The following is a 70436-nucleotide window of genomic DNA, read 5'->3' as shown; positions in this document are numbered from 1 at the left end:
ATTAGAATAAAAATACACCCAAATAAATATCTTCGTGTTATCCAAATTTGCTGCAAATACAAAAAAATATTTTCTCTAATACTGCATTTTTTTCTTCTTCTTTTTTTTTCTTATTTCTTTCTTTCTTTTAGTTAAATGAATGTAAGTTCATCATCTTTCAAGTAATTTTGCAGCATCATGTGTTTTTTTTTCTTTTTTGTTTGATTTTTTTTTTTATTCTTGTTAAGAGAGTAAAATAAGAAGAAACTTGAGAAGGTATAACAAAAAGAAAAAAATGAATAAAAAAGGAAGAAGAAGATGGTAATAATGATAAAAAAAAAGTAGTAAAAGATGATGAGGAGGAGGAAGAAGAGTTTTGAATTATGAAAAACTTATCAAAATAAAAATACACCCAAATATCTTTATGTTACACCCAAATATCTTCGTGTTACACCCAAATTTACTGGAAATACAGAAAAAATATTTTCTCTAATCCTGCATTTTTTTCTTCTTTTTTTCCTTATTTCTTTCTTTCTTTTAGTTAAATTAATGTAAATTCATCCTCTTCTAAGTAATTTTGCAACATTATGTGTTTCTTCTTCTTCTTTGTTTGATTTTTTTGTTTTTATTCTTGTTAAGAAAGTAAAACAAGAAGAAATTTGAGAAGATAAAACAAAAAGAAAAAGATGAATAAGAGAAAAAGAAGAAGAAGATGGTGATGATGATAAAAAAAGAAAAGCAGTAGAAGATGAGGAGAAGGAAGAGGAAGAGTTTTAAATTATGCATAATTTATCAGAATAAAAATACACTAAAAATTCTTAAAAATATACCCAAATATCCTCGTGTTACACCAAAATTCGCTGCAAATACAGAAAAATGTTTCCTCTAATGCTACATTTTTTTCTGAATTGAACCACACCTCAGCCACTTGATTTGATTCAAAACAATAAAAGGAGGAGAAGAAATTCCAATGAAAAAGAAGGAGGAAGAGGAGGAGGAGGAAGAGGTGGTGTTGATGACGACGATAACGAAGAAGAAGAAGAACGTGCAGTAACAAGAAGAAGAAGAACGTGCAGTAATGGCACGAAACGCGTAAATATAAATGACTTGTAAAGACGTGTATGGATAAAACGCTTGTATGTGGAGAATAATTTTTCTAAACTTGAGTTAATAAGCATATATTAAAAACTCAAGTGTAGTCAACTTTATGTGAAGTTGATAATCGTTAGATAAAAATTTAATCAAATCAATCAAATTATTTAATAATTATTAATTATCAACTTCACATAAAGTTAACTACACTTGAATTTTTACCTACTTATATTGATTTCTAAAATTATACTAATATGGCAAAAATAAGGTCAACTAACATGATCAATAATGATAAGTTAAAACTTAAAACACTAAATTGAATACATCAAAATTTTGTCGACTAAAATGAGTTAATACTCAAAATGGCTACTGAAATTTGACTTCCGATTCAATTTATTCCTCCCATTTTCAATTGACCTAAATTGTAGTTTAAAAGTTTAATATGTGATTCAAATTGGCCCCTCCATCCATTTTTGTCATAAAAAAAGTAACATGACACGTTTAATTGACACATGGCACCTAAAATGTAACAAAATGACATCGTTCATTAAGCAAACTCTCGATTGGTGATTCTTCTTCTTCCTCCTCTTCCTCCTCAATTTGGCACTCTCTCACCTCAGTTCACCGTCCTCTCGCCTCCATCGTCGCACCTCTCTTCTCAATCTCGCCTCCCTCTCACTCTTTCACACAGTCACACTCACAACCACGCCGCCGCGATTCTCCTACTCTCGTCGCGACAACGCCATCGCAAAGCATGCTCGTGGAACCAACTCCAACATCACCGCAACACCAATACATGTGAATCAAAAAGTTTTGAACCGATAGCACCCTATCAATCCCATTCTTCAGGGTTTGACTGTGGCACTTTCTCCCAAGTTGAAGGCAATCCATCTTAATACAGAAATCAATTAAAAGCACAAATGTGTAGTTGTTGAAAAAAATTATTATGCAAAAAATAAAAGAAAAAAATCAAGAGGTTGATGAGGAACGTGGCTATTAGAATAAGCCTAGATCACGGTATTAGTATATAAAAGTGTCTAAAGCATCGTTGAAGTGATGAAAAATTAAAAGGGAATAAAACGTCATTGCATAGGTGTGCGAGGCTCAAAAGGGTGTGTGTAATGCGGGGGTTGCGAAGGAGGGCGGTGATGGTGAGGAGTGCCTGTATTTAGAGGAGATGGCATGTGGTGTGGCACGCGGTCTGTGGTATCGCGTTGAAGGAGGAGAGTGTGGTTGTAGTTATGCTGGTGGCAAAATATGAGAAAATGGAGAACGATGAAGATGAAAATGAAAAAGAAGGTGAAGATGAAAAAAGAGCGGTAATTGAGTGGGAGAAAAGGATGCTTCAACGAAGAAGTTGTAGTTGTTGAGATGAAACTCTAGCCATTCATTTGGAGGTTGGCATGAACAGTTTGATATTTTGACCATTCAATCTTTATTCTCTGTTTAATTAAATGTGCAATATCATTTTTTCAATAACAAAAATAGACCGAAGAATCAGATTGAGTCATACATTAAAATTTTAAAATATAAATTAAATTATTTAAAAATTAAAAAGCTAAATTGAATTGGAGTTCAATATTAACTCTACTAAATTGAAATACGAATATAATTTCGTACGTCAATTTGACTAGTAATTCTCAAAAATTAAATATGTATTATAATGAGCTAATTTTTTTTTGAATAAATATTCAACCCTTTGAACTTGCAAATCCATATTCTTTTTTTTTTTAAGTCTTATTCTTTTCAATATTTTATTTTAAAACAATTTGCTGTCCCGTTGCGCATTTTGGGCTAATTTTTCTTACATTTGCGTTTATCTGTGATGGACAACAATTCCCTTGGGATAGGCCTAATTCATGTTCTTTTTTGTCCTTGTGAATTAGACATGGGCTCACCCAAAATTCATGGTTCAAAAAGTTTATGTCTTCAGTCCAAACAAACAAAAACCGTTATTGGTCCAGAATTAAGAATAAATAACTTCCAGTCCAAAAAACAAATAAATAAATAAATTACTCATTTCAAATTTTTTAAATATATTATTATTATTATTATTATTATTATTATTATTATTATATTATTATTATTATTATTATATATAAGTTTCCATATTTTCACTATGATTGCAAATCTGAAATCTCCAACAAATGAAGATTGTTATCCTTTTTAACTTAAGAAACAAGTCTTGTATTGAATAAACGTCTCCAGTAAGCATTCTACTGCAAACTATGATTAGAATGTTCATGATTATGCACGATGAATGCTATCAATTGTACCCATATACCAACGGTTATATGTTTTCATTATTATTCATTTCCTTGTACACAACTCATATAGCACTTAAGCAAGTGACCCCTCAGAGAAGAAACTTTTTCATTAAGATCACATTTATATGATGATTACTTTTTAGTTGTCAATGTAATCATTATTGAACATTATGGTATACAGTAACAGAACCCTCTATTTACTTTTGTCAACAAGATCTGTTGTTATCTGTTACGTGCTTGCTTCAGCCTTATATATAATTTATATATTTCAAGCATTTTTCTTTTTGACAAATCATGCTATGTATGTCAACTATTTGAATTATTCGTGTGTTCTATTAAATAGGAGTTAAGAGTTCGAATCTTATCATATGTATATAATAATCAATTCTTAAATAAAATTTAAATTTGCGACGGATTAATTTTTAATTTGTCAAATCCAGAAATACCTAACAAAATCATACTATCGTCAGTCAATTCATTCGATTAAACAGAAGTCAAGAATTCAAATATTACCATATGCAAAATTTTAAATAAACTCATATTTGCGACGAATTGATTTTTAACGAGATCATGCTATGTTTTGTTTTCCTTTGCATTTGTCAAAGTTGAACAGTTATACACTTTCTTTCATTTCTTTTGGCTTATTGAGTTGTCTTCCAATAAAGTAAACTATTATAGTTTGAAAATTGATAAAGAAAAATATATTAATTTTTTGGTCTACATAAAATTAGTGATTAGTGACTTTAATTTTATAAATATTTCATTAGTTTGAAACACCAAAAAGTTTTAGAAGTAAACAAAATTAGGCTCTATCACCATTTTCATTCTCTTAACCTCCACAAAATTAGGAGCAAAACCATGTCCATTGTGTTGGTTTTATGTAAGAGTTTCTCCTTTCTAGAAAAATATATTTTCTTAAATGCATCATCCATTCAAAGTTTTAATCTATATTTTTAAAAGTAAGCCTTTAAATTGAACTGTCCCCACCACTTCCCTCCACCCCTCCCCATAAAAATTATAATTTACAATCCATAGAGACACAAATGAATGATACATAAGTACATACATCACTTTCACATCACACTTGTGTTATCTGTGTTTGATGAATCCATTTATATAGTACATAGTTCATGCTTTCTATTCTAGCCTCTAACATTAACAATACTATGCAAAAACAGTTATTGTAATTTTGTTATTATTAGTAAAATATAATAATAATAATAATAATAATAAGGTTGGTTGATCATTGATGTGATCAAATTATAGGGGACTGGCCCCCTCAATTTTGGGGTTCTGGAAATTGTGGCATTAGCACATGGAAGCAACATCATTTCCATATTGGTCTTTGGAAAATGAAAAAGAAAGAACAAACTATTGTAAAGAAAAACAAAAAGAAAAGATAAAATAAAAGCAAATGCATACAAAACTATAATACTGGATGAGGTTTGAGTGTGAGTGTGTGTGTGACTACTAAATACTAATATAAGCAAAGTTTATATTTTTATTTAATAGCAAATAAAATATAAACCATGATCGAATAATTTATTTTCTAAGTTTACACAGTACACTGAAGTGGAGCAGTCAGCAGTGTCTTTATAGCATATGAGCTTAAAGCTTTGGTCTTTCTCTTTGCCTTTGAGTGTTTCTCTTTGTCAAAGCTTTCACATTTCACTACTTCTTTGAGCTCAACTCAGCTGAATGCTTAGTTAGATCCAGGTGCTGTTCTTTCTCTCCATTTTTTGTTTTGTTCTGTTTTGTTATTTGTACTGAAAGCTTTATTAGCATAAGATTAATGTGGCATCTTTCTGCATTGTTTTGGCTTGGTTCTTCAGTTTTAGTATGTAGCATAGGTAAAAGAGGAATCTTTGCATTTTTCTCAGTGCTTTTTGTTCTTTTACATTCTAGGAAGGTGCAAGTTTGGTTCTTTCTTGTTCCCTGTCACCATTTTCTATGGAAAACAAAACATGGGTTTTGTGTTTTGTTTAGTGGAATGAAAAGACACGCTTTGCTCTCTTGGCTGGGAGCCATGTTTCTCTTCTAAGCTCATCTGGTTCAGAAATGCTTCTGTTTTGTTCTTGTTTTTGTTTTTTTTTTTGTTTTTTCCCATTTTTCTCACACCGCTTCTTCTTCCCTTTTATTTATTTTTTATTTAGCTTTTGGATTTGTTTAAAGATCCTGCTTTACTTTCTCTGGTCCCTTTAAACTGTTGTGTTCTTACTTGATGAAGAAAAGAGAAAAGACAATCAACCACTTTAGCTGTTTTGTACTTTGTATTTGCCAACTTTGTGTTCTGTATAGTTCCTTTTGGTTGATATATTTTGAGATTTTCAAATTGGTCTTAAATTTTACCACTTTTAACAAGAAATGTGTGACTTGCATGACAGGTAGTTGATGAAAGAAATTCTCCATTGATCAGAGAATGTTGAATATATAAAAGAAATGTATGTATGCTGCAAATGTAACAACCGGCTTGTACTGAATTTCTATGGTATTTAGACTTTGATTCATGGAAGAAATACAGTCTCAATCGGATGCATATCGGTCTTCTTCTTCATCAGCAAGTAGCCCGGCGAGTAGGGTGCCATCAAGTCACTTCTTCTACCTTAGAAAGCCGGGTTCTCTTCGACAACCAATCTCATTTGAGGACTCACCTGAATGGGAAGACACTGATGTTGAAGCTAGAGGTGATGAAGGAGGAGGAGACACTATCAATGTTGCAACCCCGGCTTCACCTTCGCTTTCTAAGCTCAACAGTGGTTCCTTGGCATCTCCATATGGTTCATATATATTGGAGGGTGCAGTTCTTCCTCATAAGATCGTTGGTGCTTCTGTTGTGTGGAGGGATTTGACTGTTACCATAAAGGGAAAAAGGAAGTACTCTGATAATGTTATTAAGAGTTCAACTGGTTATGCCTTACCTGGTACAATGACTGTGATTATGGGACCTGCTAAATCAGGGAAATCGACGTTGTTACGCGCCATTGCAGGTCTTAAAGCAACTTGCTTTGTCCTTGCTCAATAATAAGTGTATTTGTATGCTTAAAGCTAAATTGGAAATTATGATCTTCTTTACTTCAGGAAGATTGCATCCTTCAACCAGGACTTATGGTGAAGTGTTTGTGAATGGGGCGAAATCGCACTTGTCCTATGGATCATATGTGAGTTCAATATCTCACTACCTGTTTAGTATTGGAATTTTTGTTGTGTTTTGTTTAACACTCCAATCGAGCTTAATTTGCTTAGTTATAATAAACTCATGCTTGAACAGGTTTACATATGAACCAATGAGTTTTGGTTATATGAGAAGCTATTTTCTGAATTGCAGGGTTTTGTGGAGAGAAAGACCAATCTGATTGGATCACTCACTGTGAGAGAGTTTCTGTACTATTCAGCTCTGCTTCAACTCCCAGGATTCTTATTTCAGAAAAAGAATGTGGTAGAGGAAGCTATCCAAGCGATGTCTTTAGGTGACTATGCAAATACACTTATTGGTGGACATTGTTATTCAAAGGGCCTCTCCGGGGGCGAGAGAAGACGTGTTAGCATTGCGAGGGAGCTTGTGATGAGACCACAAATCCTGTTTATAGATGAACCTCTTTATTGTCTGGACAGGTGTTCTTCTTGCTATGCTGGATTTCTTTGAAAATCCAATGTCATCAGTTGCTTGATTGCATTTCACACTTTTAGAGGCATCTAGTAATTTTCTTTTTCTTCAGTGTCTCAGCACTTTTGATGATGGTTACATTGAAGAAACTTGCAAGCAGTGGCTGCACTCTTATTTTTACTATTTACCAGAGCAGCACAGAAGTCTTCGGCCTTTTTGATCGAATATGCCTTCTTTCGAATGGAAATACTTTGTTCTTTGGAGAAACATTAGCTTGCTTGCAGGTAAAAGTGACCATGGAAAATGAGTGTGTTGCAGTGTTCTCAATGATCCCTTTTCTGTAATTACTGACTGCTTTATTTACTTTGATGAAGCACTTCTCAAATGCTGGATTTCCCTGCCCTATCATGCAAAGTCCTTCCGATCACTTTCTTCGAGCAATCAATACAGATTTTGACAGGATAATTGCAATGTGTAAAAACTGGCAGGTAAATGTATATATTTTCTTTTCCTTCTAAAATTACATATTTTTGTCAGAGATTTTATGAACATTATATTTATAATAGGATGATAATGGAGACTTTTCTTCGGTCAACATGGACACAGCAGTGGCTATTTGCACACTTGAAGCAACATATAAATCATCTGCAGATGCAGCTGCTGTTGAAAATATGGTTATGAAACTCACAGAGAAGGTATATATTATAATTAACTTTTGCATGAAGCTGTTGTTCCTTGAGCTGGATTAATCATGATTTATTTTATTGGTTTAATCCACATTAATTCTAAAACAAGAAATCTTGGTTCCCAGGAAGGTCCATCTCTTAAATACAAAGGCAAAGCTAGTGCTGCTACTCGCATAGCAGTCTTGACATGGAGGTCTTTATTGGTTATGTCAAGGGAGTGGAAATATTACTGGATTCGTCTGGTTCTCTGTATGCTTCTTACACTTTGCATTGGTACTATATTTTCCGGCTTGGGGCACTCGCTTTCTTCAGTTGGGGTGAGTTCACACTACATGTCAACTGCATTTTATCTTTCAAGTCATGTTTACATCTGCAATTCATGATGCAAAGGACTTAACATTCTATCATCTTTTGCATTGCAGACTAGAGTTACAGCAATTTTTGTATTTGTATCATTCTATTCGCTTCTAAGCATTGCTGGCGTGCCTGGACTTATTAAAGAAATCAAGGTAATCATGGATTTTTTTAACAGTTTTAACTCTCTAATCTTTCAAAATGTTGCTGATGATAAGCTGTTTACTCATATTGCAGATGTATGAATGTGAAGAATCTAACCAGCATTCAAGTGCACTAGTATTTTTACTTGGACAATTCTTGTCCAGCATGCCATTCCTTTTCCTCATCTCCATTTCATCAAGTCTAGTTTTCTACTTCCTAGTAGGGCTGAGAGATGAATTCAACTTCTTAATGTACTTTGTGCTCAACATTTTCATGTCTCTTTTAGCAAGTGAAGCACTTATGCTACTTGTTGCTACTTTATGGCAAGATATCTTCTGGAGTTTCTTAACAACTTTGTGCATTCAGGTGAGTCTAGTATTTGGAACAATGTCATATCTAACATTAGTTTTACTAAAATTGTATTTAATACTTGTAATCATATTTGTGCGACTTACTTGCATGCCATTTCAGGTAGTGATGATGCTTTCCGCCGGATATCTTAGAATCCGAAATGATTTGCCTGGACCAGTGTGGATATATCCAATGTCATATATATCCTTTCATACATACTCTATTCAGGTAAGTTTCAGAAATTTTCTATTTCCACTCTTCCTTGCTTCAATTTTAGTTCAAAAGTACTACCTTGTTGTCAATTTGTTACTTGTTTTTCATGATATCAGAAAGAAATCAGTGAATATAAAATCATTCATGTGTTTCGATCCAACTACTTAAGATTTCAGGAGATAGGATTCATAAAATCCACTAATTCTTTTGTAAAATTCTAAAGCATAACATAGATTTAAGTTAAACTAGTTTTCTGTAGTCTGCATTAAAGCAATAATTCCAATTTTCTCATTGTAGGGTCTATTGGAGAATGAGTACCTAGGAAGTACCTTTTCAATTGGGGAGGTGAGGACCATATCAGGATTTCAAGCTCTCCAAAACATCTATGACATCTCTTCTGACACCAATTCAAAGTGGTCAAATTTGCTGGTTTTGTTTCTCATGGCAGTTGTTTATCGTTTTCTTGTGTTCATTTTATTATGCAGAAAATCATCTCTGCTTATTAGTTGTAGGTGTCAAAGAGTAGGTACAGAATTTACTAGTTGATTTGGCTTACTTGCATAGTTGCATTGTACAATTAAATTCTTTTTTTATCTATTTTGCATTTCCTATATCAGTTTTGAGTTTATCATGAATTTTTGTAGCTGGATATGTCTCGTAAAATTCTTGGTCATTACTTAAATGTATCTCATTCTCAATCCACAATTGCACCAGAACTTAAGATTCTTGTGGTTTTCTCTGGTGAATTACATTGACCTACCTTGAGCTTAGGTAATGCTATGCATGATAAAGTATACACTAACCTCCCCTGAAATTCAATGCTTTTTATTTAATGCTTCATCGTTTCAAGGATCATTTAAGTAAGCATTAGCTTGTTTTCTTCAAGTCGAAGATGACTCACAACATCAAATACCAAATAGCAGATGAGCTTTGATTCTTGTTCTCAGAAATTTCTCATATTCATAGAGAATCCAACATCAGCAAAATTAGTTTGGCCAAAAATGTCATGTACGTGCTTTTAATAAGATATTAAGCCGAAATACATATACCATTATTTCACGGTTCCAAACATAATCGTTTGATTATTTAAGCTCACGAAATTATTATCAAAGTAACCACCACTATGAATTTAAAAATGCCCTCAAACAAAAATCAAAATTGGCTATAAAGAATGGGAAGCTAAGAGTAGGGGTATGGTGTAATTGAAAAGCTAAGCATGGTACTTTGGCTGAACAAAAAATTAAATAACATTAGTAAATGTATAAGTCATCATATTCACGCTTTCCTTCCTCGGAACTGTTTCCCTGCACGCTGATTGTTTTTCTTCTTCTCTAGGTGAGATTTTGCAATCTTTTCTCTCTTTGCAACCACTGGCATTTTCTTCTTGCGTTCCTTCTGACGGTTGCTTAGTCCACCCGTCTGTTTGAAATGAACAATACAAACAAAACTTAGTTGAATGCAATCAAAATCATTTAACATCAATTTTTTCCTTTTAAACTTTCCAAATTCACAGATAACCTGGATAGTTTATTCTTTCTTTAAAAAAAGTTATGGAATCAACTACCAAGTTTAAGATATGCATATTTGGTTAAAATTCATTGCATTTCAAAAGTCCAAAAAAAAAAAATTACAAGAATGAACTGCTAACATACCTTTTTCTGATTTGCAGCTTTTCTAGGAAGGTATTTTCCTCTATCCTCCCTTCCTGCTTTAGCCAATGCAGACCTTTCTTCCTTGCTCCGCCTTCGCTTTACATGAACCTAGAAGGTGCATGAATAATTTCAATCAGAGGGTAGTATGAAATTTAAAAAAACCACCACATAAACACCATCTCATTTAGTTATAGTTGTGTTTTTCTCTTTTTGCATAGATTGCAGATAGATATCATCCATATACCAATTTAGACAACCTAAAGTACTTACGTCAAACATTGAGCTGTCTACTCGCTTCAAACTTAGTTGATCAGAATTTGGAACTTGGAAATCAGCAAACTTTCTTTTCTTTGCTGGGTCTTTCTTTCTTCTATTCGTACCTACACTTTCATCATCACCAGAAGTGTGCACATCATCATCATCTTCCTGTTCGGAAACTTCAATATGCCAGCCTCGATCTTTCTTAACTAACAGTGAAGGGTTAAGCTGCAAAACCAACATTATGAACTAAATTGTGTAGACATATGGTACCTTGCTTACCAACATGCACAAAAAGAAAGGAGCAAAGAGGATAATCACCTCTCTGAATAAGCCAATCAGAGATCGAGCTGCTACTGAAACTGCCTTCTCACGATCTTTTTTATACGAAGCAAGGTCTCGTAGTAAGTCTTCATTCATTAACTACATTCCAAAATCCATAATAAAGGAGGAACTTAACAATGCACAGGACATTGGTAATAGAAGTTCAAGAGTAGAGGGGGCATTCTCCAATTCCAAGGTCAGAGTATGCAACAATCCAGCTAAAAGAGTTATTACTGTGAAACTAAAAATGAAGGAGCACGTGTAGGAATTGAACCCAAGGCCAATTAGCCAACACTGTATGATTCCCACTAGTTAAGCCAATGCTCATTACTAGTAAAGTTATTAAAATGCATATATGCACAAATAGGAGGATTATGAAGTAGTACCAATGGCATCCGCATGCATATTTCCCTGACTGCAGTTAGTCCAACAGTGATAGCCTTAAAATATCAATGAGATTCATAAAAATATCAAAGTTCAGTGCCCGGACCATGGAAATAAAAATATCTACTAATATTAAACATTAAGCAAACCAAAAAGGATCACCTCAGGACGAGAGCGATCATGTATAAACTCAGTTACTATTTGCTTGAACAAGGGCTCAACATCATTAGGAGGAACCTGGATTCAGATACAGCTCATGTGAGATAGATAGGATATAAAATAACATAAGGGAACAACCTAGAATAAATGATAAACCTACAGAATAATCAAATTCTGATTTCGAAAAAAAAAAAAAGAAAAAAAAAAGAAAGAATAAGAAGAGACGAATCAAAACAGTTTGATTAAGAAAAATCACAAGCGTACTGTACCTTGTCATGGCAAGCCTGAACCACTGCAGCAAACAAATTCGTAATGTCCAGTTGACGGGGCTGATCACATAGTGAGAAGGGTCACACTTCGGTACATACAACATACCAAATTTCACCAAATTTTCAAATACAATACCTGAATATATTTCTGAAGAAATGGATAGAAGTCTGACAAAATTAACCGGTGAACCCCAACAGTTCGAGCAATCAATTTCAACATCATCATCTTAACCTAACATATTAATTGTCAAAACCAATAAATATATAATCTTGCATAACCATAACACGAAGAAAAGTTATATATGATCAGTTACAACGTTAAAAAAAGCTTTTTTTTTTCCCTTTTAATTAGAATATGCACCTCAAATATTTCACATTTGCGACAACGTGACAATAGCTTCTCAGCAAAACCCTGCACAGGCCATGTGCAATAGTGCTCTTGATCAAACAAACCAAAATTCAAATCCAAACGCTCTCTTATCTCTTATATCTACAATGACGAAACAAAATTTTATGAACCTGTGCATCATTCAGATGGTTAAGTGGTGAATAATAACTGTTATTGTTCCTCTCAGTCGACAGGCGTTGCTTTCTTTTCATCCTGCGCATGACACGTTCTAGTTTGGCTTTCTTTTTCTTTTTGCTAGCTGCTGTTCCCTGGTGGTGTGCCTGAAATTTGTAATAATGACCATAAATTATAAATTATAGAAAGTGCCAAGTTCAGCAATTACTTTCAGAAACAAGCTTCAATTTGCATGCAACTATGCATGTACAAAGGCACCTAATAATCGTACCGCCAACATTTTCCTATCAACTTACCTATACAGTTTTCTAGTATGCTTCAGAAACATGTATATGAAAGCAGCCAATTAAACAAATAAAATAAAAAAAAAATGCACTGATGCTATCAATCAACCTCACCTTATAAATTGTCTCCTTACTAAGGATGACTTGAGGGGATTCCTTGGTTTCATCTTCGATATCTGACTCATCACTGTTGCTATCATTTTCAATCTTCTCATAATCTAGTAGAAGCAATAAAGCTGCTCTCATGATCCTAATAACACCAAAAACTATCTTTAAGCCAAGATCATAATTTCAAAACAGTCACCCAACCACAAGATATAAAGGGGAAAATAAAAACCTCGATGCTGGATGGAAACAAGCAGTGCAAATTGCATTAGCTGTTCTCTCGTCAAACCAATATTTTTTTCTGTGAAGTTCACACAGTGTGACCAATGCTGTCTTAGCCCGCACTTCATCCTCTTCCTTTTGAAAAAACGACAAAGACAAAGACACAAACATTCATTCAAATTGTTCAACAAGCATAATCAAGCTAGGAAACCACAAAGCTAGCATAACCAAAAGGTTCAACTCCCATTAAATGAGACCTGCAGCATTGAAAACAAGACATTTTGCAGAGCACGGTTCTTCGCTTCGTTCTTATGCTTCTGGTTCATGCGTTTAATACTGTGAATGACGTGATCAAATGCCAGCTTCTTCAACGTCCTGTCACCTAAGGTTTGAAGCTCCATGAACAACGACAGAGTTTCACCAATATCAAGAATCTGCCAAAATTCAAATGAAAAAATTACTACAACATCACTTTTTTCAGAATTTATACAGTTCCATTGCTTCCGTATCTTGTAGTCAACTGACTCTAACTCGAATCAGATTAGTTGCAAAATTCGAAAATTGAAACCTTCCGATTGACGAGGAGAATTAAAGCTTGGGCGAGGCGGCAACGGAGACCCGACGGGAGATGGCGAGCGGCGCAACGGATCAAAGTGGCGAGTTTTGCGGGGAAATTGGCGAGGTGTTCCGGGTAGAGAGGGGTGACGTGTGCGAGGAGCATTGCCCTATCGCCGAGGTATTTGGCGAGGGTGGGATCACTGCCGATGCCGGTGATGGAGGCGAAGTTCTTGTCAGCTTTCTGCTCGAAGAGCTCAAGGGAGGAATTGAACTGTCTCTGGAGGACGTCGAGTTGCGATAAGTAACTCTCCGGGTCACATTTCATCATCGATTGGAGTGTTGAAAGGCTCAGCTTCTCGGATCTCCGACCAGCTGATAGGAAATGCTCCGCCACAGGCGCAGCGGAGGAGGCGCCGTGGCCGTGAGACGACATATGGAAAGGATTGGCGGTTGGAGGAGTTGGTTCGGTGTTTGTTTTCTACTTTTCTGTAAAACTGTGAAACTGTGAAACCCTAATATTTTAAAAAATTTTTTTCTTACCCACCGTATCTTCTCGTGTGTTTAAGTAGAGTTGACACACGACTAATTTAAACTCATTTTGATATTTACTGTTAAATCACGCTAGCTAGTCAAGTATGTTTCAGAGACATCAGTCCATAATTTATTGGACTGTAAACAAGCCCATAAAAAAAATTCAAATATATATATATATATATATATATATATATATATATATTCTAAAGACACAATTTTTTTGCATTTAGCCCATACACTACTTTCGTGGGTCTTGACACCCCCTATACCAATCACTAAAGCAAAAGATTATATGAGGTTTAGGCAGTCTCACTTTAGAGACTACAACTAGAATTAGAAGAAAGACATTTAATATGGTGTTTAATAGCCATATCAAAATTTTAATCGTTTTTAATAGCCAGACAGAATATATGAAATGTTCAGTCTAAAAATGATAAAACTTTAATATAGAGGTGAAGATTAAAGAAAATATCTTACGAAAAGTTAAAAGTTTTAAGTATCTTGGGTGTATTATACAGAATAATTAAGAGATTAAATAGGATATAAATCATAGGATCCAAGCGGGTTGGTCAAAATAGCAGAGTACATCTGGTTTTATATGCGACAAAAAAGTGCCTTTAAAATTTAAAGGTAAATTCTATCGCACCGCTATAAGACCGGCTATGTTTTATGGTACGGAGTGTTGGGCGGCTAAATGAGAGCACGAGCATATGCTGAGTGTGGCAGAGATGAAGATATTGAGATGGACGAGTGGTTATACGCGATTGGATAAAATATTGAACGAAGATATAAGGGAGAGAGTTGGAGTAGCACTCATTGTGGAAAAGATGGTTGAATCGCGTCTCAGGTGGACATGTGAGAAGAAGACCGATAGAACATCCAGTCAGGAAGGTGGATGAGATGGAAGATGGACAAGGGGCGAAAGGCATAGGAAGACCTAAGAAGACCATCCATGAGGTGGTCAAACGAGATCTACATGTAAACGGTCTCTCTGTTAACATGATACATGACAGAGCACAATGGCGTCGTTTGATTCATGTAGCCGACCCCACTTAGTGGAACAAGACTTTGTTGTTATTGTTGTTGTTAGTATTTTTAAAAAATAAAAACACAAAAAACTGAAATATTTTAAAATGAAGATGAAAATTTTAACAACACTTAAAAAATTACATATATTTTAATAAATATTCTTATTTTATATGCATATTTATCTTGAACCAAATAATATACGAAGACATAACTTAATTCTATATACTTTACATTAAATATAGTACAAAAACTTAATTCTATCTCAATTTCAATCTCTCTTCCAAATACAAACATATTTTAAAAAAGATAATAATAAAAATAATAAAATATGTGTTTTTTCTTCCCAACATTTTTTAAAAATTTTAAAATTATATCAAACATTTAATTTGATTTAATTTTATCCTTAACGTTTTAATGTTTCAATTCTACTTTAACGTTAATTTTTTAACAATCAATTTTTTTTTTAATTTTACCCTTAACCAGAATTCTAATTTAATTCCAATATGCTCAAAAATCATAATGTGACCCCAACCCCTATCAGGTCTCACCTTCCATTAACTCATTATTTTCTTCCTCACTATCACCATCACCATCTTTTCTTTACTAACACTCCCCCTCCCAACAAACAACGGGAATGGATCCTCTCAATTGTTAAAAAAAATTGACAATGTAAAGTGTGATCTCTAACCCTTCATTGCTCCCTCTCTCATATTTATTCTTGGTCCCACTTATAAAATTAATGGTGAGAGATCACACTTTACTCTCTCAATTGTTAAAAAAAAATGGAGAGGATCCATTCCCACAAACAACAATATTAACAATCACTAATAATAACAAACTTAAGAGAAAGAGAAAAAAAAAAAAGAAACACAACACTCTTTAGTCTTTATATCTATCTCAGCAGGCACACAAAAATAGTTATGCTAAGCTAAATTTGTCGAGAAGTTACAAACAATAGGAAAAAATTCAGAAAGAAGAGATATGGAAGAGGAAAAAGGAGGCGAATGTTGCAATTGTCTGTGGTGTTGAAAGAGATAGTAACGGATTTCGGGTTGTTGATGCTGGTATTGAGGTCGATGGATCCTTCAATTACCGTCGATTTCTCGTAGGTCAATGTTGTTGCAACCGTTTGTGGTGTCTATTTAGATAGCGTCGTCGACAACAAGAATGGCGGTGACCAAGGATGGATCCACATATCAATGTATGGAGGCAATTGTCCCATTAAATTTTAGAGAAAAAAATAATTATATATATATATATGTGTATATTATATTGCCCCCACTTTAATAATGTGTTTGCCCCATACAAATTTTATTTCAAGTATGTTATGTGGTATATAAAAAATTAGCCACACAGGATAGAATACTTATTTATTGGAAATGAGTTGTAAGTTGTAACTTTGATTATTAATTTTTTTTGTGTATATAAATAATATTTTTTATTTTTTAGGCTAATATGCTTTAAATTTTGAATATCTAAGAAAAAAAAATATAACTTCTCAGCAAAACCCTGCACAGGCCATGTGCAATAGTGCTCTTGATCAAACAAACCAAAATTCAAATCCAAACGCTCTCTTATCTCTTATATCTACAATGACGAAACAAAATTTTATGAACCTGTGCATCATTCAAATGGTTAAGTGGTGAATAATAACTGTCAGAGTAAAGTATCGTTTTTGTTCCCAACGTTTAGGATAAGTTCCAAAGTTGTCCTTAACGTTTCAAGCGTCCTATTTAAGTCCCTAACGTTTCAAAACTGACTTAATGTTGTCCTGCTGTTAGGGATCCGTTAACAGAATTGACGGCAGGACAAAATTGAGACAATTTTAAAACGTTAGGGACTTAAATAAGACGAAAACGTTGGGAACAAAAATGATACATAGAAATAAGTTTTAATTTTATCTTTCAATAATATCAATTTTTTACTATACATAGTATTCAGTTATTTTTTAATCACATCTAAGTAAATTACACTTAATCATATTACTTTCATTTTAAATAAATTAATTTTTTTTATAATTTTACTCTTAAAGATTTTTAGTTATCATGAAATGTTTGTAAAATTACTAGTATATAAACTTGCAGAAAATATATATATATATATATATATATATATATATATATATATATATATATATAAATTATACCTTTTGTCTCTAATGTATCAAAATTCTTTAAAATTATAAAAAAATAAATTTATTTAAAATAAAAATAATGTGATTAATTGTAATTTATTTAGATGTAATTAAAATATAATTGAATACTATGTACAGTAAAAAATTAATATTATTAAAAAATAAAATAAAATTAAAATTTATTTTTATATATCGTTTTTGTCCCTAACATTTTAGTCCCTAACGTTTTTGTCCCTAGACGTGATCAAATGCCAGCTTCTTCAACGTCCTGTCACCTAAGGTTTGAAGCTCTATGAACAACGGCAGTGTTTCACCAATATCAAGAATCTGCCAAAATTCAAATGATAGGCTTACTATTGTAATTATTTTTTAGTTAGAGTACATAAAGAGTACATAGTATATAAGGTGTAATAACTTATCAAATATTTTCGAAGGAGATTTTTCATTCTCTTCAACAATGAGAAGAACTTATTTCTCTCACTCTCTTAATTCCTTCTGGTTCATCAAACCATCGACAGATTTTCTTCTGTTCCATTGTTATACATTGAGTTGAGAAATAAAATCCAACTCCATTTTGAGTTCGTCATTATTCAATTTTTAGTTTCTGTTTGATCTGTTGTGCAGCACGTTCCAGCTTCCACTCACTCACACAGACCGCGAAAGATCAGGAATTAGAGAACTGGTTCACCTTCGCCAGTAGTGATTAGCCGCTTCTCCGATCCTACGCATCTACATTGGCCTCAGCCTCTGGTTACTGCAGCTGTTCGACGCTTCCGCTATGTACGTATATGCGTGTTTGATAATTTTCTCTTTATTTGTTTTTATTAAATCGGTTCATCTTCTATCGTTTATATGTGCATATATGCATGTTCGATAATTTTTTTTTTATTCATAGCTTCAGCTCCTCTCGTCGTTCTGTTACCTAGATTATTTCTTTATCAATAATAGACTTACCATTGTAATTATCTTTTAGTTAGAGTACATAAAGAGTACATAGTATATAAAGTGTAATAACTCATCAAATATTTTCGAATGGAATTTGATGTAAGAACCCGTGTTTTTATGTAAAACCGTTTTAATAAAATAATTTTAGTGCTCGAAATAAATTCAAAATTTAAAAATTTTAATTTAAAAATATAAATGAAAAATTTGGTTTCAGTGAATTTTTCTGGGTTGAAAAATGTATTTCTTTCAAAAAATTTTTGTAAAAATGCATACTGGCGCTTAAGCCGGCAGTACCATTCAGAACAGAGGAATTGAAGAAGAACGAAGAAGCAGGTTAAGAAGGAAATACCACTCAAAAGCTACCAGGCAGGCGTAGTCCTCCAACTGACTCTGTAACTAACTCTTATAGCATGAATTTCACATTGCCTTTGGGAGAGGGATTGAGAGAGAGACTGTGAGTTTGAGATTAAATTAACAGATTCAGGAGAGAGAAAAAGAAAATACCACTTAGAAGCTACCAGACGTAGTCTTCCAACTGACTCTGTAACTAACTCTTATAGCGTGGATTCCACATTACCTTTGGGCGAGGGACTGTGGAAGGAAATACCACTCAGAAGCTAGTCCTCCAACTGACTCTGTAATTAACTCATACAACGTATATAGGCAAAAAAATTTTGATATGAAAGCAAAATAAGTGATATATTTTAACATAATAATTTTTGATGTTTTTTAAAATTATGGGAGTACATTGAAAAAGTTAAAAAAAATTCAGAATACACAAATCGAAGGGTCCGATTTGTGTTAAAAATTGAAAAAAACTCGGAGTACACAACTCGGACCATGCGAATTCTTTGGCCATGCAATTTTGCTTCACAAATCGCATGGTCCGATTTGCAGCTGATGGAATTTGAAATCTGAAACATGGAATTCGGACCCTCCGTTTTATTTGTTCTGGGTAATTTTTTTTTTACATTCTGAGGGACACAACTCACAGGATCCGAGTTCTGCTTCCTTTAATCCCACAACGAGGTGAAGCACCCCTCCTCCCCACACGCGAATTCAACACTTCTTTTGGCTCCATATTTAAATTAGAAACTCACGTATATACGGTGGATTCTTGCTAGAATGCTATTGGAAATAAAACATGTAGGACTGAGTAAACATCTTAGTATCATTTTTTATTTTAAAAAAAATATAAAGATAAAATAAATATAATTACAAAAATATCTTTAGTTATTAAAAAAATATTGCTAAAATTTTTGTTTTTGTTTATAGAAATTTCAATTTCTTATATTTTTACATTCATCATATATATGTGATAAATTCATATTATTGTGTGAAATATTGGGTTAAAAAGAATGAAATTAATAAACTTGACTTGCATTTATTTTTATAAAGTCTTTTGATTTGATTTTTGATGGTTGAGTTAATGAATATTAAATAAAGTAAATTTGAACTATTTAGACTTATTTTTATGGTCTCTCTAACATTTTGTTTTATTAATTCGTCAAAGATCATGTTAAAACTTAAAAACAAAGACTAGTAAATATGCCAAATTTTACTTCTTTAGAGGTGATAAAAGAAGATGAAGATTTTTTGTTATGATGAACCATGAAAATACGTGAAGTAGTCATGTAAAAGAAATAATAAAATTTGTGTTTAGTTACAAATTTTCTGTATTCTTGTGTTTTTCTTTAAAAAAATAATTTTATGTTTATTATAAAAAATGTGTCTTAATAAATATTTTGTATTTTCTTCCTATATTCCTCTTGAAAAAAATCTTGTGTTTATTGTTAAAAAATTTCTATCTTCTTTTGGCTCTCTTAAAAAACTCTTGCTGATTTTGGGTTTATGCTTTTGTTTTTCTTTGAATTTGTGTTGTTTCTTTCTTTGAGATAATCTTGGACTGTTAGTCTCCTGCTCTCCTGAACTTAAACTTTTCATAACCCATAAGTAAAGAAGAATAAAAAAAAATTCTATGAAACTCAATTTATTTTTGCACTATAGTCTCCACAAAAATCACATAATGATGAACAACCCTAGGAATATAAAAAAAAATACACAACAGCCACATAAAATAGAAAATCACAAAACAGTTCCAAAACTTAAATCCCTTTCTTTCAATCCAACATCTCCGACAGCGATGCTGGCTTCAATCTTCTTTTTCTGATCACCCTTTGTTTTTTTTTTTTTTTTTCTGGCGCATGTGAAAAAGAGGAGACTTGCGCCAGCGAGGAACTTCCTTTAGCCTTGGGATCTTTATTTATGGACCTTGAGGGATTGGATTCTGACCCCTCGTACGGTTAACTGGTTAATCTTTCACTCTATATTAATTAACAAGAATTAAAACGAATGGAGTATAATTTAATAAAGAATTATGTATTTTAAAGTTATCCTTCATGATTATCTATTGGAGAATGAACATATAGAAAGAGCACTGGAGTTGGTTCTACCAACATATAGATCGTTTTATAGCACTCTTTAATATGGCTTGGATTAAGTTCTTATTGCGAACTACTTTCATAAGGCTTCATCGTTTCAAGGATCATTTGTTAAGCATTATAGTTTGTTTCCTTCAAGTCGAAGATGGCTCACAACATCAAATATCGAATAGCAGATGAGCTTTGATTCTTGTTTTCAGATGGGGAACGTCATTTGGACGATTTCTCTCATAATCATAGAGAATCCAACATCAGCGAAATTAGTTTCGCTAAAAATGTCATGTGGAATTTCTCGTAGAAATAGTGTCTCATACTTTATTAATTTCTCGTACAAGTGCTTTTTAGCTTTCATGGTTCGAAGCCAAGACCTTGGAATTGAAGATAAGGGAGGGAATGTCACGTAGGATCGGATTCCTACGAACCAAGCTTAGATCCAAGTCAGGGGCAGTTTTGTCGTACAGAGGACATCTATCATGGGTATAACTTTAGTTTCAGGCTATCATGGATACAAATATCAGCGTTTTCATCTCTCATAGATACAAACAGTCATTTATTGGCAAAAGATTATATGACGTTTAGGCAGTCTCACTTTAGAGACTAGAACTAGAATTAGAAGAAAGACATTTAATATGGTGTTTAATAGGCATATCAAAATTTTAATCATTTTAGTATTTTTAAAAAATAATAATACAAAAAACTGAATTTTTTTTAAAATGAAGATTAAAATTTTAACAACACTTTAAAAATTACATATATTTTAATAAATATTCTTATTTTATATGCATATTTATCTTAAACCAAATAATATACAAAAGCATAACTCAATTTTATATACTTTATACTAAATATAATACAAAAATTTATTTTTATTTCAATCTCAATTTCTCTTCCAAATACAAACATACTTTAAGAAGATAATAATAGGAATAATAAAGTATGTTTTTTTTCTCTCCAATATTTTTAAAAATTTTTAAAATTATGTAGTGTTTAATTTAATTTAATTTTATTCTTTACGTTTTAATGAATTTCAATTATACTTTGACGTTAACTTTTTAACGGTCAATAATTATTTTAGTTTTTTTTAATTTTACCCTTAACCAGAATTTTAATTTTAATTCCAATCTGCTCAAAAATCATAATGTGACTCCAACCCCTATCAGTCTCACCTTCCGTTAACTCATTACTCTCTTCCTCATCATTACCATCACCATCTTTTTTCTACCAACACTCTCTTTCCTTAACAAGCAACAATATATGAAGAGTGTTAGGGATTAGCAGAATTTGTAATGTTTAGCCATCAATTAGCCATTATCAATATTTTCAATGGTATGAGATGATATTTAATGGTGTAAAATTAATCATTTTTCTTTAGATGGTTAAGTGCTGGCCAGATTTCAACAAAAGTGCTGACACTCTAGACTTTCTCTATTAACAATCACTAACAATAACAAACTTAAGAGAAAGAAAGAAAGAAAAAGAAACACAGCACTCTTTAGATCCATCTCAGCAGGCACACAAAAATAGTTATGCTAAGCTAAATTTGTCGAGAAGTTACAAAAACAATAGAAAAAAAAATTTCAGAAAGAAGATGAGATATGGAGGAGAAAAAACGAGGCGAATGTTGCAATTGTTATGGTGTTGTCAACGATAGTAACGGATTTCGGGTCGTTGATGCTGGCATTGAGGTCGATAAATCCTTCGATTACTGTTGATTTCTCGCAAGTCAATGTTGTTGCAACCATTTGTAGTGTCGATTTAGATGGCGTTAGCGACAACAAGGACTATGGAGGCAATTGCCCCATTAAATTTTAGAGACAAAAAAGTAATTATATATATGTGTATTATATTGCCCCCACTTTAATAATGTGTTTGTCCCCATACAAATTTTATTTCAAGTATGTTATGTGGTATATAAAAAAATTAGTCACATGTATAGAATACTTATTTATTGAAAATGAGTTATAACTTTGATCATTAATTTTTTGTGTGTATATAAATGGTATTTTTTAATTTTTAGACTAATATGCTTTAAATTTTGAATATCTAAATATACTTATGTTAAATTTTTTTATTATTTTTATATATTATCTTTGTTTCTATTATTAAATTTTTTTGGGCCCGTCACTAATGATGAAAATGTTGATGCGGCCATCGGCATGGAAAATGTGGGATGAGGAGGGCATCGGAGAGAAAAAGTGCGCGACAATAGAGAATATGAGAAAGATTTTAGTAGAAATGTTGGAGTAAAGTACTAATCCGGTTTCTGTCCATTTCCCAAAATGTCAAGATGATCCTTAACCAAAAACACGTTCCATTACGGTCCCTGACCCTGAACTCCATCTGCCAATCCGGTCCTTCTGTCAGTTTTCCAGCGAAAACTCGACGGAAATTGCTGACGTGTCAAGTTAAAAAATGGACAGGGACCTATTTGTCTCTAAATTTAAATTGGTTAGGGGTTTATTTGTTCGTATTATTCTTTAAACAATATTTTTAATTGTTTTATTCATTATATTAATATTCTTTTTTTAATAAATAAGTACAAAATAATTAATAAATTATTCAAATTTAAAAATATCATTTATTATGAAACCAAATAAATAATTTTAATGTTTATCATAGGATTATTATTATTAATATATTAACTGAATTTTAATGTTTATTATTTATATATTTAAAAATTATATTTAAAAATTATTTATTTGGTTTCATAATAAATGATATTTTTAAATTTGAATAATTTATTAATTAGTTTGTACTTCTTTATTAAAAAAAAATATTAATATAATGAATAAAAATATAATTAAAAATATTGTTTAAAGAATAATAAGGACAAATAAACCCCTAACCAATTTAAATTTAGAGACAACTAGGTCCCTGTCCATTTTTTAACCTGACACGTCAGCAATTCCGTCGAGTTTTCGCCGAAAAACTGACAGAAGGACTGGATTGGCAGACGGAGTATAGGGTCAGAGACCGTAATAAAACGTGTTTTTGGTTAAGAATCGTCTTGTTATTTTGGAAAATAAAAAGAGACCGGGTTGGTACTTTACTCAAAATGTTGGGATTGAAACCCTCAGACTGTCAGACGTGAATGTTTTTGTTTGTTGGAAAAGGGAGGATGATGGTAATGCTGATGGTGATGGTAAAAAAAAAAATGATGAGATGATAAAAGGTGAGACCGTGGGATGACTGATGGGATTGAGATTATATTAGGATTTTTGAATGGATTAGGCTTAAAATTAAAATTTTGATTAAGAATAAAATTGGAAAAAATTTGATTAATTATTAACTGTTAAAAAATTGACGGCAATGATAGAATTGAAATTTATTAAAACGTTAAGAATAAAATTAAATCAAATTAAACGTTAGAGATAATTTTAAAAAATTTTAAAAATATTAGAGACAAAAAACATATTTTATTCTAATAAATATTTTTTGAAGTTTTTTATGTATTTAATGTATTAAATATGTAAAAATATTTATTTTTATAATAACTTTTAATGAAAAATTTGTTTTATTCTTAAAATGTGTTATTATGGCACATGTTAGCAACCTCTATAAAAAAAATAACCATTTCTTATTTCTACATATAAATGTTGATCATGCTGATAAAATTATTCATAAAAAAAAATAAAAATACTATTTACACAGCAAATTAGTCATTATATATTTGTATATAAATATATAATTTATTTTTAATATGTATTTTGTATTTTATAAAAAAATATTATTTTAATTTTCACAAATTGCTAATGTAAAAAATATTCAATTATTAATCATAATATTGATATATCAGTAAAAATATTAAATTTATCACGTAAAAATTATCTGAAGGCATAAATTTGATTAAAAAATAGCATAAAATTATTTATATTATAAATATATTAAAATTAAACTAAAAAAATATACTAATACATAATTGGTTAATTATTTAAGAAAATTGATCAAAGCTCATTGGCCATGGGATTTGGTATTTAGATCTTTGATGAAGTATTCCATATTTTTCTCTGAAGATCCACTAGGGCTCAATGCCTCTTCCAATTTTTTCTTGATCTCTTTGCCTGTAGTCTTTAGTTGGTCTCCTAAAGGTCCGCCCATCAAACGGCTAACATTCTTCGAGACTTCCTCCTTTGTAATCACCGTTCGATCACTTAAATTAATCCCAACCTTCCAATAATCCACCACTTGTTTTCTATTGGTAAACTGATCAGACATCAAAGGGAAACACAACAATGGAACCTCACACCAAATAGCTTCTAATATAGAATTCCAACCACAATGAGTCAAAAATCCTCCAATAGCAGGGTGGGCCAAGACTTGGGTTTGACTACACCAAGGTATTACCATCCCACGGTCACAAATCGCCTTCCGAAATCCGACGGGCAGCGGATCAACCTTGACCGAGCCCACAACATTGGGCCTAAGGACCCAAACAAAACTCACATTGCTAAGCAAAAGCCCATTTGCAATTTCCTCAAGTACCCTTCTTGTCATATGGGCTAGGCTACCAAAAGAAGCATACAAGACCGAACCTTGAGGCTTGGAATTGAGCCATTGGGTGCAGTCTGACTCGGACCATAGGCTAGTGGCCATGGTGGTATTGGTGAACCCAGGTGCAAAAATGGGCCCAATTGCATAGAATGACTTAAAAGTTTGTAATGCAGCTATGACTGTCGGCTCTAGCTCTTGAACTGTGTTACATAGCACAAAATCTGCACCTTTAGCATCAACGAAGGAAGCAGAAATTAATTGGTGGAACATTGTAGATGTGTCTTTTGATTCTTGATGATATGATGTTAGGTCCTTTGGATCAATTGTTTCCACCCCAGGTAAGTAGTCAATGGAATCTTTCCTCATGTCTGAACAAAACAAAAAGTACCTTTTTTTCTTAAAATTAAATGGTCAAATACTTTTTCAATATAAAGAAATGATTAATAATACACGTAAGAGTTGGCAATAATGCACCACATGTGAACTGGGAAGTGTTCATATAAATTAAAGGAATGAAGTTAACGAACATAATTACAAAGAGACAAAACAAAAAATAGAAAAGATGCATGTGAAAAGTGGTAAAGACAAATAGATTACGACCTCGCTATGTAAGTGCTTATTGTACTCTTAAGTTTATGTGGTGTTATATGTTTCCTTAGCTTTTTGAACTTATATATTTATACCGATCATCATGCTAGTTAGTTGTACACTAAAATTAATTACAAAAATATTAATATAAAATACATATTAAAATATAAATATATATTTAAAATAAGTTAAACTACATATATTTATATATAAATACATTAATATTTAATTTTAATGACTAATTTTAATGTACGAATAATATTTTTATATTTATACATACATAAAATAAGAGAATACCAACATATAATAAATATTATGTACAAGAAAAACAAATCAAATAGATTAATATTTTTTAATTAATATGTATTAAATAACAAACTTTTTTTAAACCAATATATTGTGTCTATTTTGACTAAAATATTGTTGGAGAAAAGGATTGAAACTAATTTCTTAAAGCCACAATCAGTCAATATCTCTATTTTTGTTTTTCAAAATTCTCTTTCTTTTCTTTAATATTTTTTTATCACTTGTTTTATTAACTGATTGTTAGTTAAAGAAAAAAAAATTGTTCCTTAGCAAAACCCATATTGTTGATCAGCTAATAGAACTGAAATTTCTCATTGTCTTTATAGTATACTCATCATAAATTAAAAAAAAAAAAGATGTAATCATTCATATATTTTTATGTATCATCTCAGGCCTTTTGAAAGAACAAAAAAACCATGACAATCATCATCATCAACGCAGCAAAAATAGAGCAGTGTTTGATTATATATATTCAATATGACGAATTAAAAAATATGCTAAGGAAATTAAAAAAAATAAAGTATGATGAATGATTTTACTTAGTTAATTACCATTGCAAGCAAAGTGACGATTCTTTGCAAGAAGATCGGAATGATAGTAGAGACTATAAACCAAAGCAGGTTCTGTCCAGAACGACACCTAAGCAAGGCCAAACTTCTTAGCTATGGCAGATGGCCAAACAAAGAACGTGTCTGCAACCAAGCAACTCACTGGGGGCACTGAATTCTTCACCACATTCTCCACCAGTTCCTCAACGTGTGCTGATTGCACGTGCAACATTGCCGCATGGAACTGGTGGAGGTTGCCAAATCTGTCGTGGCTCACGGGCAGGCCGTCAGACACGGTAGTGTACCGTATGTCCAGGCCTGACTCTCGTGCGGCCGCGAACATATTTTCTTCTTCATCACCGTTAGGAGATGAAGAAGAATTGGATTTTGTGATTTGGTAGTGGATGTAGTGTGAGTTGACAAAGGTGACGACGAAACCCCGGGATGCGAGCTTGATGGCGAGGTTGGCCGCCGGGATGACGTGGCCTTGGAGTGGATAGGCGAAGAGTAGGGCATGGTGATGAGGACCTTGGTGTGTTGCCATGGAAAGAAAATGGCTAGTGTTACTTTGGTTTGTTTTCGTGTGTTTTGAATTTTGATGAGATTTTAGTTAGAAAGGAGTTTATTATTAGGCACATGATATGTATCATGATGCTGGCTATATAAAAAAGAGAAAACAATAATAATATATATTTTTTATTATTATTATATTGATGAGTATTTTGGTCAGTAATTAAACTACGAGGAATGCTAGGAGAACAGCAACTTTTGTGATTTGTAGCCATCAAATAGTCATCAATGATGGTTTTAGTGGTGTGAGATTGGTGTGAGATTTCATCCAATGGCTCACTTTTCTTTGCTGGTTACATGTTGGCCAGAATTTAACAAAGTTGCTGACCCCCTAGACTTTTCCTTAAACTACATGTTATTTTAGTCACCAAAAAACTACATGTTATTTTAATCTTGCTAAAAAAATACGTACATTTTATAAATAAAAAAATTAAACATTTTGTAAAAAAAATAATATTATTCATATCATGATTTAAAATTAAATAAGTGGTCTATATTTTAAATGTACAAAAAAAATAGATATTAAATCACTCATCACTAATATATATATATATATTGATTTAATGAATAATTTATTGAGCACACATAATATTTTTTAGAACAATGCTAGGGAGCAGCAACTTTTGTGATTGGTAGCCATCAAATAGCTATCAATGATGATCTAATGGTGTGAGATTGGTGTGAAATTTCATCCAATGACTCACATTTCTCTGCTGGTTACATGCTGGCCAAAATTCAACAAAACTGCTAATCCCCTAGACTTTTCCTATTTTTTATTAACACTTTAACTTTATAAAACAAAAGTAGAAAGAAGCTAAGTAAATAATACAACAATTTGGTGCTTTTGAATTATTTAATAGCCAAGAACAAGATGCATGGAAGCACTTTGAACTAATTAATCGGTGGAAGCACTTGGAATGTTGGCTTTGGCATTCAACTCCTTGACAAAGCATTCCATATTCTTCTCACAAGATCCACCGGGACCCAACGCATACTCCAACTTCTTCTTGATGCCTCCCATTGTGGCCTTCAATTGGTTCCTTATTTTTTCATCCATGAAATGGTTGATATTCTTCAACATCTCTTCTTTAGTGACAACCATTTGATTATCAATCAAATTAATCACAATCTTCCAATCATCAACCACTAATTTTCGATTAGTGAATTGATCGGTCAATAGAGGAAAACACAATAACGGAACCTCACACCAAATACTTTCTAATATAGAATTCCAACCACAATGTGTCAAAAACCCTCCAATAGCAGGGTGAGTCAACACTTGGGTTTGACTACACCAATGTATGATCATCCCACGGCCATGAACTGCCTCTTCAAATCCAACGGGCAGCGGATCGACATCGTTCGAGCTCACAATATCGGGCCGAAGCACCCAAATAAAGCTCACATTGCCAAGCAAAAGCCCATTTCCAATTTCCCAAAGGGCCGTTTTTGTGATATGGGCATAACTTCCAAAAGATGCATACAAAACCGAACCATGAGGCTTGGAGTTGAGCCATTGGGTGCAGTCAGACTCGGACCATAAGCTAGTTGCCACGGTGGCATTATTGGTGAAGCCACGTGGGAAAATGGGTCCAATAACGTAGAATGGTTTATAAGATTGTAGGACTTCTATGACTTGTGGCTCTAGCTCTTGCACCGTGTTGCATAAAACAAAATCTGCACCTCTAACATCATTGAAGGCTGCAAAAATTAATTGGTGCAGCCATGTGGTTGCATCATCATCTTGAAGATATGACACTAGATCTTTTATTTGGTTCAATTGTTTTTACTCCAGGTATGTAATCAACTGGGTCTTTCCTATTATCTGGACAAAAATACAGAAGTAATATATATGAAGTTAGGTGATCAATAATTTTATTTTATTTTATTTTGTATTTCAATTAATATTAGTTAATCTTTTATTTCTCATACTAAAAGTGTTAATTTCTAACATTTTTTATATGGATAAATTAATATCACAATATTTTTTAATCGATTATATATAATATGTAATAATATGAATATACAACTCAATATTCTTGCATGTGCATGGAATACTGGACACAGAAGTGTCCTTGAGATGAAAGTAAAAGATTAACCAAATAAAACGTTTCAATTTTCATGGTGTGTAATTGTGCAAGAATAAAAAAATTATAAAAAATTAATTTTTAGTTAGTTAATATTCATTATTTTATTAATTCAAAATTTTTTTATTTAAAATTTAGAATTTAAAATTAATAGATTTATTATTTATGATCTAAAATTTAAAATAAACAAAATAAATTTAAAAACTAAAATTAAATTAACCAAAAAATATTGAGTTTCTAACATCACTCAAAATAAACCTTGCTTTACACGTGCATGCCAAAACAAAGTTCAAGGAAACAAAATGTGGAAAAGAATGAAGCTAATGAGTAATAATAAAGTGTTCTAGCGGCAAATGGTAGTATTAAGTCGGTTTGGATGAGATATTACATGATTTAATCAAACAGAAAAATGAAAAATGAGACATGGATCAATCAAAAGCATATATTTATATAATTCGAATCAATGTAATTCGAACTAAAGACAATGGTAATTCGAATCAATGCAGTTCGAATTATGAGGGAGTATGCATGTTAGGTAGTTCGAATCATGCTGATTCGAATTACGCATGGAGAAGTTTGAATCACTCTTATTCGAATTATGCTTGAGCAGTTCGAATCACTCTAATTCGAATTATATGGTGAGCAATTCGAATTCTATACAATACTCTTCTGTCCATTCTTGATAGCTCATGAATATTTTTTAAAAAATTTATTTAAATTATACCACAAAAAAATATTTTATTCTATACAAAATAATTTTAAAAAAATGACTTAAAAGATATTAGGAGTACTATAAAAGTTTGTAATATTCTAGTAACTTAGGTAAATACATGCATGTACTCAACATAATTCGAATTACAAGTGATAAACATAATGAATTCCAGGGATAATTCGAATCACATTGATTCGAACTATATACATTTTGTGATATAATTTGTAATACTTTTCTGCTCATTTTTTTATTAAAAAATTAATAATTTAAAAATTAAAAATATATATTTTATTTCATACATTAAAAAAAAGCTAACAAAATATTTAATTACGAGACTTCTTTAAAATATTAATGAGCTATCAATTTGAATTCCACATAATACTCTTTTACCCATTTTTGATAGTTCATGAATATTTTTTAATAAATTTTTTAAATAAATTTATTTAAATTATACTACAAAAAATATTTTATTCTATGCAAAATAATTTTTAAAAAATGGCTTAAAAGATGTTAAGAGTACTATAAAAATTTGTAAGATTCTAATGACTTAGGTAAATATATACATCGGTTTCTTAGAATTTGACTATCTGAATTGTAAGTTTATTTTGGTATGAAAAGAATTAATGATATATAACTTGGTAACGTACCTGATGGGGGAGTATATATCGGTCGAAGATTTATATATGATTCTGAAGATTCGTGACGGAGCGGTTTATGTTTATTGTGTATGAGATGATTTATAGATCAATTAGGAATGATGAAAATGATATAAAAAATTGAAAGTAAAAGAGTAAAGATATTTCATTAATGAAGAAATAACACATCACCATATTGTTGTCTTATAAGTTAGGTTGTGATACACGTCTTTGTATATTGATTTTGGTGTCGAGTGGTCGTTGGAAAGTGCAAATTGTTCGAGTTATAATATAATCCGCACTGCACATGGTCGTAGTCATTATTGTTAAGGTGTGGTCATCACCGTTGTCTCTGAGTTGTTGACTTTAAATTTGTCTTTTTATATTGACCTCAGCAGTTCATGATATGGTAATATACAAGACAGTTTCAATTTAGAAAAGAAGTTAAACGTGACAATGCAAACACATATTTTATTAGTTAAAGCCCAAGAAACAAATAATTGAAATTACCTAAGGAACAACACAAATAGGACCGTATGAGTATCGAGCAATCAAAATACAATTGAAAAACAGAATAGTACTTACTAGCAATAGAAATTTGCGATAGATAAAAATAATTGAGAATAAATGTATCTCATTGTTTCAATAAAAATTGTCAATCAAAATTAAGTAATTTTTGCATTTATGCTATTTTATTGAAAACTAATTAAAAATTGTTATAAGAAGGAAAAGAATAATTAGTATAGGAATAAATATTGTGAATAGAGTAAAGGCTGTAAAGCAATGCGAAATAAAAAATAAGATAGAACTTGTATTCACAAATAATATATGAATTCTAAATGAGTTTGAAAGATTCCCTATTACTAAAGGAGTAGAATAGATGATAAGTCTTTTTGAACTAACATCTTGAAAGTACGAAATTATTCTTGTTCAAATTATTCAGATCCTATGAAATTTTATTCTTGATCAAAGATAATGAAATTAATTTTGCTATTTGGTCAAATAGTTATATAATCTTACGAAGCCAACATTTTTTTACGTAAATATGAAAATAAAAAATGTGTAACATGTAACTAAAATTGCATACCGCTAAATAATGTTATCGGAAAATTTCAAATTTATAGTGTGTTGCTCTTCCGCCATTAATTACATCCTGTAAAAGAAGAAGATAAAAATCAGGCAGAAAAGATGGTGGGGTTAGATATACGACCCCACGGTGGGCACCAAATGTTACTGTGTGAATAAGCGATTCTAAGGTAGGGCTCGTTTTCCCGATACTCGGACTCGCTTTTCCTTGGACAAGAAGGATGATACATCGGTTTTCTCCAAAAACGGCGGCGGTAGGCACCTGCAAAGGCACTCCAACGCTCAAGTTAGTAAGAGTAGAAGATAAATATGAGTTATTCAGCATGAATAACGTACCTGTGACTGTAACACCCTAATTAGTCTAAGCTTTACATCGCGTCGTAAAGTAAAGGTTAATCAGAGATTACGACAGTTCTAACCTCGTACATAATATATATGTAGAAAGAATAGTATAATCTAGAAGCCCAATAAAGGATATAGCTCAAAAATAGGATTTACAAAGCGCAAAACGTACTAACGAAACTTCTAACTTAGAGCACAAGAAACAGATAAGATATATCAAAATATATTAGTATAATATCATAGGAATCTAGCCACGGCTCGCAGAGTTTAAGCCGGCTAGCCATATACAGATATACATAACCAGACAGTAAAAACAGCTTATACATGTTTTGTTCTCTCAATATATGCCTCTAGGCAAAACAAAATACAAAAGGAGAGATGCATAAACAGAATAAACCAAAAAGACTCCAAAAGATATCATGATCCTCTGCTTCTGTCACTATCAGAGAAACTCAGCGAGGTGGAATGCAACCTGCATCTGAAAAACAACAACAAAATATGGTATGAGAACCGGAGGTTCTCAATATGGTAACAGTGCCCAGTGATGTAGGATATAAGACCCTGACGCCAAAGGCAATCATAGACTTCATATCCATCACACGATTTCAATCTTAAAGCATACTAAAACAATAAAGCATAATCATATAACTCTTAACATAACTACACAGGGTATTCTATCTTAAGGGATTTCTATTCTAACTAACACCGCTGTCCGACAGCCTTCACCGACCTATCCTCCATGCGATCCCATTGCCGCCGCCTTCCGAACCTCCTTAATCCCAACAAAAAATATAGATAATTACAATGCAAGTAAAATACAAGTAGAAACATATAAGGCAAGTAATTCAAGTAAGCAAATAGACATGTTATTCAATTAGGCATACAATTACAAGTCAGCAGAGCATACAAGCAGATAGAAAAAGCACATGATGAATGCCTGCCCTACTGGCTGTGATATCACATTGTCGGTTCAACTGCCAACCCGACACATCTCCATGGAGATGTCGCCCTTCGGAATCATTATTGGGAACCCCTGAGATATAGTGCTCGGATCACTGTCCAAGGTTTTGTGCCTGCACACTCTGATGATCCGAAAGGATGCGAGCGGGATACTCTTGCCTCAGACCTCACATCTCAACGTAAGCGGGATTAACCACCGTCCTTATGCCGCTGCCGCTACCTCGACAGACGGGATTAACCACCGTCCCTGCCGGGCGCATAGCATCTTATAATCTCAATATAAATCAGTAGTTCAGTGGTTTTTTCAGAAAACAGTTTCAATGCATCATTGATTCCTTATCACACATTCGAGTCCTCGATTCATCTCAACCACTGTCAATTCACATTTTTATTCCGAACTCAACAATTCCTCAATTCTCATCTCATACCCAACCATTCATCACATATCATCGAACCGTCCTCAGTACGCCAAAAACCTAGACCTCCGTTTTCTAACCTTTCCAAATAATATCATATAAAACCCTTAAATTCTTTCTCCTATTTTAAATATCCAAAACTAGGCCCAAGAGTCCTAAAATGGTGTTATAGGAGTTTACAACCTTGTTAGGAAGGTAGAATAGTTGAAAACAAATAAAAATTTGAGAAACAGGGCGTGTGTGTCCGCACAGGGATGTGCGTGCGCACGCCCAGGAAGACTTTTAAAAGTGTGCGTACGCACAGGGGTGTGCGTACGCACAAGTACAAAAACTCACAAGTCTTTTCACTCGCACAAGCTGTGCTAGCACCCCCAACCGACTGACCTTCCCAACGTGTGCGTGCACACAGGGCTGTGCGTACACACAGGTTGCAATTTCTTATTGGTGTGTGCGCGGACAAGCTGTGCTAACGCTGCAAGCAGACTGCTTGCCTCTGCGTGTGTGTATGCACAGGACTGTGCGTGCACACAGGTTGAAATTTTCGCAGAGGTGTGATTGCACACAATGCTGTGCGTGCGCACATACCAAAAATCATAATATTCTGCAACTTAGCAGAATTTCAGATTTTTAACACCAACTTTGAATGATCATAACTTCCTCTACAAAATTCCAAATTTTTCAAACTTTATATCGATTTAAAGAGTTTTCAATAAGCTTTAATTCTAAACAAATTTCAATCAATTTTGAAAATCAAGGCAAAAGTTATGATCAGATAAAATTCACTAAAAATTCCTTTTTACCAAAACTTACAAAGACATTAATTTATTAACTTTCACAACCCACACCCAACCAAAACAATACCAACTCCCATTTTCAGCACAATCTACCCTCTTGGGTTACAATTTACCATTCCTATCAAAACTTCCACCACACTTCATCATTCTCAACCTTAATTATCAAATATACCACATATCAAACAATTTTCCCACCAACACATTCACAAATCCTCATTTCATCAATATCAATCTTCATCATCAACTCAATCATGCTCCATAGTAATAATCATAATGCACATTCATACAAGTTCATCATACATTACATCCCAACATCATCATCTAGCAACATTCACATCATCAACATCCCAAACAATCATCAACAACATATAAATTTCCAAACCTATCCTATGGGTCACTAGCCTAAGTTTCCATACCTTGGCCGATTCCCTATATACACCAAAACCCTAAAATGGCACAAGTTGAGTTCTCCACTACAAGCAAGCCACCAATGTAACTCCAACAAGCACCAACAAGCTCCAAACTCACAATAATCAAACTATATATGCATAATCCATCACAAATCAACCTAGGGTTCCATTTAAACATAATATCACAAGAGTTTAATGTCTCTTATATTTTTCAACAGTTTTGATAGCCAAAATTCAATGCTAAGCAAGGATTAGAGCAAACCTAAACATCCAAAATCACAAAAACTCACTTAATCAAAAGCCCTAAATACCCAAAATTTTGAAGAGAAGAACTGAGAGAATATCGAGCTTTTCTTACCAGTTTCTTATATGAGTTTTGTAGAGCTCTTCACAAGGAATGCGTAGCCGCCAACGGTGCGGCGATCAGAGCTCTATAGCTCAAGATATGAGCTTGAGAAGATGGAAGTGAATAGTGTTCACGGGTTCTCTTCTCCATCTCTTCTCAGCTGGTGGTGTTGTGTTTTGAGAGAGTTATGGCTGATGGGTTCACTTGATGAACCCTTTTATATGTTGGGCTTGGGCTCAACTTTGGCTCGGTCCAACCCGTTAGCGTTTTTATCCCGTTTTAGCCCAACTTCGGGTCAAACCTTTAAAAATTAATGCCCGGTTTTTCATTTCTAATGTTTTTCTAAGGTTTTTGACTGTTTCCACTTTTTCTCGTGCAGCACCGGGCAGACTTGAATCGGTTCAACCGGTTCAACTATCGGTTAGCGATTTTTACGATTTTTCGCAGAAAGCACATTTTTTGAATCAAAAAAACCTACTGAGTCTAAAAATCGCTTTTAAATCCTGAAATTCTCACTCTAACTTTTCGGAACCTACTTTGGACAATTAATTACTTAATTAAATGATTAATTAAGCTCGGCTCTTACAGTGACATAGTGAATCACTTGTATTTATAAAGTTCTTGTGTTTGGGGCGGTTATAAATATTTCCCAGATTGCTTTGCGAAACTTTACCTAATTATCTCGTAACTGTCTTTAGTGACCTTGTTCAGAGAGATTTGAGCAGAAATTCCTGCGTCAATTTGGGTTGGTACGTAATTGTTTGATTAGAAGAGCAACATACTCCGTGTACTCCTAATGTAGCACGTGGTTATTTAGTTTTAAACATATTCTGATTTATAGTTTTATCTAAGTTAAATTATAGCCAACGGATCAAGATCTTTTCTGCTTTTCATTCTTTGTCTATCTTCCATCTCATCTACCCAATGGTGTTGTCAGGAGGAGTGATGCTTTGAGAGAGAGTGAGAGTGAAGAGTTTCGGGGTGTTACTTATAAAAAAATATTACATAAATAATATAAATAATTTCATAATACATAGGCTAATTTAGACCATTATTAAAGGAAAATAAAAATAAGTAATCGTATCTAAATAAATTATTTTTAATCACATTATTTTTATTTTTTTAAATTGTATTCTTAGTTATATTACTTTCATTCTAACTAAACTGCCCTGCTTTAATTTTTCAACTTTTTTTTATAATACAATTAATCAAGAAATACATAACAAAGTATTTTTTATCTTTACGTACTCTTATGTACTCTTTCCATTTTGTTATGGTATCAGAACTATGGTTCTGAAAACCGAACCAGACCGATCGGTTCAACCGGAAAAATAAAAAATCGGTCACCTAATTGGTCCGGGTAAAGTCAGAAACCACCTGACAAAAAATCGGTGAGAAAACCGGTCGAACCGGCGGTAACCGGTGAACCGGAAGAACCGTCCAATTTTTTAGCGATTTTTGGTTTGGATATTAAACTACTAAACGGCGTCGTTTTGAAGGTAAAAAAAAAAAAGAGAAGCGAAACGCAACGAACCCTAATCCTAATCTCAGTCTTACACTCTCACAAGGGAAAGCACAGCATAGCCACCACGGGCAGAAGAGAAAGCACCCACGGGCCACAATCGAGCAGCCCCTCTTCGTCATCGCATAGCCACCACCATCGCCACCACATCCCACCGCCATCGCCACCGCATCCCACATCCCACAGCCCCTCTTTGCCGTCCCACAGCCCCTCTTCGTCGTCGCCGAGCTCCCCTCCTCGTTGGTCGTCGCCGAACTCGCCTCCTTCATCGTTGTCGCCGAGCTCGCTTCCTCCTTCGTCGCCGTTACTCGCCGCCGGTAATACTCTGTTCTTATTCGTTTGCGCCTTCCACCTCGCCTCCTGTTTAATCGTCGCCTCCTCCTTCCACCTGCCTTCTGATTTTCTGTGCTTGATTTTATGATTTATTAGCTTGCAATTTGTTCATGATTTGTTATCTGCGCTTGATTTTATAATTTTTCTGTTCATGATTTGTTATCTGTGTTCATGTTTATTCTGTTTGAGTTGCTGTTGATGATTTGGTATCTGTTCATGATGAAATGAGTTGCTGCTTCATGATTTTGGTTGCTGAATTATTTATTTGTTCATGCTGGATTACATGATTTTGGTTGCTGCTTCATGTTTATCTGGATTACATGGTTTTCTGAAGTTATTTTCTGGTCTTTGATTTTCTGGATATATAGAATGAAATATCATCTTGCGAAAATTCCTGGACAAATTAAAGTTTGTAACAAAGTAACTGAAGATGTTGAACTTCAATTCAAAAGGCTTTTGGAAGAAAACAAAAAAAAAAAATAAGGCAGAAAATTATGAAGTTGTTTGTGAACCTCTAATAATAAACTTTGATGTTTGAAGTTGTTTGTAAACCTCTAATATTAAGTTATGGATAATTTATTCTGTGAAATTTTAAATTTTATTAAGTTAGAAATTATTGAATTTATATATTTAAAATTATTTTTAGGTTTTTTAATAATTTTATTTAATTTTATTAAACCAGTTCAACTCCGGTCGAACCAATAAATTATTGAACCAGTGACTTTACCGGTTTATTGACCGGTCCGGTTCTCGCAACCTTGATCAGAACTCCTCTTGAGATAAACCAACCAATTCAGATCCTAAAACTCCTTCAACTCCCCTATTGAAATAGTACATAAAGAGTACGCAAACATAAAGAATGCTTTGTTATGTATTTCTTGATTATATGCTATACTCTCCTTATATGTTCTCATTATCTCTAGTTTAGTCAAATATCTTTTATTGTACTGGATGTTCTATCGACCTTCTTCTCACATGTCTAAACCACTTGAGACACGTTTCTATCATTTTTTTCACAATAGGTGCTATTCCAACTCTCTTTCTTATATTTTCGTTCCTTATTCTATCCAATTGCATATATATATGTCTACTCACTAATCTCAACATCTTCATCCTTAACACACTTAATGATTTAAATTATGTTCGTGTTCTCTTTTGGCCGCCCAACACTCTATATTATAAAACATAACCGGTCTAATAGCAATGCGATAAAATTTGTCTTTAAATTTTAAAAGTACTTTTTTGTTATATAATTAATTTAAAAAATAATTATAAAAAATATTAAATAATCAAAACTTTTTAATTTTTTGTCTCACATTTAAAATAATATTTTTTTTGTCATTAAAAATATTGATTCTTAGTATGCATAATTATTAGATTTAAAATTATTGATTGGTTTCCACAGTTTTATCTTTTTGGTGTTTTTTTTTTCGGACCTTTCTTTTTGGAGTAAATGTTTAATTTCTTGCGTGCAAGCTCATCTAATTCAATACATATGAATAAATTCTTATAATAGCTTTTGAGATTCAGGCCATTATTTAATGTGGGTTGAGATTTTAATTTTATTATTATAGTCTTTTAGATATAATTTTGAGTACTATTGTGGTCTTTAAACATCTTTTTTATGATAACCCAACTGTTTTAGCATTGATATGACATCATTTTATCACGTTAGAAAGTCTAATGACCAATTTAGTTAATTATATAATTTGATCTCTCCCTCTATATTTAACCTAATTTTTCAAACTTTAAGAAGAGTTAATTTCTTCTTTTTCTTCGTCTGTTTTTTCTTCTTCATCTCCTTGTTCGTGATATACATAATGAATGGTGAGAGTATTAAAATTTTAGAAAAACAGAAATGTTTGGTAATCAAAGAAAATCAGCCAAAAACAGCCATAACTTGCCTTATTTAGCATTTATTAATTGTTGCGACAATTAATAAATGTTAGATAAAGCAAGTTATGGCTGTTTTTTTTGTCTACCTAACATTACCCATTTCCAAATCAAATTAAAGATCCATAACCACTGCGCTAAATTGTCCTCCAACTCCTACGGTGGTGCATACATCTGCTGTAATAGCAAGAATTTGGATTTTAGTGCCAATGCATACTAAAGTTGATCAACAGTTGCACCAACTTAAACTATGTTGTTCTGTTTTCAATGTCCACTTGGATCTTTCTGTAGTTTATGAAATCAATGATAACAAATAGAACTTGAGAGACGTACGAGAGACCTTCATAGTCGTGGCTGCCGCTTCAAATTTAAATCTGCAAGCTATGGAGTTGAAAACAGATTATAGTGGCTTGAACATGGGAAGGTTGCAGGGGTGTCACGATGACAAGGGGTTTGAAAGTGTTGTTGTATGAGAATCTGAGATTCTCAATGAAGAATTGAAGTATTGAAAAGTAAGATGAATTGGTTTTGGTATAAACAAGTTTGGATAGTGATATGGTATTGTTGTGGTATAGACATCAAGGAAGGAGGAAAAGAATGAAGAAGAAATTAACTTTTTTAAAGATTTGAAAAATTAAGGTTAAATAAAAGGAGGGACCAAATCGAGTATAACAGCTAAGCTAGCCATTGGATCCTCCAGCATGGCAAGGTATTATTACGTTAGTTGCAGCAGCTAAGTCATCACCCGAAAGATGCTTAGGAACTAAAATACATTACCATTTGTATCTAAAATGCAGATAAATATATTCATATAAGAATAAAATGATAATTGTATCCACGGAAGATAGTTTTCGTGTACTAAGAATATCCTAACAGACCAATTGTGTAACCAACGTTCGAGTACTCTTGGCATACGGAAGCCATCTTCCGTGGTTATAATTGTCGTTTTATTCTTATATGGATATATTTGTCTATTTTTTATGGATACAAATGGTAATTTATTCTATGAACTATTATAATATCAAAAGCTATATCTAAGAAACTACAGTGATAAAATTAAAATTTCAAAAATTACATTAAATTTTTAAAAACTACATTAAGTAATGGCCTGAATCTCAAAAATAATATAAAGATTTACTCCTTTTAATTCATTCTCTTTTGGATCAAAGTGTCATTACTCATGATAAAAAACAATATACTTTAGCTTTTAATAAATTTTTTTTATTAATATAATATTATTTAATTAAATAAATATACATATAAAATTATTTTATATTCTCTTGTATATGCACAGGAACACATATTCATTATAAATAAAAATTACTTTAATTTGGTTAGTATTACTAGTATTTAATTAGTATAGAAAGAAAAAAATCATTAAAATAAGGAAAAAAATATAATTATTCTTATGTTTTAGTGTACATAATACACTTAACATAGATGTTTTAAACATAGCTATCTAATAGCCGATTTCAATTATACATAGAGTTTAAGCGTAATGCTTTGATTGTGAAAGAATAAAAATGCGAAATTTATTTAATCCTTTATTAATGACCCAAAATCATGTAAAATATCTAGTGAGTTCACATTCAATCCGTCGACACGTTGCCCTGGACGCATAATATGTTTGATACTGTCAAAGTATATACTGTGGTAATTAATAATTGGTGCTATTCAATAATTCAATCGCTGCATATTAGAAATTGACACACAATATATGATATACCATATATGTCTTATATATAGATAGAGGATCCTGCTAGGGAGGGTCGAATACTAGCGATAATAAACATCTTCCCAAAAGCTTAAACTAAGTTTGGGGTTCACCAAGACTCAAACTCTTGACCTTTTGGATCTAGCATTCTAATACCATGCATAATACCACTCATCCCAAAAGCTTTAGCTGATGGAAAAAAGTAACATTAATGATTATATCTCTAATACTCTCTAAACTTCTATTGTATACATTGTATAAATATTCCATTGGCTCCTCATACTTTCCCATAGATATATTATCTAATTAATGATTGAGGTATGATCTGTTTACCTAATAGTCATCCCCCAAGTCTCGGAGAATTGAAGCTGAGGCCATGAAAGATTAGGTATGAGCTTCTTGCTGATTGGATTTTGAATGAGAAGATATATGTATTATTGCCACTACTTGTTAGTTGTTATTGCCTTGTAATAATGCACATGTATAGTAGATATGAAAATTAAAATTTATGGTCATAGATACTCGCAAAACTTAAACGGTGCAATTAAATATTTTTTAAATAGAAAAAGTATAGGTAATATTATTTTTTAGGAAAAGTATATGGAACAAAAAGTTTACCAACAAAAAACTAAATAAAATCACATTAATTTATATTAATAATTAATTAATTTTAAATTTTTTAAATTTAAAATTTAAAAAATTTAAAAGATTAAGTAAACCTAATTAAAACCTATAAAAACGTTTCTCTTCTCTCTCACATTAACCTATCCACCTCCAACAATCACACACACAGACCTCTCTTTCTCACCGTCAGGCCCTCTCCGCTCCCTACCGCGACCCACTCTTTTTCTATCAGCGAGTCGCCGGAACCAACTCGGTTTCCACCAGCCTCCGCACTCCCATCACCGTCTCCACAACCTACTTGTAACCGAAGATGAATATATTCATTGCCGCCTCTATTCCCTGCGCTTGCAACACCTCCACCACACTCTCCTTCTTTTCCGCATAAACCTTCATCGCGGCCTCCACTATCCCTGGCCCTCCCTTCGGATCAACCTCCACCTCCAATATCTTCGGCACCATCCTCTTCATCTCCCTACACATCTTCGTCACTTCCACTAGCTCCTTCGACCGGAAGCAATTACAGAGACTGCACATGACTTCACCTGTTCAAGGCCAAGGTACCCCTCCTATCCAACCGCAGCCGGTTTATAATCCCAATCAACAACCTGACCCAATTAACCACCGTCCTACCCTGCAACCAGTTCAACAAAGTTTGGCTCAACAACCTTTCGCACACATGCCCATGTCTTCTATCACCGACATCTGCGTTTTGGGATATTAGGTGCCGTTTTAATGATTAAAGAGACTGCAAACTACACACTTGATCTTAGCCAGAAGGAGTCCTTGAACAATTACAGAAATATAAAAAAATATTCATTTAATATAAAAGAAAAATCCTAATACTTAACAAAAAAAATATCCAATTATATTTTAGCAAAAATAATTAAATATTTATAAAATTTTAAAAAAATTATGAAATTCTTAAGGAAATAGAGACATTCACATTTGTAATACAAAAAAAATCGAAAAATATATAAAGAACATCCATTTAGTATGAAAAAGAAACATTCTGATACTTAGCAGAAGAAACATCCATGTATATTAACTCGTAGAGATTTTGAATTCACCCAAAGATATTTAGCTGGTTTTTGACTAATATCTTTTTGGTTTCCTAGCATTGTTCTATTTTTTATTTAATTTTTAAATAAAAAAAACAATTCTCTTAATTTTTTAAACAACTGATATTTAAATTAATTAAATAAGAATAATTTGTTCCATCGTTTTTTTAATTAATTTGATGCCGTTATCATCATATAGTGACAATACACAACGTCATCATCAAAAGTTTATATATAGTTGCATCATCATCTTTATAACATATTATGCTATTTTTAGAGAAAATAGCATGCATCCCTCTTTCTTTTAAAAAAATGTAAACAATATTCATCTATTTATGAAGTATATATATACTTACTGAAACTAAAACAAACTACTCTTTTAGCCATTTTATAGAAATACTTATTAATAATAATAATAATCATCTTATTTTTATATTTGGTGTCTTCATTATGCAATCGTTTTACTCCATGTATTTTGAAGGCATATGCATGAGTTCTCTATAGCATGACCAAAATCTTTTAGATATATATGAAATACACATTCCACATATCTAGAAATTAAAGTACTACTAGACTAGTGGCATTTTATTTTATTTTTCTTTATATGACAAGTAGTGATGATTCAAAGACATTGAGTTTGTGCGTTGGGCTTGAATTCATTGACGAAGGCTTTCAAATTTTTCTCAGAGGATCCATTGGGACTCAAAGCATCTTCTAGCTTCTTCTTCATTCCTCTTATTGCATCCTTCAATTGACTCCCTAATTTATTATCCATCAAACGGTTCACATTTTTAGATACCTCCTCCTCCGTGATCACCGTCCGATCAATCAAATTAATCCCTATCTTCCAATTATCCACCACTAATTTCCGATTGGTAAATTGGTCCGTCAACAAAGGAAAACATAATAGTGGAAGCTCACACCAAATAGCTTCTAATATAGAATTCCAACCGCAATGAGTTAAGAAACCTCTAATTGCCGGGTGAGTCAACACTTGCCGTTGACTACACCAAGGTATGATCATCCCACGGTCACAAACCGCCTCCTTAAATCCAACGGGTAGCGGGTCGATATCATTCGAGCTCACAACATCGGGCCGGAGCACCCAAACAAAATTCACTTTACTAATCAAAAGCCCATTTGCAATTTTGCAAAGGCCACTTTTTGTGATGTGGGCATAGCTACCGAAAGATGCATACAAAACCGAACCATGAGGCTTGGAATTGAGCCATTGGGTACAATCTGACTCTGACCATAGGCTAGTTGGCACGGTGGCATTGGTGAACCCAAGTGGGAAAATGGGTCCAATTGCATAGAATGGTTTATAAGATTGTAGGGCTTCTATGACTTGTGGCTCTAGCTCTTGCACCGTGTTGCATAGCACAAAATCTGCACCTTTAGCATTATTAAATGCTGCGAAGATCAATTTATGCACCACTGATGATGTATCAGAGTCTTGAAGATATGATGTGAGATCCTTTGGATCAATTGTTTTCAACCCAGGTATATAGTCAATTGGGTCTTTTCTAATATCTGGATATGAAAAATAAAAAATTAAAGGAAAAGATAATTAAAAATTATGATGACCTCATATGATGTTATGACTAAGGTTAACAAACTAATAATTAATTAACCACTTTATGTTATGGTCTCACTATTATTGAATAATGAATATTCTGAATTATTCCAGATGCTTTTGACATGAGAGAGCGAGAAGAAAAAAAATCTACGTGTCGTTTTTTCATGATGTGTAGTGTGCATAAACAAATAAACCTTATACATGCAGAAGCTCAATATAGGTGGAACTTGCAAGCAAACAGACAAAATATAGAAAATAATTAAAGAGCAGCTGAAGATAATAATAATAGAGTGATAGCTAGAGACAATAAAAATGGAAGTGACAACTGACAAGTGATAAAATCAAACACCTTCGTCCACCACTACGACGGTTGCTTTCCTTTTTTTTTTTTTCAGGATTTCTCTCGGTGTTATTTTTAAATTCATCTATAGTAGTCTAAGATATATATGTTTGTATCAAGTATATCAACTCATTATATAATTAAAAATGTTCTTTTTCCAAAGTTTAATATCAAACAACTGAAAAGTAGTTAAATAAACATTCTTCGCATATACTAAAAATAGTCATTATATTATCATTATAAATAATTATAGTAATATAATAAAATAAATTTACAAAATACCAAATATTCTTATTTTTATATTCGATATAATTAATTAATAACTAATTTTTTGTATATACTTGACATTGATTTGCAATTAACTAGAGTTTGAAAGTCTAGAGATTAATTAGTATTAAACTAGAACTCATTTTTATATGATAAATAATAGAATAATATTACGTAACTAATAAAATTAATTATTTTAAATTATTACTTAGTTAATAAATATATTTTTATACGTAATATGTAAAAAATATAGTGTTGAATAAATTTTAAATTACAACAATAAATTTTAAATATTAAATTTTAAACTTTAAATTTTAATAGGATACAAGTAAGGTGTTGGACTAAAATATTTGCCAATATTGATATAAAAAAAATTTGTTTCCCCGCTCACATTTCTCTAAATAATATATTTATACGATATGTATCTTAACAAAATTTCTTGAGGTTATATTTTTTATATTTAATTTACAATAATTGAAACTTTGTACTATCTATCTATATATTTAAAAGAGGAGTGTTAGGAGACAGTAACTTTTGTGATTTGTAGCCATCAAATAGCTATTAATGATAATTTTAATAGTGTGAAATTAGTGTGAAATTTTATTCAATGACTCATTTTTCTTTAATCACAATATGCTGGTCAAAATTTAATAAAGTTGCTGGCCTAAACTTCTCCTATTCAAAATATAAGATGGGAAAGACTTGTAAATTGTGATTAAATAATTTTCCAGAGGTAAATTAAGAAAAAGAAAAACATAATAATAATTACCTTGGCAAGCAAAATGACCATTTTTCTTAAGAAGATCCATGTGGTAGTAAAGCGTATAAACCAAAGCAGGCTCTGTCCAAAACGAAACGCAAAGCAAGCCGAACTTCTTGGCTATGGGTGATCCCCATACAAAGAAAGTGTCCACCACTAAGCATGTAACAGGTGGCGAAAATTGTTGCATGATCTTCGCCACCAGTTTTTCCACGTGGGCTGGCATCAGGTCCACCAATCCCGACATAAACTCGTCGTGGTTGAGTGACCTGTCCAGCTCCACGGGGAGGCCATCCGACACAGTATCGTACCGTATGTCGAGGCCGGACTCACGTGCGGCAGCGAAGATGTCTTCGCCGCTGCGGTTGCCGTTGATGGTTTTTGTGGTTTGGTGGTGGATGGAGTGGGTGTTGACAAAGGTGATGGTGAAGCCTCGTGATGCGAGGTTGATGGCGAGGTGCACTGAAGGGATGAGGTGGCCTTGAAGTGGATAAGCTATGAGTATGGCATGAGGGCCTTTCTTCTCTCTTGCTGCCATGGAAGACTTGCTTTTGTTCCTTATGGATCACTTTCGAAATTTTGAAGGGATTTTAAGGACATAATAATCTTCGCTGAGTCATTAGTGTGAAGTGAAGAAGAACATATGAGAAACTTATAATCCTAAATAGAGTGATAATCATCACTAGTAACTTAGAATATTTAATATTTATTGCAATAGTAGGATTTGACATAAGATGTCACTTTTAAGTTAATTTGGGATCAGATATGTATTGTTTAATGTAATGTTATCCTTTCTATTTTCTAACATGAGACACCAAAAAGTAAAAAAATATATGTTATATTATTTTTTTCTATTAATATATAAAAAAATTAGGTAAATAAGTTATTTTTTAAAATAAATTTAATTAAGTTATTGTATTGACTTTGTTGAATTTATTTACTAAAATGACTTTGTCATGTAGGATCACTGATAACGTAATGACAAATTTTTTTAATTAAAATTTAAATATAGTTAAAATAATTTTAAATATTGGAAGTTTGAATTAATAAGCCATGTCATTAAATCTTAGACATATATAATTAAAGATATCCAATTATTCATTTTTATAGGGACCCAATATAAACAATGTTATTGTTTTATTATTAAGACAAATAATGATGGAAACTTACAATAAATAACATTTCTACACTTGGTTTGTTCTACTTTTTATTTTAAATATTTTCTATATCAAGGTTAAAAAACCACTTAAACTTAGTCCATTTTAATTAAGGAAAAGTAACCTATGAAATAAATTATTAATTTTTGAATTTTATAAAAGTATTTAATTTCTTAATCATCAAGAATTGTGATAACTTTACAACAAAATTTGCATCATTAAATCTCAATGAATATGATTCTGCTAGGATAAAGAATTTAGCAACATCTATTAGGTTTATAATATATAGTCGGTGAAATTCAAATATTTATGCTGGCTGCAAGTTCCTTTTTTTTTTTTACCAAAGATACGAAGACTCAAACCCGCAACCTCTTAGATGAGTATAGAGAAATTATGCCATTTGAACTATTATTCATTGGCGACTGGAGGTTCCTTTCTTAAATCAGATAGCAGATATACATGTTCATTTTGAAAAGTCAAGGTAGAAAAGACCAAGAAATAACAATTTAATCACCAAAAGAAAAAAGAATTCTCAACAAATCAAACAAAAGAAGGTTATATATACTATTTTAACGTAACCATTCGCCGAGTGTTGTGCACTTGTGCATGATATCGATATATCTGATCTTTTCGTAACAGTATTTCTTTTTGACTTTTCTCATTATTTGTATGAGAATGATGTAACACATTGATTTGTCTACACATAAAGCCATTATTATTGTTCCCGCCACCACTGTATATCTTACCCTACTACACAAATAATACTAATTAAGGTCGTCGTTCGAATTAACATGCATCAGTGTACTATTTAGATAAATCTTTCATATATCTTCAGAGTGAATTTGTAAACATAAGGAGTAAATTTCATGAATTAGATTTATATGTAAATTACTATTTAGATTAATAGTTTATATTAGGTTGATTTTTTTTCTTTTTGTGTGTACAATATTAGGTTGAATTTAGCAAAGAAGTAGAGATGACCATGATTTTTTTGGACGTGGGCCATTAAGGCCCAAGCTACCCAAAAGAACAATACAGCCCAACCCCAGCCCAATCTAAATATCCTAATTCATTCAATCTATTTCTTTTTCCCCGGCTTGTGCTCCAATTTACCGTCTTGAATGAGGATAGCAGACGCGACCCCTCCAATGATGCAGCACCAACTATGAGGATTCATTGGACTGTGAAGCTAATTGATGCCCTTCTTCTGTACCCCTGCGAGATGCTAGAAGCAATGAGGAGCTCTTGCAAAATCTCGAATCCCCGCGCCTCAAATTGGATCCATGGTATTGTTTCGGCTTCCAATATTTGATTGATCCGAACAGCTCTATGATTTTCAAATTGTATCCCTCCTATGTCTATGAAATTATGTCCTGCAGAGTTGTGATTCCTCCTGGATGGTCTCTGAACACTGCTGCTATGGCTCCGCTTGCTGTCTCTCTCTGAAATGTAGCATCATTGTTGCATTTTATCCAATCCTTGGGTGGTGGATGCCAGGTAATTTTTCTTTCTCCTATTCTTGTAGTATGTGTTGTTGCATTTAATTTCTCAGCAGCTGTCTCTGCATGCTCATGCTCTAGTAATCTAGCCTTCAATATGACCATGTTTGAGTTTAATTATGTTTTCTGGTGAATTATTTGATTTCTTGCTTTACTAATGTAGTATATGTAATCCTTTCCCATACTTTCCATTCAATCTGTGCGGCCAAATAAGCTTGTCTTCTCTATTAATTATGCTAACTGGGGTTCCTTTTAATCTTCTCTACAGTGGAACCGTCAAAATGTGCTATAATTTTCCTTATATTGAAGATGACCATGATTTAATCTGCAGGCTGATAACTAATTAAGTTGGTTAGTTGGGATTTTTTTTTTGGGTCTGGAGATTTTCCCTTCCTGATAGTTTTATTGGGTCAGGCCTTTTAAATAATGGGCCAGTCCAGGTCTTCGTGGGAGCACCTATGAGATGAGAACACGTAGGATTTGTGACGTGTAATGTGGTCTCTAGTTTCTACCCGCCCACAGTAGTGGACCCTCCTAACGAACTACGCGCTTCTGAGTTCTGAATTCCCACCAAACATACTTCATATCAAAATTCATATTCCTTTCATCTTAATGACATATTTCTATCTATACTACAAATTAAAAAACCTTCATTAATATCATCACTGCGAGCTACGAGCTGCAACTCCAACTTCAACTTCTGATTTGGATTCTATTTCTGAATTTTTTTTGTCCATGTCAACGACGACGTCTTCGTCGTCGTTTCTTAATGGCGAGAGAGCCGTTGTGCTATTCTTCATCGCTCATATACTCTTCTCTCTCCCTTTCTCTCTCTTACTCTCCCATGGCGTCCCTCTTTCTCTCCTCGCCCTCGCAGCCTCCTTCATTGAGATCAGCTACGACGCTGCCGCTTCTTCCTCTTCCCTCTTCCGCACCAGGTACCTACCTGTTTCTATTCAATTTCTCGATTTCATCCAAATTCTCGCGATTCTCCGTTGTTGTTTTTTTCTCATCCCACCGAATTCTCGTGAATTCGTTTCAGACGCGGTGCTTCTTCCGGAATCCTCCTCGGCGCCGTGACTCTCCCTGCTCTTCTACTCTCCAAATTGACGCAATTATCAAGAGGATTCTCATTGGCACAAGTTAATCTTCAAGGTTCTATATTTTCGCAATTTCAATTCTGTGCATTTTAGTATGATGATGATGATGATGATGATTGTTTTGTTTTGATTTGTCATTTGGTGAATTTTTATTTATTTTTGCATGTATGTAGAGATTCACTATACGACATTGCAATACTGGGCAACATCTGCCACCAGCTTCGTGGTGCTCGTGTTCCTCAGTTTTGTTCTGTTGCACCGCACTCCGCTTTCGCGTAAGGATTGGGGTTTAGGGTTTGGCTTGTGCTTCTTGTTCTTGCAAGCTTCACTGTGCGTTCTGGCACTTGCTTCTACCTCCTCCCAAAGTGGTGAGTTGTGTATGCCCCCTTCTATTTTTCATATTTCATGAGCAACTGCTCGGACTTGGGCTTCTGCATTCTTGTTGAATTGAGCCGAGCGCTATTGTTATATAAGAAGAGAAACATTGTGATTTTTTCTGTTTCAATTCAGTTAAGGAAAATTGTCTTCTATGCAGGTTTGCAACTTGCATTCAAGCTGTCATGGGTCCTTGGTCATGGATTGGCAGCAGTGATGCTAATTCAGCATTTTCTTGGAACTTTTCCATCTTGTGCTTCCATTGGTATGTGTTGCAAAGTGAAATTTATGCTGGTGGTCTTAGCCATCTGCTCTTCTAGCTGCATGGGATTTTCATTTTACTGTTAAAGTGGTCACTTTACTTTGAACATGAGTGCATTGTCTGTTTTACGAACTCTGATACATCTAGACCTTTTATAGCTATTGAAATCAAACACCATTGAATCATTCAGGATCGTTGCAACTTTGCTTTTTTGTTTGGTCAATAACAGTTCATTCACAGCCTTATCTGAAATCTGGAAATTTTTTATTTATTTACTTTTTGGACTGCTTGTTTATCATGAGAGTTTCCCCTCTTTTTTCCAGGGGAAGTACTTTTGGTGACCGCTGGTATTGTTCTCTATTTTGGTGACATGCTGTTGCTTACTGTTATGAGGGTTAGTGTTTCTTTACGCATTTATCTCATTTCTAGTGGTATAAGATGGATAAGATGGATATGGATTTAGTTGGTGATTACCTTTTGAACAGCTATGTGGACTACTGATGTCATCAGATTTGGTCACTGCAGAGTATGAAACTAGTCGAAGTGAGATAGGCATCATTATTCAGGTATGAGCTAACTCGTGTAACTTGTTAATGTAAGCTGGATCAGTAAGTTAGTTTACTGTTCTGACAGGGACTGCTGCTTGGCCTTCTGCTATATCCAATACCTTTCAAATATATTCTTCGTGTATGGGAATGGTCCACAAATACAGCTTCTGCTGAGTCAAAAAGATACTGTGAGATTAGAAGATCAATTATTTTCATTTCTCTCTTTGTATTGGTCATGGTTGGGATTGTACCATTATGGATGCAGTTTGTGCATGAATTTCATCTGCATCCTATTCTCTGGTATGATATCGTATTCAATATGATTTCTTTTGTTTGTTGCCATTGTATATATCACTGCATTATTATATCATTACCATTCCCTGTTTTGTATGATTAATAAACTATCATTTTGGAACATTTATTTGCAGGGTACTATCCTTTGTTTTGTCAGATCCATTCAAAAGACTATCACTGTGTATCTATTGGGTTTGTGTAATATGTCTCTCTGTGTTATATGTCTATGACATCTCCAAGAACAGTAGGGTTGAGAGAATTCTTCTGCGGAAATACTACCATCTATTGGCTGTCTTGATGTTTGTACCTGCTCTTATCTTACAGGTGATTTGAGATATAATTTATTATTTACAAAAGTCCATTGCATTATTTCCTACTTTGAGTGAAGGAGTGGCAATGCCAAATTTATTCTAATAATATATTCTTCTTACACCCACACTGTGTGATCATTACTAGGTTAGGCAGTAATATATATTCCAACAAAATATATACTTCTCACTGTTTCATTGCTTTCAGCCAGAGTTTCTTGATCTGGGTTTTGGTGCAGCTCTGGCAGTTTTCTTGACATTAGAAATTATTCGAGTAAGTATCCCTAGATGCATACTTAGCACTTGTTACTTTATACTTTGAATTGGCATGTTTCTTGATCATAGTTTCTTATAAAGTGTCCATAGAAATCTGGTTCTAAACCCATAGTAGCATAGATTTGCACTAATGTGATGAAATTGAAATCAACCAACCATTTTGGGTATATTTGTATGTGGCTAAGGGTTGAGTTGGGCAGGCTGTAGGTCCTGTGAGGCATATGTGCAATAATCCATTATCCATGTATTGTTAACGGTCAACCTGGAAAGAATGTAAGGGGGAATTTTGGATATTTGTTCATGTTGGATTTTGGAATTTTGAAACGCTTTGATATTCACAAGTTTTTTCTTTTTACTCTTTCATTTGCCTGAAGTGTTACATTGAAAATCACCACCAACAAATATGATCTAGTTTTCTAAAGCAATTCAAAGCAGGCTAATTGGTTTTACAACTTTTGTTTCTCGTTAGTTGCTTTGACATTGATATTTTTTGACCCAGATATGGAGAATCTGGCCTTTGGGACAACCAATTCATCAGTTTATGAATGCATTCACTGATCACCGTGATTCTGATTTTCTAATTGTCAGGTACTTTACACTTTCTTTCTTGTTTAAATCAAATTTAAGAGCATATATTTATGATGAACATTAGTTCCATCTGGTTCCCTTTCATGATGAACTTTCTTTTCTCAGCCACTTCTCACTTTTACTGGGATGTGCACTTCCTATTTGGTTGTCTTCTGGTTACAATGATCGACCCCTTGCTCCTTTTGCGGGAATATTGAGTCTAGGAATTGGAGATACAATGGTAATATTTTTGTTTCTGAAATATGTGATATTTGGCCTACATGGTTATTGATTTTGCTTTATGAAGGATAAATAAATTGTGTTTTATTAATATTATTGTTGTTGTTGTTGTTGTTACTACTACTATTACTACTACTAAATAATGCAAAAAGGTGTTGTTCAGTTGCTGTTAGTTTTGGCTATTTTGTACAGGCATCATTAATCGGGCACAAGTATGGTGTTCTAAGGTGGAGTAAAACTGGCAGTAAGTATTCTTTTTTCTTAATGATCTTTAACTTCTGTTTGCGTTATATGATTTGATATGAATAGCAGCTTTTTCTACTTGTCAGAGAAAACAATTGAAGGTACTGCAGCTGGTATCACGTCTGTTCTAGCTTCTTGCTGGTTACTCCTTCTATTGTTAGCATCAAGTGGATACATTTTCACCCAGGTACTATTCTCTCTCTTCCTCTCTGACCGCTACAAGAATTTCCATTTACTTTAAGAAAATAAACTAGCAAAGCTAATCAGAGAGGCCTGCTATTCTATATATATATATTTTCTCTGGATTTCTGGCTTTCTCTTTGACGATTTGTTACTGACCATTTTGCAGCATTGGTTCTCGCTGCTTCTATCTGTGACTGTTAGTGGTTTGTTGGAGGCATACACAGCACAACTTGACAATGCATTCATACCACTATTTTTCTATAGCCTTCTATGCTTGTAGATGCTGCAGCTTCTTCCTTCCAAAAAATAGAAGTTTATCTTGGATGAGCGGTATTCACTATTCAACAGAAGTCTTGATGATTTTTTAGCATATGCTTGCTTTGGCATATTCTTTTTGTAGATAACTGTTAACCAAATGCTGACAGCAGTGACAATAATTATTTGAGAGTTAGGGATGGTATACATAGCCAACATAGGATTGTTGTATCTCTCCACAGAAATGATAGTCATAGGAATAGTGTAAAAGGGGTGATGCCCTACATGGTAGCATGCTATTTATAGGAGTCACAATTTTTCATTTTTGATTGCCACGATGAAAAGTGTGGAAAACAGTTGAATATCAAATGAGTTTTCATTTTCATTCTTTCAATTTTCTCACGGGCATTGCACAGGTTAGGCGAGAGGGAGAGAGAGTGTGTACTTGTTGAGAATATGGATAATAAAACTGAAAATTGCTATCATATATCCTCATGTTTTCTGATCCCTAACCTTATTTATAATATGATTCTTTTTTTTTTCTTCAAGTGTATTATGAATATATGATATTCATTTTGAAGCGTATGCAAAGCACAATTGCAATTTTGTTACTTTCAGCGTTTCTAAAAATAGTAATACATGAATGAGGCATAAGATAGCATTGTCAACTCAAGTTGGTATAAATAGTAAATATCTTTCGCATTCTGCTGCACGCAACTATATGTGCATTCCATTCAATGAAACATTATTCAATTTAAGAGTCATTCTTGTATGAGCGGGGTTCTATCAAATTTGGACTATTTCATTGTTTCATAATTAGATGCATTATATTTCGAAGTATGATTAAGCAATCACATACATATATAGATATTGATCATCACTACTCACTTTTCGAATTCCATAGAATGTAAATGTCTAATAACAAGGCTTTATCTAATTTACATTTAAAAGGAAAATACAAACTGCAAATAAATATGTGGATTTTGTCTAAAGTTCAATGTACTTGATGCAAAAATGCAAAAACTATAGTAAGCTAGCATTATTAGTTTTGAGGAGATTTTACCAATACAAAGCCTGCATAAACTGAAATAACAAGACCATCTTGGCTTGGCTCTTGCCCTAAATTAACGGGGGAACAGCCTACATGATAAGAATTTAGTGGTTGGAGTTGGAGGGTTAGCTACTATTTGCCTAATGATACACATGTGCCTACTATTTCTGTACCATTCATTCACAATTATATATATATATATAATTGCAAAAGAAACACACACATAGACAAGTTTATATGAACATTATTTAATTTAAAATAAATATTTGAGAGATAATATATACGACGGTAAAAATTTACATGTAATTATTTTCATGTGCAGTTGATAGTTGATAGACATTAGATAACAATTTAGTCATACATGTTAAATCAATTAATGGTTCTCAAATAGCAACTTTACTGAAGATACTCCATATGAGTATCTAACATATAAAAAAGATTTTCATCCGCCATATTGTTGATAGGTCTCTTAATATATGATATTAAAACATCAATTATTTGTGTATTATCTTAATTTCTCTCTACATATAATTCTTCTTTAAGAAGTTATTCATGGTGGTAAGTCATAGAAAACTGAATAACATAACTATTGATAAAATCTCTTTTATTTTGGTAAATGATTATAGAAGAGTTAAAAAGAAAATCTAACATCTAAGTTATACTTATTGTGTTACCAAAGCTCCATCAAAGGCTTTGGTAATAATGAGCCTAAAGGTACATTATTCTGCCTACAATTAGCTATATCCAATTATATCATATTAAGACTAATCATCTGGTGAACTATCCCATCAACCCAATTGATCAAACTAACATTAAACATGTTTATTAATCAATGTAAGGTGGCATGGAGGGTGTGCTTTTCTCATTAATTATAATCTTATATGAATAATTTCATAGGCAACAACTGAAATGACATGTCAAGGAAGATAAGACAAGAGGCTCTTAACATGATAAAATGAAAGACATGGATACATTGCACCATATTCTGATTCAATTACATGTGTTACTACTAACTTTCTAATTGTAGCATGTTTATCGTGTCTGCTCTGTGCATTATATTCAATACTGTGCAAGCAATATTATCTTCTGTTGTTATGTCTTTTTTTATTGGCTTATATATATCTTATAAAGTTCACAAAAATAACATATACATACATAGATAGAGATACAATTTCAATTAGAAGGGAATATAATATAGTGCACTACAGCACAAATATATAGATATCATATTACATGATCATGATTATGGCTGAGGTGACAGCAAGAAATAGAAGCAGCAGCAGCAACAAAAAGAAGGGTTTAAGTGGTGGCATTTTGAAGCTCAAGATTCTGTTGGAAAAGCTTCATAAAGTTGTGTTATTACTAGTAGGTAAAAATAATAAACCAAGCTCATCATCTGTGAAAGAAGGCCATTTTGCTGTGATTGCTACTGTTGAAGGACCAAAGAGGTTCTTGGTGCCATTGAGGTGTTTGAGAAACTCTACATTCTTGAGTTTGTTGGAGAGAGCAGCTGAAGAGTATGGTTTTGATCAGCATGGTGCAATTACCATTCCTTGCAACCCTAGTGACATTGAGACCTTACTGGCTCATCATCAAGTGGAGAAAGAGGAAGATGAAAAATAAATCTTAATTTCTTAATAGGCTTTGTTTTCTAATGGATATAGAAAATTGGAGACAAATTTTCCTAGTACATATATGTCCTATTTTGCTTCTGTTTCAGCACCTATTAAAATTGTATTTCTCTAATATGCAGTGCCAGAGAGGATTTGATCTAGAATGAAAAGGCCTATATCCTTGTCCAATGTCAGGTTTGAGACTTGAATATGTTAGCACTTTCAACTTTTGATGTGCTATTATTCACTTTAATAAGATGGTGTACGTTCAAATACTATATCACATTATAAAGCGTTGATCAAATATGAGAAGTCTTTGCAATTAACGTTAAATTATTGGTCGAACATTTGTTTAGATGTGAAAATTTGTTTGGTGATAGGTTATTGAAATCGCTATGTCACATTATGATCCTGAAATTCAATGTGCATGTATTAGAGGTAGTGTATCCTTGAAATTCTTCAATGAAGTCGCAAAACTTGGAAATGCCTAGGAATATACTCATTTGTATCCTTAAAAACAAAACCAGCAATAAGGATGGGACGAAGACTAACAGTTATTATTAGAAAATACCATAATATCTCGATACAACATATAATATCTTATCATATCATATAATATATAGAACAAGCGCATGCGTGATTCAGATGGGGATCATATCTAATACTTAAGATACCATACCATCTTATCATGCTGGCAAAAAGCCACGCAATTAAATCATATTAAGAGAACAGTATCCTATATATTAGCGCCATTTTAAGAGGGTGAAGAGACATCTTGGCAACACAAAATTATTGCAAGGTTTTATGCACCGAATCTGTGATTGAACTTCATCATCATTCATCAGCCTTGAGTAACTCCGCAACTCAAATGGCAGCACCAAATCCGAGCCAAATAGCTCATGCCCCAGCACCTATCAACTTCAGTCAGATAAGCCTGCCTGTGATTTGAGATGCATCTTGAAGTCCATGATATCACCATCCCATCTGGTGATAGTTTGATTTGCACACACCCATATCTCATGGGCCACCTGGTTTATGAGCCTGAAGTCATGGCTAACGAGCACCATGCCGCCATCCCATTCATTCAATGCCTCGGCCAATGAGTCAATTGTCTCGATATCCAAATGATTAGTTGGCTCATCCAGGAGTAGCAAATGAGGCTGCTTCCAGGCTAGCCATGCAAATATCACACGGCTCCTCTGCCCATCAGACAAGTTCTTCATAGGCATTATCTGAGCTTTACCTGACAGCCCAAACTTCCCAATAGCTGCTCTCATCTTCTCTTCCTCATTTACAGGGTACTCTTTCATCATAAACTGGAGTGCAGACATCTCCATGTCCAGCTTATCAGCCAAGTGCTGGTGAAATTGAGCAATTCGAAGATGGTTGTGACGCCGGACCATGCCATCATTGGGAATTAAGTCACCAGTCATGAGCTTCAGTAGTGTACTCTTTCCGGCACCGTTGGGTCCAACCAGGGCTACCCTAGAGTCACAATCAACACCAAAGTCGATATTCTTGTAGATGAGATTATCAGGGGTATAACCAAACGTCACCTCAACAAACTGAAGAACAGGAGGGGGAAGTTTTCCCACATCAGTAAAATGGAACACCAAGACTTTGTCTTTAACCACTCTCTCGGTAAGTCCACCCCGTTCCATTTTAGCCAGTGTTTTCTCTTTACTTTGTGCTTGGCGAGCTAGTTTTGCCGAACCGTGGCCAAATCGAGCAATATATTCCTTCATTGAGGCAATCTGCTCTTGCTCCCATTTGTACTGCTTCATCTGGTTCTCTTCCAACTCGGAACGAGTCTGAACATACTGGTCATAGTTACCAGTGTAAAGCTTTAGTTTTTTGTTTTGCATGTGGATAATATTTGTGCAGACACCATTCAGGAAGTCCTGAGAGTGTGAAATCACAACCAGTATACGGTCAAACTTCTTCAAGCTCTCCTCAAGCCACACACAAGCTTCCAAATCTGCACACACAAAAGATAAATAATTTATATGCGCCAATCAAAACAATGATACACAAAAGTGAACTTGATGTATGACAATTAGCAAGTATTTGACCTAGCTACCTTCAAATAATATTGTACCAGCTGTGCTACTAGATATGTGCCTAAGCCTAATTTTAATTTGATTAAGTTACGCAATAACATGAGCAGATGGTGGAGAAATCTTCCATAAGGTGACCATATATAACAAGACAATCCATAAAGAATATGAATTAGATAATGAAACATGCAAATGATATATTAATGATCATATGCCTTTTAAAAGCAACAACTAAAACATATACATAAAGCATCAAGAGAATCTTCAATATGAACCAACATAATGCAAGAAATATGATTATCATGACCATTTTAGTGCATAACACAAGCCGATCTGACAAAATTTTCTCCATTCAAGACAAATGGGGAATTATTGCAGGAGAGGGAGGATACCAAGGTGATTGGTTGGTTCATCAAGTAGAAGAATGGTTGGGTTCATAAATAGAGCTCGAGCTAGTGCAATTCTCATTCTCCAGCCACCAGAAAAATCACGTGTCTTCTTTGCTTGCATCTCCTTGTTGAAACCGAGACCATGTAAAATTTCAGCAGCACGCTTTTCTGCAGTTGCTGCATCTAGGGCCTCTAATCGTTCATAAATCCGTTCAAGAGTTTCGCCACCACCATCGTCCTGAAATTAAAGTCACCTGGAGAAAGTTAGCAACGCATCCAAATAACGTAACAAATGGGTACTAGTCAGCTGCCTTACTACTTAAAACAAACCTGAGCAGCCAAAGCTTCCGCTTCTTTTTCCAACTTCAATCTTTCCTCGTCGCAGTTTATGACTGCCTCCAATGCAGACATATCTGTGGCTTCAATTTCCCTGCTAAGGTGATAGATATCCATGTGCTCAGGAATCGGAAGTTCACGGCAACCTATTGCCGTAAGCAAAGTAGATTTTCCACATCCATTTAATCCAAGTAGACCATAGCGTCTGAAAGAAATTTAGAGTACTCGCAACTATCAGTAAGAATCCAGTTACACAGACAGTAAAATATCTAAGCCTATCAGGTGAAGGCAGGCAACAAACCTTCCATAGTTTAACTCCAATTCAGAATCAACTATTAGGTCATGTCCATGGAATGTAACCGATAGAGATTCTATCTGTAATAAAAACACAAAGAAATGCATTAGTATACTGCTCATGATTCCAGCTTATTAACAACTAGTTCTAATTAATATTTAATAATGCAGAAACGTCCTTTTACTGCACAATATTACAATTTTACCTACCTCCAAAGAATTTGTAATAGGTGAGTAATTGGTTACATTCAGAAAGGAGAACCAAGCTATTGACCCTGCCAACATGGTAGAATGCCCATGCTACAGACCCAGCTGCTCGGCTAGGCGCTCAAATACATGCACCCACGCTAGCAACAATAAGCTAGAAGTAAGACACACTAAACCGGGAATATCTACCAAGTTTTAGAGAAATTAAGCATTACCAAACTTGATAACTTTTTTCTTTTTGGGTATATTTTGCTCAAGAAAATCTGCATCATTAATTAATGAGGTTTATTGACATGTATTCCCTATTCCCCTTTTAAATGAAAGAAATGGCCAATATGCATACACAAGTAAGCCAATAGTTTCAACTGAATAACCCAGGCCAAAATTCTCTTAAAAGGTCGAGAAAAAAAAAATCATCGTTTAGCTAACTGATTCGGTAGTGCTTCTTTTTTAATATATAGAAAACACTAGTTAAAATATCATACTTTTTGAAAACAACATTCAGTTGCTAAAAGTAAATTTCGAAACACATGTAGCAGAAGCTCAATGTAACATATTCTTTAACAATAAATATTAGAACAAGCAGCATACGAAATGGTTGCTGGGTCCTTTTTTAATAGCTCAGAGAAACGATAACAAATGTTTTCTGTCCCATTTTCAATTTCTATCAAAGATAAAAGAATTATATATACAGTGTAAGTGACAAACTAAAGGATGCACCGCCCACGGATACATTTCAATAACAAAATCAGGGTAATCTACCTCTTTCAATCTCCTTTTATCCCACACTCCTTGTAATTTCACATTTTATGTTAACTATTTCCTTTTAATCAAAACAAAAGAAAGACACAAAATACAAAAGGCATGACATTATAAGAATGCAAACTCGATAGAATCTTATCACCATATAATTCAAAACTTCCAAAGCGTATTTTATCAATTAATTAACAATAAAATAACACTGCAAGACACATGCATACAGCTTAATTATTAAACAGAATATTCCTTTAAGCGTATTCCAGGAAACATGAAATTCCAATTATTATTTTATATAAAAAATAAATAAAATTGATGGTTGAAAAGTTGGTTAGTGTTTGTTACTTACCCGAATATCCCTGGACAGAGGATGGGAGCAGAGGACACCAGTACAAGTACGATCCGATATACGAAGGTCGGCGATCTCATTCGCCACTTTAACAGCCGCCTTATGAGCGTCAACCGCCGCCACCTTGGAAGCAACCGCGGCAGCAGCAGCCTTGCCGCCTCTCTTAGCTGCGGCGGCGATCTTCTTCTGCGCAGCCTTCTTCTTGCTTGCGTCCGACACCATCTTCAATCTCCAATCTCCAATTCCTGCATATCACACCAAAAATTTAATTCATAAATTAAAAAAAAAAAAAACTTCCAATCTTCAATTCCCCAGAAAAAGATTAGATCGCGGAAATACGAACCTGAAGCTCGATGCAAAATTTAGATCTAGATAGAGATGGAAATCGAAATGAATATCGAATGAGCGTGTAGATGCTGGATTTAGGGTTCTTGAGGTTTCTTCTGTTCAAGTTTTTCGGAGTATTTATATAGTGAGGTTGGGCTTTGAGATTTGCGTGTGGGACTGTGACAGGTGAGAGAAAAAAGTGAAAGTCAACAAAACCTTTTTGAGGTGGCACCTTTCTACACCACTCTTCAGCTCTGATTTTTTGAGACACAAGGAAGCTAGTGGAGTTTAAAAAGCCTTTTTCATTGGGCTTCACTTCTAGATAGGCCCATTGACAATAACATAAAATTGGGCCTAAGCCCCAGAACAAGCCCAATTTTGGTCCATTATTAATCTCTAGCTTTTGGGTTTTGAGCCATCGGATTCTCGAGATTCGTTATTCAGTTTTGGTAGTTTTTGAAGTGCTACGGGTATGAGTTTCATTTTATTTACTTGCTCATGATATGTTTGATGAAATGCCTGAACTACATGTGCTTCGCAAATGAGTTTATTGTGTGGATTATTGTTTTAGTGAGCTCATGGTTGCTGCTTAAAATAATGGTTCCTTACTCTCATTATTCCTTGATCTCTTGATTTCTAGTTCTGTGGTTTTTTCAACGTAATTGAATAAGTTGATTAAAGGTTGGTTACTTGTTTACCTCTTTGGACAATGTTCATAAGCTAGGTGACATGTTATATTCATATTTGAGATTTCCATAGTTTGATATATTTACTCTGTTATGTCACGCTCATTGAACTGCTCTTCATGGTTTTAAATTTTGGCGTCTCAATGTTGTGATGCATCTTGAGACATTTCATTTCGTTATACATAAATCTTTTCTTTTATGTAAAATTTCAGATTTGGTGGTGTATCCTTCATGTTTGCAATTAAGACATTAGTTTCTCCTTTCATTATGTGTAGCATTGCTTTCCATCCTCCCTTTAGTTTTTATTTAAACTAATTTGTGTGCTTAATTTACTATGCCATTAGATAATTGAAGAATGACTGTTTTGAAGCGGTATGTGCTGAGGCTTGAGGATATTCATATCGTTAAAACACGTTACGACAAACGTGGTGGATAGAAACTATGGTCATATTGTAGCAACCTTCTCCATTGCGGAACACTCCATTAAACAGTCGCTTGAGTGCGGCCGGTCATGCAATGCAAAAGCAGTTGCTGTTGTTGGGGAGGTATTGGCCATGCGGCTCAAAGTTGAGGAACTTAAGGATGGACAAGGGAGAGGAATTCATCTCAATGTAACCAAGGAAATAGAGAAGAAGGGATTTAAGAGCCAAACCAACGTTTGGGTTATTGTTAATGCCCTTAAAAACAATGGTGTTAAACTCATAGATGAAGATGATGGTAATTGGTAACGATTCTTCTCCTAGCCATTCTTAAAATATCTCTTGTATATTTATAAATATATTAGAATGTATTTATATGCCAATGATAATATATGAATGCAGTGATTCAATACTAAGAACATCTTTGCAATATAGTGAATATACAAATACATCTATCTTCTGTTTTTTTTTTTTTTTTTTTTTTGTAAATCAGAATAACGTGTACTAGATGCTGTCATTTTTGTCACTTAGTTATGTATTTTGGGCTGCTACTTTCATTTGGCATGCATATACTTTAGTATGTGCATCACTCAAAAAGTTTATGTCCAAACAAAAATAGGTAATGATACCTACAAAGGAAAAAAATATGTATATCATAACAAGTCCATCATACAAAGTTTCAGTGTTTACAATTTACACTTTATAGTGCTTACCCTGCACAATTTTATAGTTTTATTGAGACTTTCATGAAAATATGTTATAGGCAAAAATCATAGAGTTGACCAGACTTAGTTGTAACTTGTAAGGTTGCTAATTGATATAATATTCAAAGAGCCAGCCAAGACTGACCATGACCACTTTTCTTGGACTTTTCTAAGGCAGCATGGAAATTTTTTAACTTCCAAATTAAAGGATTAGCATTGTATTTCATCCCTTCCTGCTGCTGAAATTACTTTAATTTTTTTTCAAATGGCAATTTGATTTTCTCTGAAATTTGGCAAAAATCATGAGCTCTTTTCTATTTAGTATTTATTTAAGTGACATTAACTTCGCTTTATGAAAGATAGCGGTATTTTGAAAGATTTTATTTTTTAATTTATATTAATAATTAAAGAAGTGTAAATAAATACTTTTGAAACTGGAACTATCTTCATCAATGTTTTTGCTCTCTATCTTCTAATTTGGTATAACAAATTGTTTTTGACTTAAAGTCAATGTATAACAGTGGACTCCAATGATCTTATGCAAAAGAAGAGATGACATTAAACTTTGGATGTTACACGAGTTCAACATAACAGATTGGATAGGTATTTTTTCCACACACTGATTAAATCCACAACTAGTAGTGCAAGTTACTTAATTCCATAGTCATCTTAAGTTTCAATTATTTATGTTATTTGTAGCTATTTTTATCGACCATTGAGATTCTTTGGTTGTTAAAGAAGATAAGGAAAACTAAGCAATGATTCTGTTCGACAATTGTCATATTCAGCCATCAATTTTGTTTCTTCATCAATCACTATTCACCATGAAAATTTGAATAAAATGAATATAAATAAGAATTTAGGGTACAGTAGATAAAAATGAAAAGGCTTCAACTTCAGTTAATATTGTCTATGATGAATTACTATTGTTACTGGCGAAACAGTTAAAAGCAAAAGCAAAAAGGTTTCGGATTTTTTGGCTTTCTTGCTTTGTGCACAAAAGAAAGGACAAGGAGGCAAAAGTTCACAAGCTCCTCTTAATAAGAAAAATTAACTTGATCATATGTGTGTTAAGTGCAAATAAATAAGGTAAAATAGATAAATTTTCTAATAATAATAATAATAAGAAGGGAGCCACTTAGATAAAGATGTCAAAAATGTCTTTTTTTAAAGATGTTTTTTAAAAATTAAAATTTAACACATATAATTAATTAAATTGTATTATTTTTATTAAAATTAGACTGGACAAATCAATTTAGCAAAAAAATTAATAAATTAAATTTTTAAGCCAGTATAAATTAATATTTTTTATAAAAAATTACTACAGAATTCCTATTATAAAACACAACTAAAATATTCCTATCATATATATATATAAATTTTGAAAACTTTAAATTCTAACCCTATAACGATAGAGAAGAAAAGGGCTAAAATTTAAAATTCTCAAAATTAATATATATAATAAGAGTATTTTAATCATTTTATATAATTGGGGTATTGTAATCATTTTTTATAAAAAATAATATTAATTTAGATGGATTCAAAATTTGATTCACTATATAATTTTGAGTTAAGTGATTATATGTGTTAAATTTTAATTATTAAAAAATATTAAAAAAAAAAAACGTTTTATGGGTGTTTATGAGAGCATCCCTAATAATAATTAAAAAGGATCAATTTCTGTTTCATATGCTAACACAATGAACAACAAATCCTTGTAACCCCGCAACCATTTTTTTCTAAAATTTTATAAATTACATTTACACGTTTATAAGTGAAGAAGAATACTAAGTAGTTTCAGACCCTTTAAAGTGTGTGGCCCCTTAGAGAGAAAATCAACTATGAATAAAGTTCACTTCATTGTCAATTTTTTTTTTTTTTTTAAAGGTGCATTTTATTTATTTCCTTGATGTTAGTACTATTTAATGCTCCACCACCATGTTTTCTGTGTGAGTCTGTGACATTTCTTACCTTCAAGGTAGCCATCATTGTGATCAATGTCTAACATTATTTGTCCGCGTTATTAAGTAACCAAACTAATTATTTAATTTGTTGAATTAATTAATATTGTTTATGAATACATTGATAAAATGTGGTACTACTTCTACCAAACAAAACTCCCTAATAATTACAAATAATTGTCTTGTTGACTTGTCATTTGCTTCTACCAAATAATAATTTCAACATATGATGATGGCTTAATTGCTCTCAAGTTTTATAAGATAATTAATTGACTTCATTACTTCTAAATAATTTTGGTATCAAGGAAGTGGAGAAAGGACTGCCACAAAAGAAGAGAGACTGAAAAGAAAACCTTTGGTATATTCTAAAACTTATGATAAAAATATAATGAATTGTATCTTTAAGGAAAAAAAGGGGTATCTCAATAATTCCTTTTGAAAAAAAGGGGTATCACTTTTAACTTGATTGTTGTGAACTTCTGAGATATCATATATATATATATATATGTGTGATGGTTATTTACTTATTTATCCTCACATGGCTGCGTGCTCATCACGTCTTAGAGCTTACGGTTAAATAAAAGTCTATGAATAATGCACTTTAATCACATGGACATGGAATCTCAAAGATAGGAGGAAAACAAATTGAGCACGCCTTTTATTTTATTTTATTTTATTATATAATATACAAAGATAGCATATTTCATCATTTGATTTTGCGGTTAACCTCTCTCAAAGTTCCATTTAGCAAGTAATATCAGAATATTCTAGTTTTGTTCAAAAGGGTTGTCTTTATTAATTCTCATTCACAAAGTTAGAACTGCCAATATTCATGATAAAATATTAAAGAGAAAGGTAATCATTCTTCTTTTTTTTTTTTCTTTTTCTAATATAGTGATTAACATATATAAGTATGGATAAATACTTTTTGAAATGAAGGTTCTTGTTTCTTCCCACACAAAGTTAGACAAAAATCAAATAGCTGGGGATATGATGGTCAAGGTAAGCTTTTAGCATCATCATATATCATATAATAGCACAAAGACATTCCATGCATAATGACAATCCCACTACGTTACTAATAGTATTTCTGTCAACTTCTGTCAATACATTACTAATAGTATTTCTGTCAACTTTTGTCAATTTATTGTATTTAATAAAAGTATATGTATCTAATAAAAATATCTTTTTTATAACTGTATTTAATATAAAAGTGTTTTTATATATATGTTTTTTGGATATGTCTCCTTATATATGTATTTAAAATATAATAATTAATTATTATTAATAATAAGTTGACAAATAATACGTTGGTACCCTATACTTTTCCAAAACCCATATGCACCATCATGATCCCTTATGAGTAGCACATGCAAACCAAAGTAATCCCCTGTGTGAAAATAATAGGTAAGAACTGTTAGATATATATTATTATGTTTTATTGAATTATTTAATATAATACATTTTTAAACTTAGTTATCATTTTTGTATAAAAATATTTTGACGTAAATAGTCACTTTTAAAAAAATCAATGTAACTCATCAACTTTCACTTGTTTCCAGATAATAATAAACGAACCCAGAGATCAATTCACGAGTCATTTCATAATCATTACACTAAATTACTTGATTATATACTTTTATTAGTGCTAATTATATAAGGGTCATTCGAGGAAAATAAAATTATAATGTACTCCACATATTGAAGACATTCATAAATATGGTTGATATTATATGGAGCGTGTTTGGCCATACTTAGAAGTTAGAAGTATGGTACATTTACATCTTGACTAAAATAATTCAGAAAAATGATACAACCACATTACAATAGTAGCTAAGAATAAAATCTTCTCATTCATGTTAAAAGGAGAAAGGGGAAAAAATTGTTCATCTCATTCATAAATCAATGAATCATAATCATCATCTATAAATTTCTGTCCATTTTTGAATGCCACCCGTGTCTTTCTTCTTGTCGATAAATTCATAAATATTTTACACGCTGGAAATGTTACTTTGCTAGAGAATTTTATGGACAAACTTCACATGTCTTCAAATTCATTGCTTGAGTGATGGGGTAATGAAAATAAATATATAATATTGAAAATTTTCATAATTTTGGGTTTCTACATATTATTGAATATCTCATTAAATGGTAAATTTTTTTACTTTAATTAAAGCATACATACAAGTCAATGATTTACATTTTACCACGTCTAGTATAGTAATTAAAAACTATAAAATTTTACTCCTTTCATTCTTTAAAAGTGTTCATTTTTTAATTTTTAATTTGGATTAAGAAAAAAATTAGAATGTGTTCGATTTACAATTAAAAATAAATTTACAAATAAAACTGCTCTTTAGACTAAAAAAAATCATAAGGTTAATTTACACGATAAAATGAGAATTTCTGGCCCAAAGTTATTTTTGCTTGCATGATTTAAAATTGAAGTGGTGGGCGGGGCATTTAGAAAGCAATAGGAAAATATCCAAATTAAATTGGAAGAAATTATAGGAAGAAAAGCAGTGTGAAAAGAAAAGATAGAATAGGCCAATAGGGACAACTATGAATGATATGTAAAAGAGAGAGAGGCGCACCGCGCAAGGGAATGGAGTAAAGGACAGTTTTAAAATCCACTAACGAACCTGGCTTCAGGGTAGTGGCCCCTCGCCCCAAAGGAATAGGACAAAATTTTGAAAGCAAAATAGCAAGGACAACCGTATTGCTCACCTAATAAGGACATGCCATGCCCCTTCAATCTCCATTAACTTTGAACTCTATTTTACTCTCTACTTCTAATTCTCGTCCCTCTTCACAAACATAAAACCTCACTACTAATAGTTTTTCTCTCTATTTCCATAACCTTTTTTGAATATTATTATTGTGTATCTTAATTTATCGGATTCGGAGCTTGATGAACATTGGTAGCACCTTCCCGTTGCAACTTGCAAGACATTGATTTGATTCCAAATATTATATATATTTTTTTAACCAATTTACATTCTCTTAACAAATTAAACAGCTGTGGAAGTGGGGAGAGAGAAAGAGTATAGAGATTCTCCAATTTTATTTTTTTTTGGTCATTTACAATAGCATTATAGCTAATAACAAATCCTGATTTGGAATATTGGTTACTCTTAATCACAAGTCACAAGCATTGAAAAGGAAAATAGAGAGTCTCTATTGGGTATCCCTAAAGAGCATAATAAGCGTGGTGACGATGACGATCACATGAGAGAACAAGCATGTGGGTTCTCATCACTGAAGATATTATGAGGAGGTGGTGGCGGTGCATGCAAGTGAAACTGCTCCGGGTACGTATACGCAGGCATATAGCTGTAACCGCCATGATGATGTGGATGCACCACAGGAGCATATCCATATCCATATGCAGATGGAAATGGAACATGTGGAGCTGCTATATACTCCATTCTATTCAGCTCCATCGTCACCATTTCTTCATTATTATTATTACCACCCTTGTTCTTCTTGCCTTCATTGTTCTCCTTGTTGTCTGGTTTCTTGGGTGGGACCACCTCCACCTTCCTCTTGAGCTTCTCCGTTAGATTCGCAGCCAGAGCCTTGACGTCCATGGTCCCCTTCACTGTCACCGTATCTTTCTCTTTGTTTATCTCCATTTCATTCACCCCTGCAAATTCAAATTCAAATTCAAATTACATCAACACTAATTATTCCATTAATTAATCAATTCGTGTGTGTATAGATATAGAAATACCTTTGGTTTTGGAGACAGTTTTGTGGATTTTGTCGACGCATCCCTGGCAGTGGAGCGCCACCTTCAGAACCGCCGTCGTCATTACCGGAGTCTGTTACAACATAATAATCAAATTGAATTGAAAGTAGAAAAATGACAGGCTGGCACAGGGGGACCATTACTGTTACTGACCTCTTTCTCTTTGGATTTCTTCTCCTTGTTATCGCCGTCGGTTTTGTTCTCTTTATTATGGTCGCCATTGTTGTTGTTTTTCTCCTTCTTGATCTGAGGTGAGATAAGAATCACCTTCTTGTTGAGCTTCTTCTCAAGCCTCTCCTTCATTTTGGCGGGATCTGAAACTTTTCCGGTGACGGTTATCTTTCCGGTGTCGCTCTCCGCCTTGACATTGTTGACGCCGGGGTAAGAGCGGAGGCAGTGTCTGATCTTGGAAAAGCAGCCATCGCAGCTGCAATCCACCTTCAACACCACACTGTTTTCTCCACCCTCGCTTTTCTTCTTCTGCAACATCAAATTCAAATTACAGCACAATAAAATAAATTATTCATTATTTTACAGAATTTTAAAATGTGTACCTCCTCGCCCATTGTGGTGGTTACTCTGAGTTGAGTGAGTGTAAGAGTGTTGTGGTAGCTATGCACTCAGCTATAACGCTATATATAGGGGTGTAGTGTGTAGTACAGTGATCTCAATAACGCTGGCGCGTGTATGATACTACCCACGGGGCCCACGCTGGACTCTTGGCGTAACATTCTTCCCATCTCTTTCCACTTTCCTTCCTTCTTTCGTTATTTATCATTGACTTGACCCAACTCACCCAAGTACCCAACGCCATAGTAGAAACTTCTTTGCTCTTGCGCTTCCTTTAATTTGGGCCCATGCTTTATAGGCCCAATATGTAAAGCAGTTCTCTCACCCAAAAAAATATTAAAGAGGGCTCTCCTTAATCCAACAAAAACTCTCTCTTTTTAGGGCCGGTAATGTGCCCTTGGAGCAATTTATTCTCATCTCAAAAGAATAGTTACTTCACCAAAAACTCCCCTTTCTCACATGCTTCAGTTGTATCCTTGCAAGGGCCCTTCTCTTTTCTTTTTCTCAAGAGGATATATGTGATCTAAAAGTCTCATAATAGTTAAGTACTTCAAATATATTGCACTAGTTCAAAAAAAAAAATTACAAGTTTCACATTCCTTAAGTATAAAGTTTCAAATTATTTATAAATACAAAATCTTTCTCTCTTTATAAGTTCATTTTTAGAGTTAAATTAGACCCACTCAATTTCAACTTAAATGTAATATCAGAGATTATCTGACCTAACATTATTAGACCACTCATTCACTTGCAAATATATGTTCATATATTTTCGAACACTAATTTTTAGAGTTGAATTATACCCATTCAATCAGAATTTTCTTCGTATTTATATTGAATATGGGAGTTTTACATTTATGGTACATCACATCCAAAAGATAAAAAGGATGGTAGTGGTTGTTAACACATTTTTAAGACATTAGGCTAATTAATTAAGCAGTTCAGTCATGTTTAATGGTTATTGGTGCACTGGCATATAACAGAGAGAGTATGTTGATCCAATTTTTTTTTTTGAATGTGCACTGTTAAGTCACATTCCTATTGAAAGATGAAAGTTGGTTGGATGTTTGACAAATTCCAATTCTAGCAATGAAAAATAAAAACAAAGTTGATATAAGGAATTAGATATTTTAGAATTTAGAGGAAGCAGGGGCAACTCCCAAGAAAGTATGAACCATACACGTGTTTGAGAAAGGCTTGATTCACGTGGAAGTAGACTTGTTGTTTGGACGAAGAGAAAATGAATGGAAAGAAAATAAAAAAAAAAAAATTTCTTTTGTTTAGATGAAAAAAAATAAGAAGAAAGAAAATTATATTAGAATAAAATTATATTAATATCCTTACTTATATTATATATAAATTATAATTTATTAATATATTTAAGTTATCTTTTTAATAAAAAAAATAATTTAAATTGTATTTTAAAATTTTAACATATTATTTTTATTAATAACAACAATTTTTTTAAAGTTATATATTTCTTTTATTGTTTTTTAAATATGATAAACAAAAAATATATCATTATTTTTTAAATATATACAAATAAATAATATTACAAATAAATAATTATTCATAAATTATATTATTAATCTCTTTAATTATATTTAAAAAAAGATAAAGTTTGATAGTGCTGTAAAATTGAGAAGAGCACAAGAGATGGTTTCCAGATGTAAAAAAAAATAAAATAAAATATTTTAATCTTTTTATTAAGCTGAGGGCAAATTTGTAATTATATCGTTATCTCCTTTTTCTTGTTAGTTTTTATCTCTTACTCAAAGAGAAAAGTATTTTGTAGATTCCACTCTCCTTTTTTCTTTTCTTCTTCATTTTCTTTGATAAACCAAACAATAGAAAACTTGATTTTTCACTCATTTTCTTTTCTTAGATTTTCCTTCCCCTTATTTTCGTTTGAACCAAACACTGTGTTAGTTTGAAGATATATATATTACATCACCAGAAATAATAGATAACCATCACAATGTATTTATTTTTTTTATTTATTAATATTTAAAAATAAAAAATAAAATATATTATTAAATTAAACAATTAAACTAAAAATATTAAATTAATAACTAAATAATAACTAAACCAATAGGCATGCCATTTCAAATAATTCAAAATCACGTTTCACAATAACTTGAACTAGGAAAAATAACCAAAATCTATATATTCTAAACCTCCATTTCAAAAATTCAAAATTTACCCAATTTTAGTATAAACTTAGTGATCATGCATGAAGAATTGCGTGCTTACCTTTAACAATGGACATCCAAAAAATAGCCTATTCGAATTGGTATCTGTCTTCGACATGTAACAGATGGCATATTTTTCGCAGAAGCATTCTGAGACCACACCATTCGGTTCCTGTTGTCCTCCGGCTTCGCCTCTGCCTCGTCTCGTGTTTGAGGAGCATGCATCACTGGCCATGGTTTTTCGAGAGGGTTTTGCATTTAAAATTGAAACACCACCATGAACAACTATTATCAACTATTGCATTCAAAATTGAAACAATCTGCTTCGATCAACAGTGATTAAAGAAAGTGAATAACAGAACAAATCACGCAAAATTGGTTGTGAAAATCGACAACAAAAACAAACGAATGAGCTACAAGAAGAAGCAGTAGGCCTTACAATGGTTTTTCGAGAGGGTTTTGCACGTGGGTCGTCGGAACCGTTCCCGGCAAAGGGATGAGTTTGGTTCTTCGACGGTTTCGGAAATACTTCACTTTGCCTGTGACTCACAGAAAGGACACACGCGCAACCCTAG

At 32.9% G+C, this 70436-nt stretch overlaps 9 protein-coding genes, 1 long non-coding RNA gene and 1 pseudogene across 12 annotated transcripts; 4 read left to right on the top strand and 7 right to left on the bottom strand.

Annotated features, from left to right (window-relative positions):
* The first annotated feature begins 4706 nt into the window (after positions 1 to 4706).
* Positions 4707 to 9414, top strand: LOC112736463 (ABC transporter G family member 3). The gene is made up of 12 exons (XM_025785936.3): positions 4707 to 5054; positions 5723 to 6325; positions 6417 to 6496; positions 6664 to 6950; positions 7055 to 7226; positions 7317 to 7430; positions 7509 to 7637; positions 7754 to 7945; positions 8051 to 8137; positions 8220 to 8492; positions 8598 to 8705; positions 8988 to 9414. The coding sequence occupies exons 2-12, from the start codon at positions 5845 to 5847 to the stop codon at positions 9234 to 9236; spliced, it is 2172 nt and encodes a 723-aa protein (XP_025641721.1). The 5' UTR covers positions 4707 to 5054; positions 5723 to 5844; the 3' UTR covers positions 9237 to 9414.
* Positions 9415 to 9680: 266 nt separating this feature from the next.
* LOC112736462 (uncharacterized) lies at positions 9681 to 14111 on the bottom strand. The gene is made up of 14 exons (XM_025785935.3): positions 13439 to 14111; positions 13128 to 13304; positions 12881 to 13005; positions 12658 to 12793; positions 12256 to 12405; positions 12098 to 12148; positions 11873 to 11968; positions 11737 to 11796; positions 11471 to 11545; positions 11311 to 11364; positions 10922 to 11023; positions 10613 to 10828; positions 10343 to 10450; positions 9681 to 10109 (listed from the first exon to the last, which is right to left on the bottom strand). Exons 1-14 carry the CDS (start codon positions 13859 to 13861, stop codon positions 9966 to 9968), a joined length of 1917 nt encoding a protein of 638 aa, XP_025641720.1. The 5' UTR covers positions 13862 to 14111; the 3' UTR covers positions 9681 to 9965.
* A 10320-nt stretch (positions 14112 to 24431) lies between these two features.
* Positions 24432 to 27078, bottom strand: LOC112736461 (UDP-glycosyltransferase 86A1-like). Its single transcript, XM_072213357.1, has 2 exons — positions 26448 to 27078; positions 24432 to 25370 (listed from the first exon to the last, which is right to left on the bottom strand). The coding sequence occupies exon 2, from the start codon at positions 25366 to 25368 to the stop codon at positions 24463 to 24465; it is 906 nt and encodes a 301-aa protein (XP_072069458.1). The 5' UTR covers positions 25369 to 25370; positions 26448 to 27078; the 3' UTR covers positions 24432 to 24462.
* LOC140172988 (UDP-glycosyltransferase 86A2-like) lies at positions 26536 to 26988 on the bottom strand. Its single transcript, XM_072213407.1, has one exon. It carries the CDS (start codon positions 26986 to 26988, stop codon positions 26536 to 26538), a length of 453 nt encoding a protein of 150 aa, XP_072069508.1.
* Positions 27079 to 27909: 831 nt separating the features above from the next.
* LOC112736154 (UDP-glycosyltransferase 86A1-like) lies at positions 27910 to 31764 on the bottom strand (annotated as a pseudogene).
* A 10688-nt stretch (positions 31765 to 42452) lies between these two features.
* LOC112736460 (UDP-glycosyltransferase 86A1) lies at positions 42453 to 45575 on the bottom strand. Its single transcript, XM_025785934.2, has 2 exons — positions 44902 to 45575; positions 42453 to 43479 (listed from the first exon to the last, which is right to left on the bottom strand). The coding sequence occupies exons 1-2, from the start codon at positions 45428 to 45430 to the stop codon at positions 42569 to 42571; spliced, it is 1440 nt and encodes a 479-aa protein (XP_025641719.1). The 5' UTR covers positions 45431 to 45575; the 3' UTR covers positions 42453 to 42568.
* A 1568-nt stretch (positions 45576 to 47143) lies between these two features.
* Positions 47144 to 52686, top strand: LOC112736458 (dolichol kinase EVAN). Of its 2 annotated transcripts, XM_025785927.3 has the most exons (16): positions 47149 to 47335; positions 47429 to 47546; positions 47817 to 48486; positions 48591 to 48703; positions 48822 to 49016; positions 49184 to 49288; positions 49609 to 49679; positions 49771 to 49851; positions 49919 to 50133; positions 50262 to 50451; positions 50644 to 50709; positions 51211 to 51299; positions 51405 to 51519; positions 51711 to 51762; positions 51848 to 51948; positions 52111 to 52686. In XM_025785927.3, the coding sequence occupies exons 3-16, from the start codon at positions 48284 to 48286 to the stop codon at positions 52222 to 52224; spliced, it is 1710 nt and encodes a 569-aa protein (XP_025641712.1). In that variant the 5' UTR covers positions 47149 to 47335; positions 47429 to 47546; positions 47817 to 48283; the 3' UTR covers positions 52225 to 52686. The 2 variants fall into 2 exon arrangements, with proteins under 2 accessions (XP_072067121.1, XP_025641712.1); XM_072211020.1 differs by lacking the exons at positions 47817 to 48486; positions 48591 to 48703 and having other exon boundaries at positions 47144 to 47335.
* A 1809-nt stretch (positions 52687 to 54495) lies between these two features.
* LOC112736153 (auxin-responsive protein SAUR50-like) lies at positions 54496 to 54873 on the top strand. Its single transcript, XM_025785489.1, has one exon. The coding sequence runs from the start codon at positions 54496 to 54498 to the stop codon at positions 54871 to 54873; it is 378 nt and encodes a 125-aa protein (XP_025641274.1).
* Positions 54874 to 55399: 526 nt separating this feature from the next.
* LOC112736457 (ABC transporter F family member 1) lies at positions 55400 to 59941 on the bottom strand. 2 transcript variants are annotated; one of them, XM_072213023.1, is made up of 7 exons: positions 59595 to 59818; positions 59252 to 59496; positions 58150 to 58286; positions 57947 to 58020; positions 57640 to 57850; positions 57313 to 57547; positions 55400 to 56841 (listed from the first exon to the last, which is right to left on the bottom strand). In XM_072213023.1, the coding sequence occupies exons 3-7, from the start codon at positions 58222 to 58224 to the stop codon at positions 55784 to 55786; spliced, it is 1653 nt and encodes a 550-aa protein (XP_072069124.1). In that variant the 5' UTR covers positions 58225 to 58286; positions 59252 to 59496; positions 59595 to 59818; the 3' UTR covers positions 55400 to 55783. The 2 variants fall into 2 exon arrangements, with proteins under 2 accessions (XP_072069124.1, XP_025641710.1); XM_025785925.3 differs by lacking the exon at positions 58150 to 58286 and having other exon boundaries at positions 59595 to 59941.
* Positions 59942 to 59986: 45 nt separating this feature from the next.
* On the top strand, positions 59987 to 61130 carry LOC112735700 (uncharacterized). The gene is made up of 2 exons (XR_011870153.1): positions 59987 to 60048; positions 60609 to 61130. It is a non-coding gene; the product is annotated as an uncharacterized lncRNA (long non-coding RNA).
* Positions 61131 to 66304: 5174 nt separating this feature from the next.
* On the bottom strand, positions 66305 to 67842 carry LOC112736456 (heavy metal-associated isoprenylated plant protein 3). The gene is made up of 4 exons (XM_025785924.2): positions 67654 to 67842; positions 67253 to 67579; positions 67082 to 67172; positions 66305 to 66994 (listed from the first exon to the last, which is right to left on the bottom strand). Exons 1-4 carry the CDS (start codon positions 67663 to 67665, stop codon positions 66573 to 66575), a joined length of 852 nt encoding a protein of 283 aa, XP_025641709.1. The 5' UTR covers positions 67666 to 67842; the 3' UTR covers positions 66305 to 66572.
* Positions 67843 to 70436: the final 2594 nt, after the last annotated feature.

The sequence above is a fragment of the Arachis hypogaea genome, chromosome 13, assembly GCF_003086295.3.
Source record: "Arachis hypogaea cultivar Tifrunner chromosome 13, arahy.Tifrunner.gnm2.J5K5, whole genome shotgun sequence".
Classification (NCBI taxonomy): Eukaryota; Viridiplantae; Streptophyta; class Magnoliopsida; order Fabales; family Fabaceae; genus Arachis; species Arachis hypogaea.
The sequence above is the reverse complement of the archived record's forward strand: the minus strand, read 5'-3'. Positions and strand labels throughout refer to the sequence as shown.

Bases quoted from the DNA above. Each gene is read 5' to 3' on its own strand.
- LOC112736463 (XM_025785936.3), top strand. From the start codon at position 5,845: ATGGAAGAAATACAGTCTCAATCGGATGCATATCGGTCTTCTTCTTCA. The intron at 6,326-6,416 runs GTCTTAAAGCAA...TCTTTACTTCAG, and splicing joins GTTGTTACGCGCCATTGCAG to GAAGATTGCATCCTTCAACC. The intron at 7,227-7,316 runs GTAAAAGTGACC...ACTTTGATGAAG, and splicing joins AAACATTAGCTTGCTTGCAG to CACTTCTCAAATGCTGGATT.
- LOC112736462 (XM_025785935.3), bottom strand. From the start codon at position 13,861: ATGTCGTCTCACGGCCACGGCGCCTCCTCCGCTGCGCCTGTGGCGGAG. The intron at 11,969-12,097 runs GTGCATATTCTA...TTAATATGTTAG, and splicing joins GCAAATGTGAAATATTTGAG to GTTAAGATGATGATGTTGAA. The intron at 11,365-11,470 runs GTGATCCTTTTT...TGATATTTTAAG, and splicing joins ATGATCGCTCTCGTCCTGAG to GCTATCACTGTTGGACTAAC.
- LOC112736461 (XM_072213357.1), bottom strand. From the start codon at position 25,368: ATGAGGAAAGATTCCATTGACTACTTACCTGGGGTGGAAACAATTGAT.
- LOC140172988 (XM_072213407.1), bottom strand. From the start codon at position 26,988: ATGGCAACACACCAAGGTCCTCATCACCATGCCCTACTCTTCGCCTAT.
- LOC112736460 (XM_025785934.2), bottom strand. From the start codon at position 45,430: ATGGCAGCAAGAGAGAAGAAAGGCCCTCATGCCATACTCATAGCTTAT. The intron at 43,480-44,901 runs GTAATTATTATT...TTTCATATCCAG, and splicing joins TGGTCATTTTGCTTGCCAAG to ATATTAGAAAAGACCCAATT.
- LOC112736458 (XM_025785927.3), top strand. From the start codon at position 48,284: ATGTCAACGACGACGTCTTCGTCGTCGTTTCTTAATGGCGAGAGAGCC. The intron at 49,680-49,770 runs GTTAGTGTTTCT...CCTTTTGAACAG, and splicing joins TGTTGCTTACTGTTATGAGG to CTATGTGGACTACTGATGTC. The intron at 51,300-51,404 runs GTACTTTACACT...TTCTTTTCTCAG, and splicing joins TCTGATTTTCTAATTGTCAG to CCACTTCTCACTTTTACTGG.
- LOC112736153 (XM_025785489.1), top strand. From the start codon at position 54,496: ATGGCTGAGGTGACAGCAAGAAATAGAAGCAGCAGCAGCAACAAAAAG.
- LOC112736457 (XM_025785925.3), bottom strand. From the start codon at position 59,473: ATGGTGTCGGACGCAAGCAAGAAGAAGGCTGCGCAGAAGAAGATCGCC. The intron at 57,548-57,639 runs GTTTGTTTTAAG...CTTTAATTTCAG, and splicing joins CGGAAGCTTTGGCTGCTCAG to GACGATGGTGGTGGCGAAAC. The intron at 56,842-57,312 runs GTATCCTCCCTC...TTGTGTGTGCAG, and splicing joins TGAACCAACCAATCACCTTG to ATTTGGAAGCTTGTGTGTGG.
- LOC112736456 (XM_025785924.2), bottom strand. The intron at 67,173-67,252 runs GTCAGTAACAGT...ATGTTGTAACAG, and splicing joins AGAAATCCAAAGAGAAAGAG to ACTCCGGTAATGACGACGGC. The intron at 66,995-67,081 runs GTATTTCTATAT...TTGAATTTGCAG, and splicing joins AACTGTCTCCAAAACCAAAG to GGGTGAATGAAATGGAGATA.